Source organism: Ammospiza caudacuta, chromosome 26 (genome assembly GCF_027887145.1).
Source record: "Ammospiza caudacuta isolate bAmmCau1 chromosome 26, bAmmCau1.pri, whole genome shotgun sequence".
NCBI lineage: Eukaryota > Metazoa > Chordata > Aves > Passeriformes > Passerellidae > Ammospiza > Ammospiza caudacuta.
Window position 1 is genome coordinate 3,703,718 of NC_080618.1, and position 52,274 is coordinate 3,755,991.

At 49.2% G+C, this 52,274-nt stretch overlaps 1 protein-coding gene across 1 annotated transcript; it reads right to left on the reverse strand.

The window, feature by feature from the left end:
• Window positions 1-24,437: 24,437 nt before the first annotated feature.
• Window positions 24,438-50,459, reverse strand: SLC25A37 (solute carrier family 25 member 37). Its single transcript, XM_058820238.1, has 4 exons — window positions 50,216-50,459; window positions 35,074-35,302; window positions 30,344-30,400; window positions 24,438-27,686 (listed from the first exon to the last, which is right to left on the reverse strand). Exons 1-4 carry the CDS (start codon window positions 50,414-50,416, stop codon window positions 27,172-27,174), a joined length of 1,002 nt encoding a protein of 333 aa, XP_058676221.1. The 5' UTR covers window positions 50,417-50,459; the 3' UTR covers window positions 24,438-27,171.
• Window positions 50,460-52,274: the final 1,815 nt, after the last annotated feature.

Here is a 52,274-nt window from a genome sequence, read left to right on the forward strand (position 1 = left end):
ATCAAGGAAAGAGGGTGGGAATGAAGGAAAATTGTGGAAATTAAGAAAGAGGGACAGAAATCAAGGAAGAAGGGTGGAAATTAAGGAAAGGGGATGGAAATAAAGGAAAAGGGGATGGAAATAAAGGAAAAGGGGATGGAAATAAAGGAAAAGGGGTGGAAATGAAGGAAAAGGGACAGAAATGAAGGAAAGGGGGTGTAAATAAAGGAAAGGGCATGGAAATTAAGGAAGAGTGGTGGGAACCAAGGATGGGACCCAGGCTCTGCCACAGATCCCCTGAGCGCCAGGGACGTTTCCCAGCCGGATCCCAACCATCCCCTCCGTGCTGGGCATTCCCAACCCAAACACTGCAGCAGAAATTCCCATTTTTCCCCCTCTGGAGCCGCCCCGGGCTCCCTTTGCCAGTCAGAGCCGGATGGTCCCGGGGGAGTTGGGGACACCAAGGGCAGTGGCCAGGACACCAAGGACACCGGGGAGGCTCCGGGAATTTCCTGCTGGAGGCACGGGAGGATCCTCCCGCTCCTGTTCCCACCGAGGGCTTTTCCCCAGAGCTGATTCCAGGGTTTCCAAGAGAAGAAAACCCCAGGAATTTGGCCCCACAACCGGGGCTGGATTTGGGGTTTCCTGCCGAGCATCCCCAGCTCCCCAATCCCGCTGCACCCCAAATTTGCTGCCAAACAGCAAAGGGCGGCTGGGCTGGGTTGTGGCTGTTCCAAAAAACTCATCCAGGGGGTTTGGGACGGATAGATTTTAAAAATAAAGGTGGACAGATAGATTTAAAAATAAAGATTTTAAAACTTCAGAGAGTTTGGGGATTGGCATTCCCTCCAGCCCTGGTTTCCCACATGGAGATTCCAAAGGGATATTCCCAGATTTTCAGCACAGTTTGGTTGGCCATGAAGGGTTTTGAATGTCCCAAAATTCGTGAGGCTGGAGCAGGAGCTCAAAGGAGGAGAAAGGGGAAAGGGATCCTGTCCAGGGAATGGGATCCTGTCCAGGGAATGGGATCCTGTCCAGGAATGGGATCCAACCCTGGGAATGGGATCCTGTCATAGGAATATGGGATCCTGTCTAGGGAAAAGGAACCTGGCCCTGGGGAATGGGTTCTGGTCCCGGGAAAAGGGATCCTGTTCTGGGAATGGGATTCTGTTTTGAGAATGGGATCCTGTCCTGGGAATGAGAGCCCATCCTGGCAAAGGGATCTTGCCCTGGGAATGGGATCCTGTCCTGCAGAGCCCGTGGTGCTGTAGGGGTAAAATCAGGGATCTTCCATTCCCAGATTCCAAGATTTCTCTTTCCACCCCTCAAGCCTGGAGTTCTTACAGCCATTATTTCATTTTCCCCTCTTGTTTCCCTCCAGCCCCACAGGAGAAGCAGCCCTGGGGAATTCTGCCCCTCCCGGACCTTCCCTCAGGGAATTCTGCCCCTCCCGGGGCCCTCCCTCAGGGAATTCTGCCCCTCCCGGGCCCTCCCTCAGGGAATTCTGCCCCTCCCGGACCTTCCCTGGGGAATCCTGTGGCTCCAAGGAGCTGCTGGGAGTGTCTGGGATGAACAAACCCCATGAAAACCCTTCCAAGGATATTTACCCGGTGGGTTTGTTCTGGTTCCCAGTGTCCCGTGAGCTGCCAGGGCCCCAGCCATGCCCGGCCCCGAGGGGACAGCGGTGCCACCAATGCCACAGCCGGGCTGGCACCCCCGGCAGGGGCAGAGCAGGGTGGGAGCAGCGCCCTTCTCCCAGTAAGGGATCCCATTCCCAAAATAGGATCCTATTCCCAGGGCCAGATCCCATTACCAGGGCTGGATCCCTTTCTCCAGAGAGGGTTCAGTTCTCAGGACAGGATCTCATTCCCCTGACAGAATCCCATTCCCCAGGACCAGACCCCATTCCATGGGTTGGATCCCTTTCCCCGACCAGATCCCTTCCCCAGGGCTGGATGCCATCCCCATGGTAGGATCCCATTCTCATGGCAGGATCCCATTCCCTGGGTTGGATCCCATTCCCAGGACAGGATGCTTTTCACATGACAGGATCCCATTCCCAGGACATGATCCCACTCCCAGACAGGATCCCTTTCTCCAGAGAGGGTTCAATTCCCAGGACAGGATCCCATTCCTTGGGTTGGATCCCATTCCTGGGGTTAGATCCCATTCCCAGGGCTGGATCCCATTCCCAAAACAGGATCCCATTCCCAGGACAGGATCGCATTCCCAAAACAGGATCACATTCCCAGAACAGGATCCCATTCCCAGGGCTGGATCCCACTCCCAGATCAGGATCCCATTCCCAGGACAAGATCCCATTCCAAAGACCAAGATCCTTTTCCCTGGGGTTAGATCCCATTCCCAGGACAGGATCCCATTCCTGGGGTTAGATCCCATTCCCAGGGCTGGATCCCATTCCCAGGACAAGATCCCTTTCCCATGTCAGGATCCCTTTCCCATGTCAGGATCCCATTCCCCTGACATGATCCTATTCCCAGTACAGGATTCCATTCCTGGGGTTAGATCCCATTCCCAGGGCTGGATCCCATTCCCAGGACAAGATCCCATTCCAAAGACCAGATCCTTTTCCCTGGGGTTAGACCCCATTCCCAGGACAGGATCCCATTCCCAGGACAGGATCCCATTCCTCTGGTTAGACCCCCATTCCCAGGACAGTATCTCATTCCCCTGACCAGACCCCATTCCCAGGACAGGATCTCATTCCCAGGACAAGATCCCATTCCCCCTGACAGGATCCCATTCCCAGGACAGGACCCCATTCCCCTGACCAGCTCCCATTCCCAGGACAGGATCCCATTCCCCTGACAGGATCCCATTCCCAGGACAGGATTCCATTCCTGGGGTTAGATCCCATTCCCAGGACAGGATCCCATTCCCAGGACAGTATCTCATTCCCAGAACAGGATCCCATTCCCCTGACCAGATCCCATTCCCAGGGACAGGATCCCATTCCCCTGACCAGATCCCATTCCCAGGACAGGATCCCATTCCCAGGGCAGGATCCCATTCCCAGGGCAGGATCCCATTCCCCCTGACAGGATCCCATTCCCAGGACAGGATTCCATTCCTGGGGTTAGATCCCATTCCCAGGACAGGATCCCATTCCCCTGACAGGATCCCATTCCCAGGACAGGATCCCATTCCCCTGACAGGATCCCATTCCCAGGGCAGGATCCCATTCCCAGAACAGGATCCCATTCCCCTGACCAGATCCCATTCCCAGGACAGGATCCCATTCCCCTGACAGGATCCCATTCCCCCTGACCAGATCCCATTCCCCTGACAGGATCCCATTCCCAGGACAGGATCCCATTCCACCTGACAGGATCCCATTCCCAGGACAGGACCCCCATTCCCCTGACCAGCTCCCATTCCCAGCGAGGGCAGGAACTTTCCAGGCCATTTCCAGGCCCCCTTTCCCCCCCTCCCCAGGCTGCTCCACCCCCGAATTCCCCCGGTCTGTCCCTCCCGCGCTCCGCCCTGGGTTTAATCCAGGATCTGGGCTGGGTTTGCTCTGTGTTTGTTCCCCCATCCGAGGTTAATCCCGCTTTGTGCTCAAACAGCGCCGCTCGTTCCGGCGCCTGACCCGCTCCTGGCCCGTTCCAGCCCCGGTTTGCCCTGCAGGGCTCCGGCAGGGAACGCTCGGGAGTTTTGGTTCCGGCCGCTCCTTCCCGGCGGCTCCTGCCCCGCTCGGCCACAAAGGGAACGGAACATTCGTGTTTGGCCTCGGATTTGGCTCCTCTCAGCAGCTCCGGGAGTGCAGAGTGTTTTCAGCGGGTGTAAAACCGCTCTGGAGCGGGGCCAGGAATGCTGAGCTGGAATTGCTGATTTTAGCCCAGTCTGGGACCCCAAATCCTGGGTTTTTAGTTCAGTCTGGGACCCAAAAATCCTGGATTTTAGCCCAGTCTGGGACCCCAAATCCTGGATTTTAGTTCAGTCTGGGACCCAAAAATCCTGGATTTTAGCCCAGTCTGGGACCCCAAATCCTGGATTTTAGTTCAGTCTGGGACCCCAAATCCTGGATTTTAGTTCAGTCTGGGACCCCAAATCCTGGATTTTAGCCCAGTCTGTGGTGCAGAATCCTTGATTTTAGCCTGGTTTCTGACCCCAAATCCTGGATTTTAGCCCAGTCTGGGACCCCAAATCCTGGATTTTAGTTCAGTCTGGGACCCAAAAATCCTCAATTTTAGTTCAGTCTGTGACCCCAAATCCTGGATTTTAGCCCAGTCTGTGACCCAGGTTCTTGATGTTAGCCGGGTCTCTGACCCAAAAATCCTTCGTTTTAACCTGGTCTGTGACCCCAAATCTTTCATTTTAGCCTGGTTAGTGGCCCCAAATCCTTGATTTCATCCCAGTCTGTGACCCCAAATCCTTTTAGCCCAGCCTGTGACCCCAAATCCTTTCTTTAGCCCACTCTCTGAACCAAATTCCTTAATTTTAGTCCAGTCTGTGACTCCAAATCCTTGTTTTTAACCTTGTCTGTGACCCCAAATCTTATTTTAGCTCAGTCTGTGACCCAGGTTCTTGATTTTACCCCAGTCTGTGACCCCAAATCCTTGATTTTAGCCTGGTTTCTGACCCCAAATCCTGGATTTTAGCCCAGTCTGGGACCCAAAAATCCTCAATTTTAGTTCAGTCTGAGACCCCAAATCCTTGGTTTTAACCTGGTCTGTGACCCCAAATCCTTGATTTTAGCTCAGTCTGGGACCCCAGATCCTGGATTTTAGCCCAGTCTCTGAGACAAAAATCCTCAATTTTAGTCCAATCTGTGACCCAAAAATCTTTAATTTTAGTCCAATCTGTGACCCCAAATTTTGGATTTTAACCTGGTCTGTGTCCCCAAATCTTTCATTTTATCCCAGTCTGTGACCCCAAATCCTGGATTTTAGCCCAGTCTCTGAACCAAAAATCTTTAATTTTAGTCCAGTCTGGGACCCCAAATCTCTCATTTTAGCCTGGTTAGTGACCCCAAATCCTTGATTTCATCCCAGTCTGTGACCCCAAATCCTTTTAGCCCGGTCTGTGACCCCAAATCCTGGATTTTAGCTCGGTCTGTGACACCAAATCCTTTCTTTAGCCCAGTCTCTGATCCAAAATTCCTTAATTTTAATCCAGTCTATGACTCCAAATCCTTGTTTTTAACCTGGTCTGTGACCCCAAATCTTATTTTAACTCAGTCTGTGACCCAGATTCTTGATTTTACCCCAGTCTGTGACCCCAAATCCTTGATTTTACCCCAGTCTGGGACCCAAAAATCCTCAATTTTAGTTCAGTCTGAGACCCCAAATCCTTGGTTTTAACCTGGTCTGTGACCGCAAATCCTTGATTTTAGCCCAGCCTGTGACCCCAAATCCTGGATTTTAGCTCGGTCTGTGACACCAAATCCTTTCTTTAGCCCAGTCTCTGATCCAAAATTCCTCAATTTTAGTTCAGTCCGTGACCCCAAATCCTTGGTTTTAACCTGGTCTGTGACCCCCAATCTTATTTTAGCCCAGTCTGTGACCCAGATTCTTGACTTGAACCTGGTCTGGGACCCCAAATCCTTGATTTTAGCCTGGTTTCTGACCCCAAATCCTGGATTTTAGCCCAGTCTGGGACCCAAAAATCCTCAATTTTAGTTCAGTCTGAGACCCCAAATCCTTGTTTTTAACCTGGTCTGTGACCCCAAATCTTATTTTAACTCAGTCTGTGACCCAGATTCTTGATTTTACCCCAGTCTGTGACCCCAAATCCTGGATTTTAGCCCAGTTAGTGACCCCAAATTCTGGATTTTAGCTCAGTCTGTAACCCCAAATCCTGGATTTTAGCTCTATCTCTGACCCCAAATCTTTGATTTTATCCTGATCTGGGGTCCCAAATCATTGATTTTAGCTCAGTTTCTGACACCAAATCCTTGATTTTAGCCCTTTCTCTGACCCAGTTCTGCCACTTCACCTGCCACAAATGGATTTTAGCCCAGTCTGGGACCCAAAAATCCTCAATTTTAGTTCAGTCCGTGACCCCAAATCCTTGGTTTTAACCTGGTCTGTGACCCCCAATCTTATTTTAGCCCAGTCTGTGATCCAGATTCTTGACTTTAACCTGGTCTGGGACCCCAAATCCTTGATTTTAGCCCAGTTAGTGACCCCAAATTCTGGATTTTAGCCCAGTTAGTGACCCCAAATTCTGGATTTTAGCTCAGCCTGTAACCCCAAATCCTGGATTTTAGCTCTATCTCTGACCCCAAATCTTTGATTTTATCCTGATCTGGGGTCCCAAATCATTGATTTTAGCTCAGTTTCTGACACCAAATCCTTGATTTTAGCCCTTTCTCCGACCCAGTTCTGCCACTTCACCTGCCACAAATGCACAGAGTTATTCAAGGCAGGATGAGGAACTTTTGCAGCTCTTAATCTGCTTTTTGTTTGGTTTTTTTTTTTTTTGCCTTGGCCAAATAAAATAAATATTTTTTTTAAAGTGTTTTCTTTACTGCTTACCAACTTGGGATCCAGGTGGGAAATGCTGCTGCAGTTGTCACTGGAACCTGAGGAAATAAAAATACCCTGATGGAATTCCAGCCCTAATTTTGTCAATTTTGGGCTTTTTTCGTGCTGGGATTCAGCAGCTCCAACGCCCTCAGAGCGTCCCCACCTTTGCCTCACTCAGCTCCTGCTTTGTTTCCCACCCCAATAATCCCAATTTTGGCTGGGAAGAGGAAAACCAGGATTTCCTGCTCTTTTCTTTCCACCTGCTCCCAGGTTTGCCAAACAAAAATCAATTTTCTCATCATCACCTGCAGGAAGCTGAGCCCTCCAAAACCTCCCAGCACAGCCCAATCCATCCATCCATCACCTTTATTTAAATTTTTATTATTGTTTTATTTGCTTTTGGCCAGGCCCCGGCGAGGTTTGGAGCAGGTGACAAGAGCAAGGTGCAGATTGATGCTCTGCCCAGGAGAAATGGGGATAAATAGTGGATAAATGTTGGATAAATAGGGAATAATCCCTCCTTTCAGCAGCTCCAAAGGGGCTGAGGAGGGAGAGGTGGCAGGGAAAATTTCCAGAAAAAATCTTGGAGGGAGGGGGGAAATATTGGACATTTCCTGAAGGATTTGTTGGGAGTGGGAGCACGGAAAAACGGGGCAAAGGAAATGAGGAAATGGGCGGAAATTGAGATTTTGGTGGTTCAAAGAAATTCTGCTTCCAGATCCTGGGAGCTGCAGGCTCTGGGCAAGGAGAGGAATCTCCAGAAATTCCCAAATTCCCGCTCCAGGATTCTGGCAGTGAGATTTGCTCAGTGTTCGATGGGAAAACCTCCAATATTTCCATGGAGTTTCCTGGGAATCTGCAGCAGGAGCACGGAAGGATTGGTGCCAATTTATCCCCATTCCTTCTTTTTTTTCGTGGAATTTTGGGGATTTTGAGGACTTTCTGAAGGAACGTGGAAGGATTGATGCCAACTTATCCACGTTCCCTAAAGTTTTTATGGAATTTTGGGGATTTTGAGGACCTTCTGCAAGATCAGGGATGGGTTGGTTCCAATTTATCCCCATTTTCTCTTTTTTTTAATGGAATTTGGGGTTTCCTGGGAATCTGCAGCAGGAGCACGGAAGGATTGGTGCCAAATTATCCCCTTACTGGTGCCAATTTATCCCCATTCCTTCTTTTTTCGTGGAATTTTGGGGATTTTGAGGACCTTCTGCAAGATCAGGGAAGGGTTGGTTCCAATTTATCCCCATTTTCTCTTTTTCTTTTAATGGAATTTGGGGTTTCCTGGGAATCTGCTGTAAGATCATGGAAGGATTGGTTCCAGCTTGAGGGTTATCCCCATTCCTTCTTTTTTTCGTGGAATTTTGGGGATTTTGAGGACTTTCTGCAGGAGCATGGAAGGATTGGTGCCAAATTATCCTCATGCCTTCTTTTCTTAATAGAAGTTTGGGGATTTTGAGGACCTTCTGCAGGAGCAGGGAAGGTTTGGTGCCAACCTGAGGGTCATCCCCATTTCCTCTTTTTTTTCCATGGAATTTTGGACATTTTGAGGACCTTCTGCAAGATCAGGGACGGATTGGTTCCAATTTATCCCCATTTTCTCTTTTTTTTTAATGGAAGTTTGGGATTTCCTGGGAACCTGCAGTAGGAGCAGGGAAGGATTGGAGCCAATTTATCCCCATTCCCTCTTTTTTTTAAATGGAATTTTGGGGTTTTGAGGACCTTCTGCAAGATCAGGGACGGGTTGGTTCCAATTTATCCCCATTTTCTGTTTTTTTTAATGGAATTTGGGGTTTCCTGGGAATCTGCAGCAGGAGCACGGAAGGATTGGTGCCAAATTATCCCCTTACTGGTGCCAAATTATCCCCATTCCTTCTTTTTTAATGGAATTTTGGGGATTTTGAGGACCTTCTGCAAGATCAGGGACGGGTTGCTTCCAATTTATCCCCATTTTCTCTTTTTCTTTTAATGGAATTTGGGGTTTCCTGGGAATCTGCTGTAAGACCATGGAAGGATTGGTTCCAGCTTGAGGGTTATCCCCATTCCTTCTTTTTTTAATGGAATTTTGGGACATTTTGAGGACCTGCAGCAGGAACAGAGAAGGATTGGTGCCAAATTATCCTCATGCCCTCTTTTTTTTTTAAATGGAAGTTTGGGGTTTTCTGGGAACTTTCTGCAGGAGCAGGGAAGGATTTTTGCCAGTTTATCCCCATTCCCTCCATTTTTAATGGAATTTTGGGGATTTTGAGGACTTTCTGCAGGAGCAGGGAAGGATTGGTGCCAATTTCAATGGAATCTCCATTCCTGCCCTTTGCAGATGGAACTCTGGGCTTTCCAGGGGAGGGAAATTCCCAGTTATGTGGGGATTTGGGAACTTTTGGGAATGTGGGGATTTGGGGATTTTTTGGGAATTTGGGGATTTTGGGGAATTTGGGAACTTTTGGGAATGTGGGGATTTGGGAATGTGGGAATTTGGGGATTTTTTTGGGGAATGTGGGGATTTTTGGGAATGTGGGAATTTGGGGATTTTTGGGAATGTGGGAATTTGGGGATTTTTTGGGAATTTGGGAACTTTTGGGAATGTGGGAATTTGGGAATTTTTTTGGAATTTGGGGATGTGGGAATGTGGGGATTTGGGGATTTTTTTGGGAATTTGGGGATCTTTGGGAATTTTGGGGGATTTGGGAATTTTTTTGGAATTTGGGGATGTGGGAATGTGGGAATTTGGGGATTTTTTGGGAATTTGGGAACTTTTGGGAATGTGGGAATTTGGGAATTTTTTTGGAATTTGGGGATGTGGGAATGTGGGGATTTGGGGATTTTTTTGGGAATTTGGGGATCTTTGGGAATTTTGGGGGATTTGGGAATTTTTTTGGAATTTGGGGATGTGGGAATGTGGGAATTTGGGGATTTTTTGGGAATTTGGGAACTTTTGGGAATGTGGGAATTTGGGAATTTTTTTGGAATTTGGGGATGTGGGAATGTGGGGATTTGGGGATTTTTTTGGGAATTTGGGGATCTTTGGGAATTTTGGGGGATTTGGGGGAATTTGAGGATTTTTGGGAATGTGGAGATTTTTGGGAATGTGGGAATTTGGGGATTTTTGGGGAATTTGGGGATTTTGGGGAATTTGGGAACTTTTGGGAATGTGGGAATTTGGGAATGTGGGAATTTGGGGATTTTTTGGGAATTTGGGGATCTTTGGGAATTTTGGGGGATTTGGGGGAATTTGAGGATTTTTGGGAATGTGGGGATTTTTGGGAATGTGGGAATTTGGGGATTTTGGGGGAATTTGGGGATTTTGGGGAATTTGGGAACTTTTGGGAATGTGGGGATTTGGGAACTTTTGGGAATTTGGGGATTTTTTTGGAATTTGGGGATTTTTTGGGAATGTGGGAATTTGGGGATTTTTTTGGGAATTTGGGGATCTTTGGGAATTTTGGGGGATTTGGGGGAATTTGAGGATTTTTGGGAATGTGGAGATTTTTGGGAATGTGGGAATTTGGGGATTTTTGGGGAATTTGGGGATTTTTTTGGAATTTGGGGATTTTGGGGAATTTGGGAACTTTTGGGAATGTGGGAATTTGGGAATGTGGGAATTTGGGAATTTTTTTGGAATTTGGGGATTTTTTGGGAATTTTGGGGGATTTGGGGATTTTTTTTGGAATGTGGGAATTTGGGAATGTGGGAATTTTGGGGGATTTTTTTTGAATTTGGGGATTTTTGGGAATGTGGGAATTTGGGAACTTTTGGGAATGTGGGAATTTGGGAATGTGGGGATTTGGGGATTTTTTTGGAATTTGGGGATTTTTTGGGAATGTGGGAATTTGGGAATGTGGGAATGTGGGATTTTTTTGGAATTTGGGAATTTTGGGGGATTTTGGGGAATTTGGGGATTTTTGGGAATGTGGGAATTTGGGGATTTTTTTGGAATTTGGGGATTTTGGGGAATGTGGGGATTTGGGAATGTGGGAATTTGGGGATTTTTGGGAATTTGGGGATTTGGGGATTTTTTGGGAATTTGGGAATTTTGGGGGATTTTGGGGAATTTGGGGATTTTGGGAATGTGGGACTTTGGGGATTTTTTGGGAATGTGGGGATTTTTGGAAATGTGGGAATTTGGGGATTTTTTGCAAATTTGGGAACATTTGGGAATGTGGGAATTTGGGGATTTTTGGGAATGTGGGAATTTGGGGATCTTTGGGAATTTTGGGGGATTTGGGGGAATTTGAGGAATTTTGGGAATGTGGGAATTTGGGGATTTTTTTGGAATTTGGGGATTTTTGGGAATGTGGGAATTTGGGAATGTGGGAATTTAGGGATTGTTTTTTGGAATTTGGGAATTTTGGGGGATTTTTGGGAATTTGGGGATTTTTGGGAATGTGGGAATTTGGGGATCTTTGTGAATTTTTGTGAATTTTTTGTGAATTTTCGGGAATTTGGGGATTTTTGCTGCCGCAGTTCCCGAGTTTGGGTCGGGAATTCGCGACCAGGAGAAATCAAAAACTCTGCAGCGGCTCCAGGAGGAGCTGCAGGCTGGAAAACTCCTCCCAAAATGGATTTTTCCCCTCCAAAATGGATTTTTCCCCTCCCAAAACGGATTTTTCCCCTCCAAAATGGATTTTCCCCACCCGAAATGGATTTTCCCCTCCCAAAATTGATTTTTCCCCTCCCAAAATGGATTTTCCCCACCCAAAATGAATTTTCCCCTCCCAAAATGGATTTTTCCCCTCCCAAATTAATTTTTCCCCCCCAAAATGGATTTTTCCCCTCCCAAATTAATTTTTCCCCTCCCAAAATGGATTTTCTTCCTCCAAAACGGATTTTTCCCCTCCAAAATGGATTTTTCCCTCCCAAAATGGATTTTTCCCCTCCCAAAATGGATTTTCCCCTCCCAAAATGGATTTTTCCCCTCCAAAATGGATTTTCCCCACCCGAAATGGATTTTCCCCCTCCCAAAATTGATTTTCCCCTCCCAAAATTGATTTTTCCTCTCCAAAAATGGATTTTGCCCCTCCCAAAATGGATTTTTCCCCTCCCAAATTAATTTTTCCCCTCCCAAAATGGATTTTCTTCCTCCAAAATGGATTTTTCCCCTCCCAAAATGGATTTTCCGCTCCAAAACGGATTTTTCCCCTCCAAAAATGGATTTTTCCCCTCCCAAAATGAATTTTCCCCTCCCAAAATTGATTTTTCCTCTCCAAAAATGGATTTTTCCCCTCCCAAAATGGATTTTCCCCTCCAAAATTGATTTTTCCCCTCCCAAAATGGATTTTTCCCACCCAAAATGGATTTTTCCCCTCCCAAAACGGATTTTTCCCCTCCAAAAATGGATTTTTCCCCTCCCAAAATGAATTTTCCCCTCCCAAAATGGATTTTTCCCCTCCCAAAATGGATTTTTCCCCCTCCCAAAACGGATTTTTCCCCTCCCAAAATGGATTTTCCCCTCCCAAAATGGATTTTCCCCTCCCAAAATTGATTTTTCCTCTCCAAAAATGGATTTTTCCCCTCCAAAATGGATTTTCTTCCTCCAAAACGGATTTTTCCCCTCCAAAATGGATTTTTCCCCTCCCAAAATGGATTTTCTTCCTCCAAAACGGATTTTTCCCCTCCAAAATGGATTTTTCCCTCCCAAAATGGATTTTCCCCTCCCAAAATGGATTTTTCCCCTCCCAAATTAATTTTCCCCCTCCCAAAATGGATTTTCTTCCTCCCAAAATGTTTTTTTTTCTTCTCCCAGGAGAATTTTCCTCCTCCCAGGATACATTTTCCTTGACCCAGAAGGGATTTTCCCCCTCCCAGGATGGATTTTCCTTCTCCCAGAACAGATTTCCTTCCTCCCACAATTTTCCTTCCTCCCAGAATGGATTTTTCTTCTCCCAAAAATCAATTTCCCTCCTCTCAAAAGAATTTTCTCCCTCCCAGGAGAATTTTTCCTTTCCTCAAAATGGATTTTCCTTCTCCCAAAGTGGATTTTCGCCCTTCAAGGATGGATTTTCCTCCTCTCAAAAGGATTTTCCTCCTCCCAGGAGAATTTTCCTCCTCCTAAATGGATTTTTTCCCTCCTCCCCAAAGGATTTTTCTCCTCACAGAAAGAATTTTCTCCCTCGGAGGACAATTTCCATTCTCCCAGAATGGATTTTTCCTTCTCCCAGACAGATTTTCCTCATCCCAGTTCAGGTTTTCCCCCACCCAGGATGGATTTTCCTTCTCCCAAAATGGATTTTCTCCCTCCTTGTATAAATTTTCCTCCCCCCAGATGGATTTTATTTTTTTCCCAGAAGGATTTTTCTCCCCACAGAATGGATTTTTCCTCCTCCCAAAACGGGTTTTCCTCCTCCCAGAATGGGTTTTCCTCCCCTCAGGATTTCCCTTCTCCCAGAAAGATTTTCCTTCTCCCAAATTGGATTTTCCTCCTTCCAGTCCAGATTTTCCTCTCTCCAGGAGAATTTTCCTCCTCCCAAAATGAAATTTTCTCATCCAAGGATGGATTTTCCTCCTCCCAGGAGAATTTTTCCTGTTCTCAAAATGGATTTTCGCCCTTCAAGGATGGATTTTCCTCCTCTCAAAAGGATTTTCCTCCTCCCAGGAGGATTTTCCTCCTCTTGGAATGGATTTTCCTCCTCCCAGTTCAGATTTTCCTCTCTGCAGGAGAATTTTCCCCCTCTCAGAAGGATTTTCCTCCTCCCAGAATAGAATTTCCTCATCCCAGTTCAGATTTTCCTCCACCCAGGATGGATTTTCCTCCTCTCAAAAGGATTTTCCTTCTTCCAGGATGGATTTTCCTTTTCCCAAAATGGATTTTCCTCCTCTCCCCAATGGAATTTCTCCCTCCCAGTTCAGATTTTCCCCCTCCCAGTCGAATTTTCCTCCCCTCAGGATTTCCCTTCTCCTAGAACGGATTTTCTTTCTCCAAAATGGATTTTCCTCCTCCCAGTCCAGATTTTCCTCTCTCCAGGAGAATTTTCCTCCTCCCAAAATGGATTTTTCTCCTCCCAGGAAGATTTTCCTCCTCTTGGAATGGATTTTCCTCATCCCAGTTCAGATTTTCTTCCTCCCAGGAGAATTTTCCTCCTCCCAAAAGGATTTTCCTCCTCCCAGGAGAATTTTTCCTTTTCTCAAAATGGATTTTCCTTCTCCCAAAATGGATTTTTCTCCTCCCAGGATGGATTTTCCTCCTCTCAAAAGGATTTTCCTCCTGCCAGGAGAATTTTCCTTTTTCTAGAACGGATTTTCCTCCTCTTGGAATGGATTTTCCTCATCCCAGTTCAGATTTTCTTCCTCCCAGGAGAATTTTCCTCCTCCCAAAATGGATTTTTCTCCTCCCAGGATGGATTTTCCTCCTCTTGGAATGGATTTTCCTCCTCCCAGTTCAGATTTTCCTCCTCCCAGGAGAATTTTCCTTTTCTCAAAATGGATTTTCCTTCTCCCAAAATGGATTTTCGCCCTTCAAGGATGGATTTTCCTCCTCTCAAAAGGATTTTCCTCCTCCCAGAATGGATTTTCCTCATCCCAGTTCAGATTTTCTTCCTCCCAGGAGAATTTTCCTCCTCCCAAAACGGATTTTTCTCCTCCAAGGATGGATTTTCCTCCTCTCAAAAGGATTTTTCTCCTCCCAGGAGGATTTTCCTCCTCTTGGAATGGATTTTCCTCATCCCAGTTCAGATTTTGCTCCTCCCAGGAGAATTTTCCTTTTTCTAGAACAGATTTTCCTCCCCCCAAATTGGATTTTCCTCCTCCCAGCCCAGATTTTCCTCTCTCCAGGAGAATTTTCCTCCTCTCAAAATGAAATTTTCTCATCCAAGGATGGATTTTCCTCCTCTCAAAAGGATTTTCCTCCTCCCAGGAGAATTTTCCTTCTCCCAAAATGGATTTTCGCCCTTCAAGGATGGATTTTTCTCCTCTCAAAAGGATTTCCCTTCTCCCAAATTGGATTTTCCTCATCCCAGTTCAGATTTTCCTCCTGCCAGGAGAATTTTCCTTTTTCTAGAATGAATTTTCCTCCTTCCAGTTCAGATTTTCCTCTCTCCAGGAGAATTTTCCTCCCCTCAAAATGGATTTTCCTCCTCCCAAAAGGATTTTCCTCCCCCCAAATTGGATTTTCCTCCTCCCAGTCCAGATTTTCCTCTCTCCGGGAGAATTTTCCTCCTCCCAAAATGGATTTTCCTCCTCTCCAAAGGATTTTCCTTTTCCCAAAATGGATTTTCCCCCCGAGGATCTCCGGCACCGCTGATCCCTCAGGGATCCCTTCCCTCATCCCCAAGGAACCACAAACCACAAAAATCACCACGAAAATTCCGATTTTTATTCCCTCGAGCTCCAGTGACACAACTGCAGCAGCATTTCACACCCACACCCTGCATCGGTAAACAGTGAAGAAAACATTTTTTATTTTTACTTTTTTTATTTTTATTTTTGGCAAGGCAAAAAATCCAAAGGGGGAAAAAAAAAAAAAAAAAAAAGGGGGGATTAAGATTTGGAAATTTCCTCATCCTGCCTTGAAATCTTTGTGCGTTTGTGGCGGAATTGGGTCAGGCTGGGCTAAAATCCAAGATTTCAGCTCAGAATTGCAGCAAAACCCCAAAAGGCAAACGTGGATGGGATTTGGGATTTGGGATTTGGGGATTTGGGGATTTGGGATTTGGGGATTTGGGATTTGGGATTTGGGGATTTGGGATTTGGGGATTGGGGGATTTGGGATTTGGGGATTTGGGGATTTGGGATTTGGGATTTGGGGATTTTGGATTTGGGGATTTGGGATTTGGGGATTTGGGGATTTGGGATTTGGGATTTGGGGATTGGGGGATTTGGGGATTGGGGATTTGGGGATTTGGGGATTTGGGATTTGGGGATTTGGGATTTGGGATTGGGGATTGGGGATTTGGGATTTGGGGATTTGGGGATTTGGGATTGGGGATTTGGGGATTTGGGATTTGGGGATTTGGGATTTTGGGATTGGGGATTTGGGGATTTGGGGATTTGGGATTTGGGATTTGGGGATTGGGGATTTGGGATTTGGGGATTTGGGGATTTGGGATTTGGGGATTTGGGATTTTGGGATTGGGGATTTGGGGATTTGGGGATTTGGGATTTGAGGATTTGGAATTTGGGATTTGGGATTGGGGATTGGGGATTTGGGATTTGGGGATTTGGGATTGGGGATTTGGGGATTGGGGATTTGGGGATTTGGGATTTGGGATTTGGGGATTGGGGATTTGGGATTTGGGGATTTGGGGATTTAGGGATTTGGGGATTTGGGATTTGGGATTTCCCTGCGGATCCAGCAGCAGCTGCAGAATTGGGAACATTCCTGTTGCGGGTGAGAGCTCTGCACTGGGTTTGGTGGGGACCCAGGGGATCCACGGGGATTTTCCTTTTCCCAGAAGGGATTTTCCTGCTCCCAAAATGGATTTTCCCCCTCCCAGGATTTTCCTCCTCCTAAAATGGATTTTCCTTTTCCCATAATGGATTTTCCCTTTTCCAAAATTGATTTTCCTTTTTTTCCAGAATGGATTTTCCTTTTTTCGTAATGGATTTTCCTTTTTCCAAAATGGCCTTTTCTTTTTCCAGAATGGATTTTCCTCCCCCTAGGATGGATCTTCCTTTCTCTAAAATGCATTTTCCTCCTCCCATAATGGATTTTCCTTTTCCCATAATGGATTTTCTTTTTTTCCAAAAAGGATTTCCCTTTTTCCAGAATGGATTTTCCTCCTCCCGAAACGTATTTTCCTTTTCCAAAACGGATTTTCCATTTTCCCAAAATAGATTTTCCATTTTCCAAAGTGCATCTTCCTTTCTCCAAAATGCATTTCCCTTTTTCCAGAAGGGATCTTCCTCCTCCCAAATTGCCTTTTCCTTTTTCCAGACTGCATTTCCCTTTTTCCAAAATGCCTTTTCCTTTTCCCATAATGCATTTTCCTTTTTCCAGACTGCATTTTCCTTTTCCCAACATGGATTTTCCATTTCCCAGACTGCATTTTCCTTTTCCCAGACTGCATTTTCCATTTCCCAACATTCCTTTTCCATTTCCCAGAATGCATTTTCCATTTCCCAACATGGATTTTCCATTTCCCAAAATGCCTTTTCCTTTTCCCATAATGCATTTCCCTTTTCCCAGCCTGCATTTTCCTTTTCCCAACATGGATTTTCCATTTCCCAGACTGTACATTCCTTTTCCCAGACTGCATTTTCCTTTTCCCAAAATGCCTTTTCCTTTTTCCAGACTGCATTTTCCTTTGTCCAAAATGCCTTTTCCTTTTTCCAGAATGCATTTTCCTTTTCCCAACATGGATTTTCCATTTCCCAACATGGATTTTCCATTGCCCAACATTGATTTTCCATTTCCCAGACTGCATTTTCCATTTCCCAGACTGCATTTTCCTTTTCCCAACATGGATTTTCCTTTTTCCAGACTGCATTTTCCATTTCCCAACATGGATTGTCCATTTCCCAGACTGTACATTCCTTTTCCCAAAATGCATTTTCCATTTCCCAGACTGCATTTTCCATTTCCCAAAATGCATTTTCCATTTCCCAAAATGGATTTTCCATTTCCCAACATGGATTTTCCTTTTCCCAAAATGGATTTTCCATTTCCCAACATGGATTTTCCATTTCCCAACATGGATTTTCCATTTCCCAACATGGATTTTCCTTTTTCCAGCCTGCATTTTCCGTTTCCCAGCCTGCATTTTCCATTTCCCAGCCTGCATTTCCCTTTTTCCAAAATGCCTTTTCTTTTTTCCAGACTGCATTTTCCATTTCCCAACATGGATTTTCCATTTCCCAGCCTGCATTTTCCGTTTCCCAGCCGGATTTCCCCCTCCCAGCCCGATCAGCAGCGCATTCCCAGCAGATCCCGGCTGATTTTTGCTCCCACCCCTCGGGATCTCCCCCTGTGCCAGGATCCCAACCCCTTCCCCACACCCCACCCTCAGCACTTCTGTCCCTACTCCCAGGTTACTCCGAGGAGCAGCTGAGCCCCCCCGAGGCACAAACACCCCCGGAGCACCCACAAGAGGAGGAGGAGGGAGCAGCACAAAAAGCTGGGATTATCCCGCATTTCCCCACATTAAATCCCCCCAATCCCATCTCCAGGAGTTTTCCGGGCTCTCCTGGCTCTCTCCGGCTTCTCAAGGAAAAACTTCAGCTCTGAGAGCTCCAACCCCGCCGAGGGCAGGAGCATCCAGAGCGATTTTCCCACTTTTAAGGCACAGGGAACTTTTGGTGCAGGGATTTATTGGGTTAAGACACAACAAAAAGGCAGCAAAAAGCAAATTTCACACTGGGATTGCTCCCACAAGGCACACGTGGCACCCCCGAGGGGGATCCTGCATTTTCCTGCTCCTAAAATTGTGGGGAAAGGGTGAAAACTGCTCAGGGTCACCCCAAAAACCACGGGAAAGGGTGAGATGTGTTCGGGGTCACCCCAAAAACCAGACCTGGGTGATGGGACAGCCCCAGAGATGCCAGGGGACATCCCAAGGAGGGGGGACGTGGATCTGGAACTGCATCCCAACAATCCCTCCCTGGCTGCTGAAATTCCATGGGAGGAGCTAAACGATGGAATTTGGCTTGGGAAGGATGGAATTGATCCCTGGAACTGGAATTTGCACATCCAGGATCCCAAAAATCCCCCCTTGGCTGCTGATGTCCCAAGGCAGCGGCTGAGGGATGGAATTTGGTTTGGGAAAAATGGAATTGATCCCTGGAACTGGAATTTGCACATCCAGGGTCCCAAAAATCCCTCCTGATCTCCAAAGGGAGCAGCCAAAAGATGGAATTTGGTTTGGGAAGAGAAATTTCCATGGGGACATGGAGCCTGGAATTTGAATTTGCACATCCAGGATCCCACAACTCCCTCCTTGGCTGCTGAAATTCCAAGGGAGTGGAAGGTGGAATTTAGAATTTCACCTTAAGGATGGAATTTGGTTTGGGAGGATGGAATTGATCCCAAATTCAAATGGGAAATGGAGCCTGAATTTGAATTTGCACATCCAGGATCCCAAAAATCCCTCCTTGGCTCCTGATGTCCCAAGGCAGCGGCTGAGGGATGGAATTTGGTTTGGGAAAAATGGAATTGATCCCGGATTCAAATGGGAAATGGAGCCTGGAACTGGAATTTGCACATCCAGAATCCCAAAATTCCCTCCTGGTCTCCAAAGGGAGCAGTTAAAGCATGGAATTTGGTTTGGGAAGATCCATTCACAAATGGGACATGGACCCTGGAATTTGAATTTGCACATCCAGGATCCCACAACTCCCTCCTTGGCTCCTGAAATTCCAAGGGAGTGGAAGGTGGAATTTAGAATTTCACTGGGTTTGGTGGGGACCCAGGGGATCCACGGGGATTTTCCTTTTCCCAGAAGGGATTTTCCTGCTCCCAAAATGGATTTTCCCCCTCCCAGGATTTTCCTCCTCCTAAAATGGATTTTCCTTTTCCCATAATGGATTTTCCCTTTTCCAAAATTGATTTTCCTTTTTTTCCAGAATGGATTTTCCTTTTAAGGATTTTCCTTTTAAGGATTCCTTTTCCTAATTAAGGATGGAATTTGGTTTGGGAGGATGGAATTGATCCCGGATTCAAAGGGGAAATGGAGCCTGGAACTGGAATTTGAACATCCAGGGTCCCAAAAATCCCTCCTGATCTCCAAAGGGAGCAGCTGGAGGATGGAATTTAGTTTGGGAAGATCCATTCCCAAATGGGAAATGGACTCTGGAACTTGAATTTGAACATCCAGGCTGACAAAAATCCCTCCTTGGCTGCTGATCTCCCAAGGGAGCAGCTGAGGGATGGAATTGATCCCGGATTCAAAGGGGAAATGGAGCCTGGAACTGGAATTTCCACATCCAGGGTCCCAAAAATCCCTCCTGATCTCCAAAGGGAGCAGCCAAAAGATGGAATTTGGTTCAGGAAGAGAAATTTCCATGGGGACATGGACCCTGGAATTTGAATTTGCACATCCAGGATCCCACAACTCCCTCCTTGGCTCCTGAAATTCCAAGGGAGAGGCTGAAGGATGGAATTGATCCCGGATTCAAATGGGAAATGGAGCCTGAATTTGAATTTGCACGTCCAGGGTCCCAAAATTCCCTCCTGGTCTCCAAAGGGAGCAGCTGGAGGATGGAATTTGGTTTGGGAAGAGCCATTCACAAATGGGAAATGGACTCTGGAACTGGAATTTCCACATCCAGGGTCCCAAAATTCCCTCCTGATCTCCAAAGGGAGCAGCCAAAAGATGGAATTTGGTTTCCAAGAGCCATCCCCAAATGGGAAATGGAGCCTGAATTTGAATTTGAACATCCAGAATCCCAAAAATCCCTCCTTGGCTGCTGATCTCGCAAGGGAGCAGCTGAGGGATGGAATTTGGTTTGGGAAGGATGGAATTGATCCCTGGATTCAAAGGGGAAATGGAGCCTGAATTTGAATTTCCACATCCAGGATCCCAAAAATCCCTCCTTGGCCGCTGATGTCCCAAGGCAGCGGCTGAGGGATGGAATTTGGTTTGGGAAAAATGGAATTGATCCCGGATTCAAAGGGGAAATGGAGCCTGGAACTGGAATTTTCACATCCAGGGTCCCAAAAATCCCTCCTGATCTCCAAAGGGAGCAGCCAAAAGATGGAATTTGGTTTCCAAGAGCCATCCCCAAATGGCAAATGGAGCCTGGAACTGGAATTTGCACATCCAGAATCCCAAAAATCCCTCCTGGTCTCCAAAGGGAGCAGTTAAAGCATGGAATTTGGTTTGGGAAGATCCATTCCCAAATGGGACATGGACCCTGGAATTTGAATTTGCACATCCAGGATCCCACAACTCCCTCCTTGGCTCCTGAAATTCCAAGGGAGTGGAAGGTGGAATTTAGAATTTCACCTTAAGGATGGAATTTGGTTTGGGAGGATGGAATTGATCCCGAATTCAAAGGGGAAATGGAGCCTGGAACTGGAATTTCCACATCCAGGGTCCCAAAAATCCCTCCTGATCTCCAAAGGGAGCAGCTGGAGGATGGAATTTAGTTTGGGAAGAGCCATTCCCAAATGGGAAATGGACTCTGGAACTTGAATTTGAACATCCAGGCTGACAAAAATCCCTCCTTGGCTGCTGATCTCCCAAGGGAGCAGCTGAGGGATGGAATTGATCCCGGATTCAAAGGGGAAATGGAGCCTGGAACTGGAATTTCCACATCCAGGGTCCCAAAAATCCCTCCTGATCTCCAAAGGGAGCAGCCAAAAGATGGAATTTGGTTTGGGAAGAGAAATTTCCATGGGGACATGGACCCTGGAATTTGAATTTGCACATCCAGGATCCCACAACTCCCTCCTTGGCTCCTGAAATTCCAAGGGAGAGGCTGAAGGATGGAATTGATCCTGGATTCAAATGGGAAATGGAGCCTGAATTTGAATTTGCACGTCCAGGGTCCCAAAATTCCCTCCTGGTCTCCAAAGGGAGCAGCTGGAGGATGGAATTTGGTTTGGGAAGAGCCATTCACAAATGGGAAATGGACTCTGGAACTGGAATTTCCACATCCAGGGTCCCAAAATTCCCTCCTGATCTCCAAAGGGAGCAGCCAAAAGATGGAATTTGGTTTCCAAGAGCCATCCCCAAATGGGAAATGGAGCCTGAATTTGAATTTCCACATCCAGAGTCCCAAAAATCCCTCCTGATCTCCAAAGGGAGCAGCTGGAGGATGGAATTTAGTTTGGGAAGAGCCATTCCCAAATGGGAAATGGACTCTGGAACTTGAATTTGAACATCCAGGATCCCAAAAATCCCTCCTTGGCTGCTGATCTCGCAAGGGAGCAGCTGAGGGATGGAATTTGGTTTGGGAAGGATGGAATTGATCCCTGGATTCAAAGGGGAAATGGAGCCTGAATTTGAATTTGCACATCCAGGATCCCAAAAATCCCCCCTTGGCTGCTGATGTCCCAAGGGAGCAGCTGAGGAATGGAATTTGGTTTGGGAAGGATGGAATTGATCCCGGATTCAAATGGGAAATGGAGCCTGGAACTGGAATTTTCACATCCAGGGTCCCAAAAATCCCTCCTGATCTCCAAAGGGAGCAGCCAAAAGATGGAATTTGGTTTCCAAGAGCCATCCCCAAATGGCAAATGGAGCCTGGAACTGGAATTTGCACATCCAGGGTCCCAAAAATCCCTCCTGGTCTCCAAAGGGAGCAGTTAAAGCATGGAATTTGGTTTGGGAAGATCCATTCCCAAATGGGACATGGACCCTGGAATTTGAATTTGCACATCCAGGATCCCACAACTCCCTCCTTGGCTGCTGAAATTCCAAGGGAGTGGAAGGCGGAATTTAGAATTTCACCTAAAGGATGGAATTTGGTTTGGGAGGATGGAATTGATCCCGGATTCAAATGGGAAATGGAGCCTGAATTTGAATTTGCACATCCAGGGTCCCAAAATTCCCTCCTGGTCTCCAAAGGGAGCAGCTGGAGGATGGAATTTGGTTTGGGAAGAGCCATTCACAAATGGGAAATGGACTCTGGAACTGGAATTTCCACATCCAGGGTCCCAAAATTCCCTCCTGATCTCCAAAGGGAGCAGCCAAAAGATGGAATTTGGCTTGCAAGAGCCATCCCCAAATGGGAAATGGACCCTGAATTTGAATTTGAACATCCAGAATCCCAAAAATCCCTCCTTGGCTGCTGATCTCGCAAGGGAGCAGCTGAGGGATGGAATTTGGTTTGGGAAGGATGGAATTGATCCCTGGATTCAAAGGGGAAATGGAGCCTGAATTTGAATTTGCACATCCAGGATCCCAAAAATCCCTCCTTGGCCGCTGATGTCCCAAGGGAGCAGCTGAGGAATGGAATTTGGTTTGGGAAGGATGGAATTGATCCCGGATTCAAATGGGAAATGGAGCCTGGAACTGGAATTTTCACATCCAGGGTTCCAAAAATCCCTCCTGATCTCCAAAGGGAGCAGCCAAAAGATGGAATTTGGTTTCCAAGAGCCATCCCCAAATGGGAAATGGAGCCTGAATTTGAATTTGCACATCCAGGATCCCAAAAATCCCTCCCTGGCTGCTGAAGTTCCAAGGGAGCAGCTAAAGGATGGAATTTGGTTTGGGAACAGCAAATCCCAAACGGGAAATGGAGCCTGGAATTTGAATTTGCACACTCAGGACCCCAAAAATCCCCCCTGATCTCCCAAGGGAGCAGTTAAAGAATGGAATTTGGTTTGCAAGATCCATTCCCAAATGGGACATGGACCCTGAAACTTGAATTTGCACATCCAGGATCCCAAAAATCCCTCCTGATCATCCAAGAGGTTCAAGCATGGAGTTTGGTTTGCAAGAGCCATTCCCAAATGGGAAATGGAGCCTGAATTTGAATTTGCCCATCCAGGATCCCCAAAATCCCTCCTGATCTCCCACAGGAGCATCCAAAGGATGGAATTTATTTTGCAAAGCCGCTCCCAGCTGGAGCAGGGAGGTTTCCACCCTTCCCTCTCAGCACTGCAAGCAGGAAAACCAAACCCAGGGAATGAGGAGCTTCTGCTGGCGGGGTTTTCCCATTCCAGGTGGGATTTTCCCATTCCAGGTGGGGTTTTTGTCCCTCCAGGTTGGGTTTTCCCCCTCCAGATTGGGATTTTCCCATTCCAAGTTGGGATTTTCCCATTCCAGGTTGGATTTTCCCATTCCAGATTGGATTTTCCCATTCCAGGTTTGGTTTTCCCATTCCAGATGGGATTTTCCCATTCCAGGTTGGGTTTTCCCCATTCCAGATGGGATTTTCCCATTCCAGATGGGATTTTCCCATTCCAGGTTGGATTTTCCCATTCCAGGTCGGGTTTTCCCATTCCAGATTGGATTTTCCCATTCCAGGTTGGATTTTCCCATTCCAGGTCGGGTTTTCCCATTCCAGATTGGATTTTCCCATTCCAGATTGGATTTTCCCATTCCAGGTTGGATTTTCCCATTCCAGATGGGATTTTCCCATTCCAGATTGGATTTTCCCATTCCAGATTGGATTTTCCCATTCCAGGTTGGGTTTTCCCATTCCAGGTTGGATTTTCCCATTCCAGATGGGATTTTTCCCATTCCAGATGGGATTTTCCCATTCCAGATTGGATTTTCCCATTCCAGATGGGATTTTCCCATTCCAGGTTGGATTTTCCCATTCCAGATGGGATTTTTCCCATTCCAGATGGGATTTTTCCCATTCCAGATGGGATTTTCCCATTCCAGGTTGGATTTTTCCCATTCCAGATTGGATTTTTCCCATTCCAGGTTGGATTTTCCCATTCCAGGTTGGATTTTTCCCATTCCAGATGGGATTTTCCCATTCCAGATGGGATTTTTCCCCTCCAGGTCGGGTTTTTCCCCGTCCAGGCCAGGGATGAGCAGCGGGCAGGGCCGGGAGGTGCCTCTGAGCTGCCCTTTGGGATTTTCCCAGGATTTGGGGCTGGTTTGGAGCTGCCAGGGGCTCTGTAAACAGCAGCTCCAGGGTGTGGGAGCAGCTCCAGGCACCCCTGGGATCCCAGGAGAGCTCCTGGAACGGGATCAGGGCTCAGAGAGGAAAAATTGGGAATAAACTCAGCGAGGATGAAGCTGGCCAGCTGTCCCCCCCATAAAAATGTACCTTCAGCGAGTTTCCATTGTAAAATAACAACACTGGTTAAAAATCTGCATTTCAAGAGCTGTAAAAAACGGAATTGAGATTTCCCCCTCTCCCCACAAAGGCATTTTGGGGTGCCCCAGGTGTTCCCAAAGTGATGTCCCCATTCCTTGTCCCCTCAAGCGGTTTCCAAGTACCTTGACACCCAGAGGAGAGGCCAGGCCACCACCTGGGGAATTAAAGCCAATAAAATAAAATTTTTGGCCATAAAATCAGTGATTTTTGGGGTTTCCTTACAGGAGGGAAGAGCTGAGCCCTTTTAAAGCAGCTTTGCACCCAGCTGTAAAAGCATTTTAAAACCACCCAACTGCCTACATAGAAAAATAAAGGATAAACATTATCCAGCTATTTTATATTTATATAAAATTAACTTCTGTGCCAGGACATTTTTGTTTCTCTGCTGTAAAAATAAAAAAATAAAATAAAATAAAAACCAGCTTAGGTTGGGTAACCTAAACCTTGAGCAAGGAGTAAACTCCATCTTCCATCTTATTTCCAGCAAAAGAGAAGCTTGGGATTTCACTGCTTCAAAATAAAGTTATTAAATAGATATATATTAATATCAAAGTCTGTATAAACTCTTTTTTTGTTGTTGTTGTTTAAGGGAGGGAAAGGGGCACTCAGTGAGCAGGAATCACAGGGGACACTGAGTGACCGGGAATCCACAGGGACACTCGGTGACAGAGGGACAATGAGTGACCAGGAATCCCTGAGGAGCACCATGGCAATCCCTGGGGACACCCAGTGACCAGGAATCACAGGGGACACTGAGTGACCGGGAATCCACAGGGACACTTGGTGACAGGGGGACACTGAGTGACCAGGAATCGAATCCCTGGGGACACCCAGTGACCAGGAATCCACACAGACACTTGGTGACAGGGGGACACTGAGTGACCAGGAGCCTCTGAGGAGCACCACAAGAACCCCTGGGGACACTGAGTGACCGAGAGTCCCTGGGGCCACGCAGTCACAGGGGGACATTGAGTGACCAGGAATCCACAGGGACATCCAGTGACCAGGAATCCCTGGGGACACTTGGTGACAGGGGGACACTGAGTGACCAGGAGTCCCTGAGCACCACAGGAACCCCTGGGGACACTGAGTGACTGAGAGTCCCAGGGGCCACGCAGTCACAGGAGGACATTGAGTGACCAGGAGTCCCTGGGGACACTGAGTGACCGGGAATCCACAGGGACATCCAGTGACCAGGAATCCACACAGACACTTGGTGACAGGGGGACACTGAGTGACCAGGAGCCTCTGAGGAGCACCACAGGAACCCCTGGGGACACTGAGTGACCGAGAGTCCCAGGGGCCACGCAGTCACAGGGGGACATTGAGTGACCAGGAGTCCCTGGGGACACTGAGTGACTGGGAATCCACAGGGACATCCAGTGACCAGGAATCCCTGGGGACACTTGGTGACAGGGGGACATTGAGTGACCAGGAGTCCCTGAGCACCACACGAACCCCTGGGGACACTGAGTGACCGAGAATCCCTGGGGTCACTCAGTGACAGGGGGACATTGAGTGACCGGGAATCCACAGGGACATCCAGTGACCAGGAATCCCTGGGGACACTTGGTGACAGAGTGACCAGGAGTCCCTGAGCACCACAGGAACAAACCCCTGGGGACACTGAGTGACTGAGAATCCCTGGGGTCACTCAGTGACAGGAGGACATTGAGTGACCAGGAGTCCCCAGGGATACTCAGTGATTGGGAATCCTGGAGGACACTGAGTGACCAGGAATCCCTGGGGACACCTGGTGACAGAGGGACACTGAGTGACCAGGAATCCCTGAGGAGCACCATGGCAATCCCTGGGGACACCCAGTGACCAGGAATCACAGGGGACACTGAGTGACCAGGAATCACAGGGGACACTGAGTGACTGGGAATCCACAGGGACACTTGGTGACAGAGGGACACTGAGTGACCAGGAATCCCTGAGGAGCACCCGAGGAACCCCTGGGGACACTCAGTGATTGGGAATCCCCAGGGACAGTGGCCAAGTACCCACAGGAATCCCTGGGGACACTTGGTGACAGGGGGACACTCAGTGACTGGGAATCCTGGGGGAGCACCATGGGAACCCCCAGGGACACTCAGTGACCAGGAATCCCTGGGGACATTGAGTGACCAGGAATCCTGGGGGAGCGCCACAGGAATTCCTGGGAAACACCATGGGAATCCCCAGGGACACCCAGTGACAGGGGGGCACTGAGTGACCAGGAATCCCTGGGACATTCAGTGACAGGGACACACTCAGTGACCAGGAATCCCTGGGGACACTTGGTGACAGAGTGTCGGACACTCAGTGACTGGGAATTCTGGGGGAGCACCATGGGAATCCCTGGGAAACACCATGGGAACCCCCAGGGACACTCAGTGACCAGGAAACCTGGGGACACTCAGTGACAGGGACACACTTGGTGACCAGGGATCCTGGGGACACTCAGTGACAGGGACACACTCGGTGACCAGGAATTCCCAGAACTCCTGGGGGCACTCAGTGACCAGGAATCCCTGGGGACACCCAGTGACAGGGGACACACTCAATGACCAGGAATCCCCAGAACCCCAGGGGCACTCAATGACCAGGGATCCCCAGGGACAATCAGTGACCAGGAATCCCTGGGGACATCCAGTGACAGGGGGACACACACTCAATGACCAGGAATCCCTGGGACATTCAGTGACAGGGACACACTCAGTGACCAGGAACTCCAGGGACACCCAGTGTCAGGGGGACACACTCAGTGACCAGGAATCCCTGGGGACACCCAGTGTCACGGGGACACACACTCGGTGACCAGGAATCCCCAGAACCCCTGGGGCACTCAATGACCAGGGATCCCCAGGGACAATCAGTGACCAGGAATCCCTGGGGACACCCAGTGACAGGGGGACACACACTCAATGACCAGGAATCCCCAGAACCCCAGGGGCACTCAGTGACCGAGCACCACAGGGAGATGTGTTGATGTGAATCCAGCACAATTCCAGCAGGGCTGCCCGTGAGGAGCCCACAGAAGCTCGCACTCCCTTTCCCAGGAGGATTTTTATGTTTTTTTCTCCAGCGCGCGCTTGGTCAGGAAGTACTTGAAGAACTCGTACACGGACCAGGCGATGGCCGTGGAGGGCATCTGGTAAATGACCCTGGCCTGGACGCCCTTGAAGAAGCCGGGCAGCCCCCCAAGCTGGTACACGGTGCTGAAGGCGTTGGCCATGCCCGACAGGTGCCCCCTGATCTTGAGGGAGCTCAGGGCCGTGTTCTCCTGCGTGTTCAGCAGCGTCTTGCACACGTCCAGCGGCGTGGTGGCGGCGGCGGCCACGGCCCCGGCCACGGCGCCGGCCACGATGTGGGACTGGGGGTGGTACTGGCGGTGCGGGTTCAGGTGCTCCTGCATCAGCTCGTAGGTGATGAAGTGGATGGCCTGGAAGGGCACGTTCATGGTCAGCTGCGTGGTGTAGCTGCGGTAGAAGGCGCCCAAGCCCTCGGTCCTGTGCACCGTCCGCACGCAGCCCAGCACCGACGTGTACGGCGAGTTGAACATCTGCAGCCGCTGCTTCACCACTGCCGGGGGACACGGGGGGACAGGGACACTGCTCAGATGGGGGCTGGCACAGCCCTGAGCTCCCCTTCCCCACCCAAACTGACAGCCCTGAGCTGCCCAATGCCCCCACAACTGGGACAGGGACAGAGTGCCCTGCCTGGCACAGCCCCCAGAGTGACCCTTCCCCACCCAAACCAAACCAAACCCCCCGAGCTGCCCAGTGCCCCCAGAGCTCAGGACAGGGACACTGCTCAGCTGCGGCCAGGCCTGCCTGGCACAGCTCCAAGCTCCCATTCCCCACCCAAATTGATGCCCCCAAGCTGCCCAGTGCCCCCCAGAGCTCGGGACAGATGTGAGGACAGGACACTGCTCAGCTGGGGGGCTGGCTGCATGGCACAGCCCTGAGCTCCCTTTCCCCACCCAAACTGATCTTCCTGATCAACCTGACCTCCTCGAGCTCCCCTTCCTCACCCAAACCGATCCTCCCGAGCTGCCCAGTGTCCCCAGAGCTCAGGACAGGGACACTGCTCAGCTGAGGCCAGGCCTGCCTGGCACAGCCCCCAGAGTGACCCCAGACCCATCCCCAATCTCCCTTTCCCCACTGAAACCACACCCCTGAGCTGCCCAGTGCCCCCAGAGCTCAGGACAGGGACACTGCTCAGCTGGGGCCAGGCCTGCCTGGCACAGCCCTGAGCTCCCCTTCCCCACCCAAACTGATCCCCCAAGCTGCCCAGTGCCCCCAGAGCTGGGGACAGACGTGGTGACAGGGACACTGCCCAGCTGTGGGGGTCAGGCCTGCCTGGCACAGCCCTGAGCTCCCCTTCCCTGCACAAACTGATCCCCCCCGCCCCGAGCTGCCCAGTGCCCCCTGGGCTCAGCACAGTGAGGGGACAGCGCAGAGCTCACTTCCTAATGATCCTCTAACCTCAGGTTTAATTAATGACCCTTTAGTACTATTGAACCCCTCCCCTCAGGTTTAATTAATGACCCTTTACTTCTAATGGACCCTTCTCCTCAAGGTAAATTAATGACCCTTTAGTTCTAATGAACCCCTCTCCTCAGGTTTAATTAATGACCCTTTAGTTCTAATGAACCCCTCAGGGTTAATTACTCACCCCTCAGCCAGGCTGCACAGAAACCCAGCAGTGACAAGGGCAGTGAGGTCCCACCTGACATCCCCAGAGTGTCACCCACCCCTCCAGCCCCACTGGCTGCAGTGCCTCCCACTGACTAATGAGGCTAATTAATGTAATGATTTAATCAGGGTGTGATTAACAGGATTTGATACACTGGAGAATTCTCCTTCAGAGATTCCCAACTCTGGGCCCACTCAGGAGCACAGCCAGTGACACTGAGGGGCTGGCAGGTGGCAGCATTGTCATTTCAGCTGCATTTTCCTGCCAATCCTCATTTTCCTGAAGCCTTCTCCTGCCACTCCACTCCCCAGGAACCTGTGTGCTCACCCAACCCCCTGAGCTCAGCCTGGTTGGTCCAAAGCTTCAGGAACACCAGAGCCCCTGCCCCAAGGAGCAGCAGAGTGGTGACAGTAAAGGTGGCACCAATAAAGGGGACACCTCCCCTCAAAGTCCCCATGCACCTCACGGATCCAGGGATAATAAATCCCTCCTGGCTGCTCTCCTCTCCTCCCCAGGGCAGAGGAATGAGGTCCCTGGCTTGGTGGGTTTGTGAGTTTGGAGATCTCCCAGCAGCCCTGGATTTCCTCCTGCTCGTGCCAAGGGGCAGAGGGAGAAGGGCCAGGGGGAATTTGGGCCTGGATTCAGGGCACTGAGGGCTGGGTGTCTGAGGGAGCAGCACTGCCAGGCCAGAGGAACTGGGGGGTTTGGAGCTCTCCCAGCTTGGGCAGCCCTGGATTTCCTCCTGCTGGTGCTAAGGGGCAGAGGGAGAAGATCAGGGGGAATTTGGGCCTGGATTCAGGGCACTGAGGGCTGGGTGTCTGAGGGAGCAGCCAGGGTGGAATTGGTGGGGTTGGAGCTCTCCCAGCTGGGGCAGCCCTGCATTCCTTCCTGCTCTTGCCAAGGACAGAGGGAGAAGATCCAGAAGGGATTTGTGCCTGGATTCAGGGCACTGGGGGCCTGGGTTGGTGGGTTTGTGAGTTTGGAGATCTCCCAGCAGCCCTGGATTTCCTCCTGCTCGTGCCAAGGGGCAGAGGGAGAAGGGCCAGGAGGGATTTGTGCCTGGATTCAGGGCACTGAGGGCCTGGGTGTCTGAGGGAGCAGCCAGGGTGGAATCGGTGGGGTTGGAGCTCTCCCAGCTGGGGCAGCCCTGGATTCCTTCCTGCTCTTGCCAAGGACAGAGGGAGAAGATCCAGGAGGGATTTGTGCCTGGATTCAGGGCACTGAGGGCTGGGTGTCTGAGGGAGCAGCACTCCCAGGACAGAGGAACTGGGGGTTTTGGAGCTCTCCCAGCTTGGGCAGCCCTGGATTTCCTCCTGCTCTTGCCAAGGACAGAGGGAGAAGATCCAGGAGGGATTTGAGCCTGGATTCAGGGCACTGGGGCCTGGGTTGGTGGGTTTGGTGAGTTTGGAAATCTCCCAGCAGCCCTGGATTTCCTCCTGCTCGTGCCAAGGGACAGAGGGAGAAGGGCCAGGAGGGATTTGTGCCTGGATTCAGGGCACTGAGGGCTGGGTGTCCTGAGGGAGCAGCACTGCCAGGGTTACCTTCAGCTGGGTTCATCACGGCGTCGTGGAGCAGCGTGGCCGCACTCCCAGCGATGCCTGCAAGGAAGAGCAGCCCTGAGAAGACAAATCCTGCCTCAAAAGGGATCCCTGCCACCCAGGGGGGTCAATCCAGGGGATCCCATCCAGGGGAATCCACCCAGAGGATCCCATCCAGGGGGGATCCCATCCATGGGAATCTATGCAGGAATCCATCCAGGGGATCCCAAATATGGGAATCCACCCATGGAGATCCCATCCAAGGGGGATCCATCTAGGGGGGAATCCAGCCATGGGGGAGCTCCATCCATAGGGATCCCATCCATGGGACAATCCATCCAGGGGGGCTTCATCCATGGGGACGCCCTCCAAGGTGGATCCCATCCATGGGGGATTCCTATCTATGGGGAATCCATCCAGGGGCGTACTCCATCCATGGTGGATCCCATCCACTGAGAGGTTCCTATCCATGGGGATCTCATCCATGGGAGAATCCATCCATGGAGATCCCACCCAGGGGGGGCTCCATCCATGGGGGGAATACCATCCATGGGGGGCTCCATACATGGTGGAATCCCATCCATGGGGGATCCATCCATGCAGGGCTCCTATCCATGGGGAATCCATGCAGGGGGATCCATCCATGGGAATCCCATCCAGGGGAGCTTCATCTGTGGAAGGGGCTAGCAGTGGGCCTGTTAGCTAAAGGAGCGAGAAGTAAGAAGAAGAAGCTGATAAGGAGCTTTCTCCAAGGCCGTAACCAAGGAGATCGAGAGAAGGAAGATAAGAGCATTCTGCAGCTGGATGAAGCATTTTTAGAAAGTTAGGTGGAGTCAGAGTAACTTTTCACCAATGGCATGGTATTGAATTATTGTGGCCAATAGCTAAGGTAGAAGAAGGGTAAACAACTGGAAAGTGTATAAAAGATCAGGCATTTTCATTAATAAACTGTTGCCAAGTGTTACCAACTGAGACTGCTTGTAGTCTCTGCTTTATGTCGTGACCGCCTTGACTGCAACAATCCCTGGTGGATCCGATCCATGGAGGATCCCATCCATGGGGAATCCATTTGGCGGGCCTTCATCCATGGAGATCCCATCTATGGGAACCCATCCATGGGGGAATTTCATCCATGGGGGGGGCGGTTCCTATCGACGGGGAATCCATCCATGGTGGATCCCATCCATGGTGGATCCCATCCATGGAGATCCCATCTATGGGAACCCATCCATGGGGGAATTCCATCCATGGGGGGGGCGGTTCCTATCGACGGGGAATCCATCCATGGTGGATCCCATCCATGGAGATCCCATCCATGGAGATCCCATCTATGGGAACCCATCCATGGGGGAATTTCATCCATGGGGGGGGCGGTTCCTATCGATGGGGAATCCATCCATGGTGGATCCCATCCATGGAGATCCCATCCACGGGAATCCATCCATTGGGGAGCTCCATCCCTGGTGGATCCCATGCTGAAGGAGCCCCCAGGGCCCCAGCACAGATTCCCAGGGCAGGAACCCCAGATCCACTCCCAGCCCCACCTCTGCTCTTCCCACAACAATCCCCAGGTTCCATCCCCCCCAGACACCCGCGGCGCCGGAGCCAGCCGTGAGCAATGCTCACCCTGCCCTCAGCCCGGCCCTAATGAGGGATTTTCATCCCTTTACTCAGCCTGGTTCCAGTGCCCGGGCTGTGCCAAGCCCAGCCAGCCCTGACCCATCCCTGCCCCGCTCTGATGAGGCTCTGCAGCCACTCCTTCCCTTTGATGCTGGCTCCAGCTCCAATTCCCTCTGGCCCAAATCATTTTGGTCATTTCGTGAATCCACAGCTCTGATTTTCCTGCTGGCACCTCAGGCCTGTAGCTACTTGAAAGGCAAACACAGGAATGTGTTTGAGGAGAAGGGATTTTATCCCTTCCCTGAGCTCAGCCACCCCATGGCAGATTAAACCAGGGGGATCTCCAGAGATTTTACAAACCCTCTGGTAAAGCCCTGACTCCTCAATTCCAGGCTCTCTGCTGGCTTTAAAAGTGAAACATTCCTGCTAAAAACAAAAGCACACAGAGGATGGAGGGCACTCAGTGCTCCCAGGGAATTCCAACCTCCAGAGGTTGAGGTGATGCCTTCAACACAAGAGCAACCCTTGGGTGATACCTTCAAAGGTGGGACCTGATCCAAGATCTTTCCCAACTTTAAGATTCCATGGCAATACAGGAACAGCACAGCTGCACCCAAACAGCTTTTGCCCATTAAATTGATGATTTGTGCTGGAAAAATTTGGGATTAAATAAGAATTGATGATTTGTGCTGAAAAAAAATTTGAGATTCAATAAGAATTTAGATTTGGAGGTGCACTAGGCTGAGTGAGAAGCAAGGAATAGGTTGATAACCACAAATGGGGTTTTTTTTAGGGCAAACCCCAAAAATACCATTGGTCAAGTGGCCAATGGTATGCTCATGATTTGTGCTGGAAAAATTTGAGATTAAATAAGAATTTAGACTGGGAGGGGCACAAGGCTGAGTGAGAAGCAAGCAAGGAATAGGTTGATAAGCAAGGAATAGGTCGATATCCACAAACAGGGTTTTTTTAAGGCAAACCCCAGAAATAACCATTGGCCAAGTGGCTGTTTCCTCTTCTAAATCGATTATTTGTGCTTGAAAATGTTTAAATAAGAATTTAGATTTGGAGGTGCACTAGGCTGAGGGAAAAGCAAGCAAGGAATAGGTTGATAAGCAAGGAATAAGTTGATAAGCAAGGAACAGGTTGATATCCACAAATAGAATTTTTTTAGGGCAAACCCCAGCAATACCATTGGCCAAGTGGCTGTTCCCTCCTCTAAATCGATTATTTGCACTTGAAAATTTGATATTTAACAGGAATTTAGATGGGAAGGGGCACCAGGCTGAGTGATAAGCAAGGAATATTGATAACCACAAATAGGGACTTTTTCGGGCAAACCCCAGCAATACCATTGGCCAAGTGGCTGTTTCCTCCTCTAAATCGATTATTTGCACTTGAAAATTTGAGATTTAACAGGAATTTAGATGGGAAGGGGCACCAGGCTGAGTGAAAAGCAAGGAACAGGTTGATAAGCAAGGAACGGGTTGATATCCACAAATAGGGATTTTTTTAGGGCAAACCCCAGCAATACCATTGGCCAAGGGGCTGTTTCCACCTCTAAAACAATTATTTATGCTGGAAAATTTTGAGATTAAATAAGAATTTTGATGGGAAGGGGCACCAGGCTGAGTGAAAAGCAAGGAACAGGTTGATAAGCAAGGAATATTGATAACCACAAATAGGGATTTTTTAGGGCAAACCCCAGCAATACCATTGGCCAAGTGGCTGTTTCCTCCTCTAAATCGATTATTTGTGCTGGAAAATTTGAGATTTAATAGGAATTTAGACGGGAAGGGGCACCAGGCTGAGTGAAAAGCAAGGAATAAGTTGATAAGCAAGGAACAGGTTGATATCCACAAATAGAATATTTTTAGGGCAAACCCCAGCAATACCATTGGCCAAGGGGCTGTAACGATTATTTGTGCAGGAAAATTTTGAGATTAAATAAGAATTTAGATGGGAAGGGGCACCAGGCTGAGTGAAAAGCAAGGAATAGGTTGATAAGCAAGGAACGGGTTGATATCCACAAATAGGGATTTTTTAGGGCAAACCCCAGCAATACCATTGGCCAAGGGGCTGTTTCCTCATCTAAAACAATTATTTATGCTGGAAAATTTTGAGATTAAATAAGAATTTAGACGGGAAGGGGCACCAGGCTGAGTGATAAGCAAGGAATATTGATAACCACAAATAGGGATTTTTTAGGGCAAACCCCAGCAATACCATTGGCCAAGGGGCTGTTTCCTCCTCTAAATCGATTATTTGCACTTGAAAATTTGAGATTTAACAGGAATTTAGATGGGAAGGGGCACCAGGCTGAGTGAAAAGCAAGGAATAAGTTGATAAGCAAGGAATATTGATAACCACAAACAGGGATTTTTTAGGGCAAACCCCAGCAATACCATTGGCCAAGGGGCTGTAACGATTATTTGTGCAGGAAAATTTTGAGATTAAATAAGAATTTAGATGGGAAGGGGCACCAGGCTGAGTGAAAAGCAAGGAACAGGTTGATAAGCAAGGAATATTGATAACCACAAATAGGGATTTTTTAGGGCAAACCCCAGCAACACCATTGGCCAAGGGACTGTTTCCTCCTCTAAATCCATTATTTGTGCTGGAAAATTTTAGATTTAATAAGAATTTAGACAGGAAGGGGCACCAGGCTGAGTGAAAAGCAAGGAATAGGTTGATAAGCAAGGAACAGGTTGATATCCACAAATAGAATATTTTTAGGGCAAAGCCCAGCAATACCATTGGCCAAGGGGCTGTTTCCTCCTCTAAATCGATTATTTGCACTTGAAAATTTGATATTTAACAGGAATTTAGACGGGAAGGGGCACCAGGCTGAGTGATAAGCAAGGAATATTGATAACCACAAACAGAATTTTTTTAGGGCAAACCCCAGCAGTACCATTGGCCAAGTGGCTGTTCCCTCCTCTAAATCCATTATTTATGCTGGAAAATTTTGAGATTAAATAAGAATTTTGATGGGAAGGGGCACCAGGCTGAGTGAAAAGCAAGGAACAGGTTGATAAGCAAGGAACAGGTTGATAAGCAAGGAATATTGATAACCACAAATAGAATTTTTTTAGGGCAAACCCCAGCAGTACCATTGGCCAAGTGGCTGTTCCCTCCTGGCTGCAGAACGTCACTCAGAGACTTCTTGGTGCTCTCGTAGCAGGCGAAGTAGAGGGCGTGGGCAGGGCCAGCCCCCAGCATGGTGACGTCGATGCCGCGCAGGGGCCGCCACAGCCCCTCGGTCCTCACCATCCTGCGCAGCGCCTCGTACACGCCCCGGTACCGCGCCCTGGGGTCGGGCTGCAGGCTCTGCATGCGGGTCTGCAACAGAGCACAGCAGGGACGGCCCCGGTTACCTCGGCAAACACAGCAATGTTCATTTAAAACGCTTTTGTCACCATTTCCCATCTATCCAAACCTGCCGACCCCGTCAGATGTCGGCGTTGCCAAGCAGGAGCCATCTTTTAAACCCATTATTTTTGTCACTATTTACCATTTTTAAACCCATTCTTTTTGTCACCATTTCCCATTTTTAAACCCATTCTTTTTGTCACTATTTACCATTTTTAAACCCATTCTTTTTGTCACCATTTCCCATTTTTAAACCCATTCTTTTTGTCACTATTTACCATTCTTCCAACCACCAACCCCGTCAGATATCGGCGTTGCCAAGCAGGAGCCATCTTTTAAACCCATTATTTTTGTCACTATTTCCCATTTTTAAACCCATTATTTTGGTCACCATTTTCCATTTTTCCAGTCACCGACCCCGTCAGATAACAGCATTGCCAAGCAGAAGCCAATGTCTTTTAAACCCATTCTTTTTGTCACCATTTCCCATTTTTCCAACCACCAACCCCGTCAGATGTCGGCGTTGCCAGGCAGGAGCCATCTTTTAAACCCATTATTTTTGTCACTATTTCCCATTTTTAAACCCATTCTTTTGGTCACCATTTCCCATTTTTAAACCCATTCTTTTTGTCACCATTTACCATTTTTAAACCCATTCTTTTTGTCACCATTTCCCATTTTTCCAACCGCTGACCCCGTCAGATGTCAGCACTGCCAAGCAGGAGCCATCTTTTAAACCCATTATTTTGGTCACTATTTCCCATTTTTAAACCCATTATTTTTGTCACTATTTACCATTTTTAAACCCATTATTTTTGTCACTATTTCCCACTTTTAAACCCATTCTTTTTGTCACCACTTCCCATTTTTCCAACCACCAACCCCGTCAGACGTCGGCGTTGCCAAGCAGGAGCCATCTTTTAAACCCATTCTTTTTGTCACCATTTCCCATTTTTAAACCCATTCTTTTTGTCACTATTTCCCATTTTTAAACCCATTCTTTTTGTCACCATTTACCATTTTTAAACCCATTCTTTTTGTCACCATTTCCCATTTTTCCAACCACCAACCCCGCCAGATATCAGCATTGCCAAGCAGAAGCCAATGTCTTTTAAACCCATTCTTTTTGTCACCATTTCCCATTTTTCCAACCACCAACCCCTTCAGATATCGGCGTTGCCAAGCAGGAGCCATCTTTTAAACCCATTATTTTTGTCACTATTTCCCATTTTTAAACCCATTCTTTTTGTCACCATTTCCCATTTTTCCAACCACCAAACCCCTCTGATCCCTTCTCCCCACCCAAGATCTCTTTCAGGTTTCATTTCCATTCCAAACTTCCAGGTTTGGCATTCCAAGCAGGAGTGGGGTGCCCTGACCCCCAGGGATGCCCTGAGCTCCCAGGGGAGCTCTGACTTTGCCCCTCATCCATGGAGAAAGTTTTCCTGGAATTGAACAAAGACCAGGATGCACAAAATTGTGAAATAAAATTACAGAGAGTGGTGTGGGTGTGTCACTGGGTGAGAAATTGAGGTTTTGGGGTTTTTAGTGTGTTGTGGGTGGAAGCAAGATGGGGAGCACGGGGGTGCTGTCCTGGGTTTCTCCTTGGTGTTCACAGGGGTCCCAGGACAAGGAAGAGATGAGAATGTTGACTTCATGCTTCAGAAGGCTGATTAATTATTTTATTATATATATTATATTAAAAAGAAAATTAGATATTGAAACTATACTAAAAGAATAGAAGAGGAAAGGAAAAAAGGGGAGAGGGGAGGGGAGGGAAGGAGAGGAGAGGGAAAGGAGAGGAGAGGGAAAGGAGAGGAAAGGAGAGGAAAGGAAAGGAGAGGAAAGGAGAGGAAAGGAAAGGAAAGGAAAGGAAAGGAAAGGAAAGGAAAGGGAAAAGGAAAAGGAAAGGGGGAAAGAAAGTGGAAAGGGAAAGAGAGAAGAGAAGAGAAGGGAAGGGAAGGGAAGGGAAGGGAAGGGAAGGGAAGGGAAGGGAAGGGAAGGGAAGAGAAGGGAAGAGAAGAGAAGAGAAGAGAAGAGAAGAGAAGAGAAGAGAAGAGAAGAGAAGAGAAGAGAAGAGAAGAGAAGAGAAGAGAAGAGAAGAGAAGAGAAGAGAAGAGAAGAGAAGAGAAGAGAAGAGAAGAGAAGAGAAGAGAAGAGAAGAGAAGAGAAGAGAAGAGAAGAGAAGAGAAGAGAAGAGAAGAGAAGAGAAGAGAAGAGAAGAGAAGAGAAGAGAAGAGAAGAGAAGAGAAGAAGAAGAGAAGAGAAGAGAAGAGAAGAGAAATCTTGTCATGACCAGAGAGTCCGAGCCAGCTGACTGTGATTGGCCATTAATTAAAAACAACCCCATGAGACCAATCACAGATGAACCTGTTGCATCCCACAGCAGCAGATAATTATTGTTTATATTTCATTTCTGAGGCCTCTCAGCTTCTCAAGAGAAAAGATCTGAGCAAAAAGATTTTTCATAAAATATGTCTGTGACATTCATGCTGCTTCTTCCTCCTTCTCCATGGGTTTGGGGGCATTTTGTAACTGGGCAGAAATTCCCCACTGCAGCTCTTTGGGATCAGTTATTGGGTTAAAAGGGAAAATAATCCAGAGCCTTGGAGCACCCAAACCCCTCCCACAGCCCCTCTGTGAGCCCAAGGCAGAACCAGAGCTCAGTTCAGCACTTTCACCAAAATAACAAAACCAAGCTGGGTTCACTCAAGCCCAGGCCAACCAAATGATGGAATTTGGAGTAAATCCACTTGAAAAAACCTAAAAATTTGGCTGGAATTTCAGATTCCAGCAGGGAATTCAGCAGGTTGTGCAAAGCTCCCTGTTCCACATTCCCTCCAAACAAACCCCAAAACTCAGGAAAATCCCCAGGGAGGGCAGCAATGCCCTGAATTAGCTCAGAATTTAAAAGCTCAGAATTTAAAAGCAGGTTTTATATCCAGCTGTCCATGCAGCCCCTCATGGTCTCTGCACCATCCATAAAATTAATTCCAATAATTCCATAAAAACCTTTAAGGTTTGAACCTTGGAGCCCCCAAAACCCTCCCAGGTCCCTCTGTGAGCCCAAGGCAGAACCAGAGCTCAGTTCAGGACTTTCACCCAAAATAACAAAACCAAGCTGGGTTCACTCAAGCCCAGGCCAACCAAATGATGGGATTTGGAGTAAATCCACTTGAAAAAACCTAAAAATTTGGCTGGAATTTCAGATTCCAGCAGGGAATTCAGCAGGTTGTGCAAGGCTTCCTGTTCCACATTCCCTCCAAACAAACCCCAAAATTCAGGAAAATCCTCCAGGGAGGGCAGCAATTGCCCTGAATTAGCTCAGAATTTAAAAGCTCAGAATTTAAAAGCAGGTTTTATATCCAGCTGTCCATGCAGCCCCTCATGGTCTCTGCATCATCCATAAAATTAATTCCAATAATTCCATAAAAACCTTTAAGGTTTGAGCCTTGGAGCCCCAAAACTCTTCCACAGCCCCTGTGAGCCCAAGGCAGAACCAGAGCTCAGTTCAGGACTTTCACCCAAAATAACAGAACCAAGCTGGGTTCACTCAAGCCCAGGCCAACCAAATGATGGAATTTGGAGTAAATCCACTTTAAAAAACCTAAAAAATTTGGCTGGACTCCAGCAGGGAGTTCGGCAGGTTGAATCAGAATTTAAAAGCTCAGAATTTAAAAGAATTTAAAAGGTTTTATATCAGCTTTCCATGCAGCCCCTCATGGTCTCTGCACCTTTCCCATGCTGTGGAGGCTGCTCAGGATTTCAGGATGCCCTGGAGAAAATCCCAGTGTGGTTTTGGGAAGAAAAGCCAAAGAATCCATTATTGATGATCCAGTTTGTTCCACTTTCACCCCAGCAGCTCCCATGAAGGACCAGAACCTCCTGAAGCTGTCAGGGCCACACAAACTGCAGAAAAATCAATTTACAGCCACCCAGGAACAGAGCAGCTTCTCGTGGCAAAGGGATGCAAGGTGGGCACAGCTCTCAAATGAGAATTAATAAATAGGATTTGTTTTTATATTATTATTTTATTTTATTATTTGTTTTTATTTTATTATTATTTGGGTGGATCTGAGCTGCTCTGAAGGGGTTCAGGACCCAGCCCACACAGGCTGCAGTTTGCATCAGGCACCCATCACTCATGGGTAGAACAGGACAAGCAGCCCAAGGAGGAGATAAAACCAGGACAAGCTGCCCAAGGAATAACCAAAATCTGCATAAAACAGGACAAACTGCCCAAGGAATAACCAAAGTCTGGGGAAAACAGGACTAACTGCCCAAGGAATTACCAAAATCTGCATAAAACAGGACAAACTGCCCAAGGAATAACCAAAGTCTGGGAAAAACAGGACAAAGTGCCCAAGGAATAACCAAAATCTGCAGAAAACAGGACAAACTGCCCAAGGAATAACCAAAATCTGCATAAAACAGGACAAACTGCCCAAGGAATAACCAAAGTCTGCATAAAACAGGACAAAGTGCCCAAGGAGCAGATAAAACCCAGCACTAAATGCCTTAAAACCAGGACTAAATGCCCAAGCAATAACCAAAAACAGGATTTAACAGGACTAATGCCCAAGGAGCAGATAAAACCAGGATTAGCTGACCAAGGAATAACCAAAACCAGGATTTAACAGGACAAACAGCCCAAGGAATAACCAAAATCTGCAGAAAACAGGAAAAACTGCCCAAGGAATAACCAAAACCAGGATTTAACAGGAAAAACTGCCCAAGGAATAACCAAAATCTGGGAAAACAGGACAAACTGCCCAAGGAATAACCAAAATCAGCAGAAAACAGGACAAACTGGCCAAGGAGCAGATAAAACCAGGACTAACAGCCTTAAAACCAGGACTAAATGCCCAAGCAATAACCAAAAACAGGATAAACAGCCCAAGCAATAACCAAAAGCAGGATTTAACAGGACAAACAGCCCAAGGAGCAGATAAATCCAGCACTAAATGCCCATAAAACCAGGACTAAATGCCCAAGCAATAACCAAAACCCAGGTTCAACAGGACAAACAGCCCAAGGAATAACCAAAAGCAGGATTTAACAGGACTAACAGGTCAAGGAGCAGATAAATCCAGCACTAAATGCCCAAGCAATAACCAAAAACAGGATTCAACAGGACTAACGCCCAAGGAGCAGATAAAACCAGGATTAGCTGACCAAGGAATAACCAAAACCAGGATTTAACAGGACCAACAGCCAAAGGAGCAGTAAAATCAGGATTCAGCAAGGCAAGGAGTAGCCAAAAGCAGGAATCAAAAGGACAAATACCCAAAGAATAACCAAAATCAAGAAAAATATTCCAAGGAATTACCAAAACCTGGATTTAGGAGGCCAAACAGCCCAAGGAATAATCAAATCCTGGATTTAAGATAACAAGCAGCCCAAGGAATAACCAAAATCCAGATTTAGGAGAACATACAGCCAGAGAAATAACCAAAATCGGGATTGAACAGAACTAGAAGCACAAGGAATAACCAAAACCAGGATTTAACAGGACAAACTGCCCAAGGAATAACCAAAACATGGATTTAACAGGACAAACAGCCCAAGGAGGAGATAAAATCAGGACTCAGCAAGGCAAGGAGTAGCCAAAAGCAGGAATCAAGAGGAAAAATACCCAAAGAATAACCAAAATCAAGAGAAATATTCCAAGGAATTACCAAAATCTGGATTTAGGATGGCAAAGTGCCCAAGGAATAACCAAAATCCAGATTTAACAGGACAAACCGCTCAAGGAATTACCAAAATCCAGATTTAGGAGAACATACAGCCAGAGAAATAACCAAAACCTGGATTTAGGAGGCCAAAGAGCCCAAGGAATAACTAAAATCAGGATTGAATAGAACGAAAAGCACAAGGAATAATCAAAATCTGGATTTAACAGGACAAACTGCCCAAGGAATAATCAAATCCTGGATTTAAGATAACAAGCAGCCCAAGGAATAACCAAAATCCGGATTTAAGAGAACATACAGCCAGAGAAATAACCAAAATCAGGATTGAACAGAACTAGAAGCACATGGAATAACCAAAACTTGGATTCAACAGGACAAACTGCCCAAGGAATAACTAAAATCAGGATTGAACAGAACTAGAAGCACAAGGAATAACCAAAACATGGATTTAACAGGACAAACTGCCCAAGGAGCAGTAAAATCAGGATTCAGCAAGGCAAGGAGTAGCAAAAAGCAGGAATCAAGAGGACAAATATCCAAAGAATAACCAAAATCAAGAAAAACATTCCAAGGAATTACCAAAATCTGGATTTAACAGGACAAACTGCCCAAGGAATTACCAAAATCCAGATTTAGGAGGACAAACAGCCCAAGGAATAACTAAAATCAGGATTGAATAGAACTAAAAGCACAAGGAATAACCAAAAGCAGGATTTAACAGGACAAACAGCCCAAGGAAAGATCAAATCCAGATTTACGAGGACAAACAGCCCAAGGAATGACCAAAATCCAGATTTAGGAGGCCAAACAGCCAGAGAAATAACCAAAATCAGGATTGAACAGAACTAGAAGCACATGGAATAACCAAAACCAGGATTTAACAGGACAAACTGCCCAAGGAGGAGATAAAATCAGGATTCAGCAAGGCAAGGAGTAGCCAAAAGCAGGAATCAAAAGGACAAATATCCAAAGAATAACCAAAATCAAGAAAAACATTCCAAGGAATTACCAAAATCTGGATTTAACAGGACAAACTGCCCAAGGAATTACCAAAATCCAGATTTAGGAGAACATACAGCCAAATAAATAACCAAAACCTGGATTTTGGATGCCAAACTGCCCAAGGAATGATCAAATCCAGATTTACGAGGACAAACTGCCCAAGGAAAAACCAAAATCCAGATTCAACAGGACAAACTGCCCAAGGAATAACTAAAATCAGGATTGAACAGAACTAAAAGCACAAGGAATAACCAAAACATGGATTTAACAGGACAAACTGCCCAAGGAGGAGATAAAATCAGGATTCAGCAAGGCAAGGAGTAGCCAAAAGCAGGAATCAAAAGGACAAATACCCAAAGAATAACCAAAATCAAGAAAAATATTCCAAGGAATTACCAAAATCTGGATTTAGGAGGCCAAACAGCCCAAGGAATAATCAAATCCTGGATTTAAAATAACAAGCAGCCCGAGGAATAACCAAAATCCAGATTTAGGAGAACATACAGCCAGAGAAATAACCAAATCCAGGATTTTGGGGACAAACAGCCCAGGCAATAACCAAACCCAGGATTTTGGAAACAAACAGCCCATGCAATAACCAAAATCAGGATTTTAGAGAACAAACAGCCCAGGCAATAACCAAAATCAGGATTTTGGGGACAAACAGCCCAGGCAATAACCAAAATCAGGATTTGGGGAACAAACAGCCCAGGCAATAACCAAAATCAGGATTTTGGAAACAAACAGCCCAAGGAATAACCAAATCCAGATTTAGGAAAACAAACTGCCCAAGGAATAACCAAAATCAGGATTTTGGGGAACAAAGAGCCCAGGCAATAACCAAAACCAGATTTTGGGGAACAAAGAGCCCAGGCAATAACCAAACCCAGGATTTTAGAGAACAAATATCCCAGGCAATAACCAAAACCAGATTTTGGGGAACAAACATCCCAGGCAATAACCAAAACCAGATTTTGGGGAACAAACAGCCCAGGCAATAACCAAAACCAGATTTTGGGGAACAAACAGCCCAGACAATAACCAAAATCAGGATTTTGGGGAACAAACAGCCCAGACAATAACCACATCCAGGATTTGGGGAACAAACAGCCCAGGCAATAACCAAAATCAGGATTTTGGAAACACAGCCCAGGCAATAACCAAAATCAGGATTTTGGAAACACAGCCCAGGCAATAACCAAAATCAGGATTTTGGGGAACAAAGAGCCCAGACAATAACCACACCCAGGATTTTGGGAACAAACATCCCAAGCAAGAACCACATCAGGATCTCTGCTGCCCAGCCCAAGGCCCGGCGCCGGGAGCAGCTCTGAGGGGGGAGCTGAGCTTCTGGGGCTGCAGGAGATGATTTCAGCGCCGGGCAGTGCCCCCAGCCCCTCTCACCCATCTGCAGCCACCCAGCAGCTCCCGCAGCCTCGCCCCTGATAAGCAGCCAAGAAATTCCTCTCCACCTACTGCAATTAAGCCCCGTGGCACAAGGCAGCAGCGCAGGGCCTGCCAAGCACCCTGCTCGTGCCGGGCAGGAGAAAACAAAAATGCACCCCCAGGAGTGCCAGGGTCAGGCTGGGGCAGCTCCTGCTCCCGGGGCACAGCTGGGCCCTGCTGGGTGGAATTTGGGAAGAGCCCCAGTGCTGGTTTCTGGTTGGGTTTTAGCCAGGATTGTTTTCCCAGGTCTCTGTTTTGCACATTCTGGCAGAGGTTTGCCACCCTACAAACACCCCCAGACCCCATTTGCCACCCTACAAACACCCTCAGACCCCATTTGACACCCTACAAACACCCCCAGACCCCATTTGCCACCCCACAAACACCCTCAGACCCCATTTGCCACCCCACAAACACCCTCAGACCCCATTTGCCACCCCACAAACACCCTCAGACCCCATTTGATACCCTACAAACAACCCCAGACCTTGTCTGCCACCCCACAAACACCCTCAGACCTCGTTTGCCACCCTAAAAAAACACCCTCAGACCCCATTTGCCTTTTGTTTGGGGTTTATTCATTGATTTTCTCTGAGCACACCCTGCTTTTCCCAAGTTCATGTGACAGAGGGGCACAAAGGGAGCACAAAAAGCTTTTCCAGCTGAACCCCAGTTTTGGTGCAGTTCAGCTGGAGCAGAACAAGTCAAGACAAAGCTCTGAACCCCAATTTGGGGGAGTTCAGCTGCAACAGGACAAGGCTCAAGCCCTGAACCCCACATTGGGAAGAGCCCCAGCACCCTCCAGTGCTGTTTGCACATTGGTTTTTAGCCAGAATTGTTTTTCCCAGGTCTCTGTTTTGCACACGCTGGCAGAGGTTTGACACCCTACAATCACCCCCAGACCCCATTTGACACCCTACAAAGACCCCCAGACCCCATTTGATACCCCACAAACACCCCCAGACCTTGTCTGCCACCCCACAAACACCCTCAGACCCCATTTGATACCCTACAAACACCCTCAGACCCCATTTGATACCCTACAAACACCCTCAGACCCCATTTGACACCCTACAAACACCCCCAGACCCCATTTGCCACCCTACAAACACCCCCAGACCCCATTTGCCACCCTACAAAGACCCTCAGACCCCATTTGATACCCTACAAACACCCCCAGACCTTGTCTGCCACCCCACAAACACCCTCAGACCTCGTTTGCCACCTAAAAAAACACCCTCAGACCCCATTTGCCTTTTGTTTGGGTTTTTTTTATTTCTTTTCTCTGAGCACACCCTGCTTTTCACAGGTTCATGTGACAGAGGGGCACAAAGGGAGCACAAAAAGCTTTTCCAGCTGAACCCCAGTTTTGGGGCAGTTCAGCTGGAGCAGAACAAGTCAAGACAAAGCTCTGAACCCCAATTTGGGGGAGTTCAGCTGCAACAGGACAAGGCTCAAGCCCTGAACCCCACATTGGGAAGAGCCCCAGCACCCTCCAGTGCTGTTTGCACATTGGTTTTTAGCCAGAATTGTTTTTCCCAGGTCTCTGTTTTGCACACGCTGGCAGAGGTTTGACACCCTACAATCACCCCCAGACCCCATTTGATACCCCACAAACACCCCCAGACCTTGTCTGCCACCCCACAAACACCCTCAGATGTCCTTTACCTTTTGTTTGGGGTTTATTCATTGATTTTCTCTGAGCACAACCTGCTTAACCCAGGTTCATGTGAGAGAGGGGCACAAAGGGAGCACAAAAAGCTTTTCCAGCTGAACCCCAATTTGGGGGAGTTCAGCTGCAACAGGACAAAGCTCAAGCTCTGAACCCCACTTTGGGAAGAGCCCCAGCACCCTCCTGTGCTGTTTTCTCGTTGGTTTTTAGCCAGGATTGTTTTTCCCAGGTCTCTGTTTTGCACACGCTGGCAGAGGTTTGACACCCTACAAACACCCTCAGACCCCATTTGATACCCGACAAACACCCCCAGACCCCATTTGACACCCTACAAACACCCTCAGACCCCATTTGCCACCCTACAAACACCCTCAGACCCCATTTGCCTTTTGTTTGGGGTTTATTCATTGATTTTCTCTGAGCACAACCTGCTTTTCCCAGGTTCATGTGACAGAGGGGCACAAAGGGAGCACAAAATGCTTTCCCAGCTGAACCCCAATTTGGGGCAGTTCAGGTGGAATAGGACAAAGCTCAAGCCAGGCTCAAGTTCTACACCCCAGTTTTGGGGGAATTCAGCTGGAACAGCCCCAAATGAGCAGCACACCCGTGGGAGGGGAGCAGAGGGTCAGCCCAGCAGCTCATCCAGGAATTCCCAACATCCCAAAACTGCCCCTCAGCTGGAACATGAGGAACAGCTGGAACATGAGGAACAGGTGGAACATGAGGAACAGCTGGAACATGAGGAACAGGTGGAACATGAGGAACTGCTCCTCCTGGAGCAGCTGGAAACAGGGGGATACACAATCTCCCACACCAAACCCCACAGAATCCACAGCCCTGCCTCCCTCAGATGTTCTGCTGGCCTTCAGGAGCTTTGTGACCACAGGGAAGCTCCCAGGGCAGGCCAGGTTTTCATAGAAAAGGATTTTTTTGGTGCCCAGAGCCAGAAGGGAGGTGCCAGCCCTGCACACCTCCAGTTTCTCCCCCCAGCAATTAATGAATCCCCAGGGGAGAAAAACTGTTCCTACATCCCCAAGGGAGAAAAACTGTTCCTACATCCCCAAGGGGAATAAAACTGTTCCTACATCCCCAAGGGAGAAAAACTGTTCCTACATCCCCAAGGGGAATAAAACTGTTCCTACATCCCCAAGGGGAATAAAACTGTTCCTACATCCCCAAGGGAGAAAAACTGTTCCTCACATCCCCAAGGGAAACAGAACTGTTCCTACATCCCCAAGGGAGAAAAAGTGTTCCTACATCCCCCAAGGGGAATAAAACTGTTCCTACAACCCCAAGGGAGAAAAACTGTTCCTCACATCCCCAAGGGGAACAAAACTGTTCCTACATCCCCATCCTTTGTTTTCACAGCCTTTGGGAAACCAGCTCCAGCAGAAAAGTCACCAAATGGGTCAGGGCAGGAGGAGGAGGTTCCAGGGGAGCCCTCCAGGAGCTCCTTTTGTGCTGCCTTCAGGAGTCCTTGACACGCTGATCCCTGCAGATCACTTGGGGATGGATCAGGGCTCCCAGCTCAGCTGGTTTTGCAGCAGCCACAAACAAAAACAAGCCTGAGAAGTGTGAGAAACACCCTCAGCACCAGCAAAAACCCAGCCCAGGGTGTCCAAACAAGCAGAGCTGAGGGGGAGAGGCAGAGGAACAGTGCAGGTGAGGCTGCAGCTCAAGGCGTAAAAAAATAAATAAATTATTATTTATTATGTGGAAAATAATGGGGAGGAAAAGAGTGCAGATTGGAGCTGGATATTGGGAAGGAATTCTTCCCTGTGAGGGAGGAAGGAGGGATGGAATTCCCAGAGGGGCTGTGGCAGGTTGGAGCACCCTGGGACAGCGGGAGGCGTCCCTGGCCTGGGGGGGCCCCGGGGGATTTTGAGGTCCCTTCCCACCCAAAACATGCTGGGATTCCGTGACCCCATCAAGCTCAGGGGTTGTGCAAGTGTGTGCAGCAAACAATTCCCCAAATTACGACATTTTCAGTTTCTCTTTGGGAGGAAATGACTGGCTGGAGGCAGCCAGGAGGAACCTCAGGGCAGGAGCTGCTCCTCCTGCACCTGCAGAAAACCCGACCTGGCCTAGGCTGGAACTGCGCCCACGAAGTGCCACGGAGGGAAAGCTTTGCTCCTTGTGAAAGAGCTGAGTTGTTACTGGATTACAGCTCCACAAGAAAACAAAACCTCTTTAGGGATCAAACCTCCCATTTCGGGTCAGCTGTCCCCTTGCCCACAGCAGCCAGGTGGAGCAGGGTGAGTGCCCGGGCAGGAGCAGATCCCGGCGGGGTTTTGCTGTGCCCCAGCACACAGAGGGGCCCTGCAGCGTTTCCCGTAGCAGCCGGAGGGATTTCTCCGCTCCCGAGTTGGGGATTTGGGATTGGGGACTGGGAATTGGGGATTGGGATTGCCCCGGCCCGGCCCCGCCGCCGCTCCCGGAGCTTTTCCCTCAGAGCGCCTCCCCCTCCAGGAAACCGGCGCCGCTTTCATTTCTGCTCCGCTCGGCTCTCCCGCCGAGGAAAGCGCTGCACGGTTCTGAGGGACAAACACCCACAGCTGGGCCAGGAGCGGGCACAACCCCCGCAGCTGCCTGTGCCACCCTCAGGGTGGGCACCAGCCCCGCAGCCACGGGGACATCCCCGATCTGAGGGCGAGCCGGGTGCTGCGGGGACAGACCCTGAGGGAAAACGGCGAGAAAATCGGGAATGTTCCCTTTGAACGCTCGTAACGCTGGCAGGACCTGCACAAGCCAAAGCATTTCCTCTCCTCTGCCCTTTCTACTCTTTCAGGGAGCCCTGGACGAAAGGAGAAGGGATTGCAACATCTCATGATTCATCGAGGCACTTCGGCTTTTCCCGGCTTTCCCTCTTCTTTTGAAGGCCCCACAGCAACAAAGCGGCAGGGCAGAGCCAGGAATTATCCTTCAGGATGATTCCCACACTCTGCAGACACTGGGAAGCCTTTTCTGAGTGAGCTGGAGCATCAGCAGCTCCAAAATCCACCGGGCAGCTCCTCCTCAAACACCCTGACCCCACCAAAGGCATTTACCCATCCCAGTGTGGCCTCATCCCAGCGACTCTTCCCTCCTGAGCTGGGATCCAAAAGCTCCGGGAGGGAAAAGCTCACAGGGAGCCCCTGATCCCAAAGCTCTGTAAGGGAAAAGCTCACAGGGAGCCCCTGATCCCAGATACTGAGCTGGGATCCCAAAGCTCCGGGAGGGAAAAGCTCCAAGGGAGCCCCTGATTGCAGTTCCTGAGCTGGGATCCCAAAGATCCAGGAGGGAAAAGCTCACAGGGAGCCCCTGATCCCAGATACTGAGCTGGGATCCCAAAGCTCTGTAAGGGAAAAGCTCACAGGGAGCGCCTGATCCCAAAGCTCTGTAAGGGAAAAGCTCACAGGGAGCCCCTGATCCCAGATACTGAGCTGGGATCCCAAAGCTCCGGGAGGGAAAAGCTCCAAGGGAGCCCCTGATTGCAGTTCCTGAGCTGGGATCCCAAAGATCCAGGAGGGACAAGCTGCCCAGGGAGCTCCTGATCGCAGTCCCAGGGATGCCAGCAGGGCTCTGGTGGCACCGGGCTGGCATCGCCCAGTCCAGGGAGCAGCACCGGGGCTGTGCAAATCTCCCAGAGCTGCAGGACAGCCCCAGAGCCAGCGGGGATTTGGGGGTGACACCTCAGGGACTGCCCAGTGCCTTCCTTGCCCTGGGAACCTTGGGCACCCCAACGTTCCACAGACACTTCCCTCACATGTGAGCCCAAACATTCCATGGACACTTCCCCCCACATGCGAACCCAAACATTCCATGGACACTTTGCTCATTTGCACCCCAACATTCCATAGACACTTCCCCCCACATTCCATGGACACTTTCCTTCACGTGTACCCCAACATTCCATGGACACTTTGCCCATCTGCACCCCAACATTCCATGGACACTTCACCCGTCTGCACCCCAAGATCCCTTACACATCTCCACCTTTCCTGCACCCCAACATCCCCTCCACACTCTCCCCCCTTGCACCCCAATTTCTTTCAGATTTTCCTCCCTTGCACCCAAAAACTCTTACACGTCCCGTAGACCCCAACAACCCCTTGAACTCCCAGCACTCCTTTCACCCCAACAACTCCTTACACACTTCCCTTGCACCCCAACAGCTCCTTGCACAGCCTTTACACCTCCCCTCTTCTTGCACCCCAAAACATCTTGCACAGCTTCCTTGCACCCCCAGCATTTCTTGCACACCTCCTACACTCCCCCTCTTGCACCCCAATAAACGCTTGCACACTCCACTCTTGCACCCCAAAGAAACCTCGCACCCCCAGCACTTCTGGCACCCCAAAACCCCTCACACTTCCTCTCCCTGCACCCCAGCACTTCTTGCCCCCCAATAACGACTGCACACCTCTCACATTCCCCCTTGCACCCCAATAACCGCTCACACACTCCCCTCTTGCACCCCAAAGACACAGCCCCAGCACTTCTTGCACCCCAAAATCCATCACATACCTCTCCCTGCACCCCACAAGTTCCTGCACCCCAATAACCGCTTGCACACCACCTCTTACATTCCCCTCTCCTTGCACCCCAATGACACTTACACACTCCCCTCTTGCACCCCAGGACGTTCCTGCACCCCAAAACCCCTCGCACGCCTCTCTCACTCCCCTTTCCCTGCACCCCAATAACGCTTGCACACCTCTCTCACTCCCTCTCCCTGCACCCCACAAGTTCTTGGATCCCCGAAATCCCTCGCACTCCTTCTTCCTGCACCCCAATAACGCTCGCAACACCTCTAACACTCCCCTCTCTCTACACCCCACAAGTCCCTGCACCCCAATAACGCTCGCACACCTCTCATACTCCCTTTCCCTGCACCCCAATAACGCTCGCAGCCTCCCCTCTCCCCGTCCCCCCAACACTCCGCTCCCCTCGCCGCTGTCCCGTTCCTATCGCCGCTGTCCCGCTCCCCTCAGCATCCCCGGCCGCCCCTCCCGTGTCCCCCCGGCCCATCCCGGACCTGCCGCCCCCCCGTGCCCGCCTCCCCCGGCGCTCGCCGCGCTCCCCGCGCACCTTGACCGAGTCCACGGGGTACATGATCGTGTGCTCCATGATCCCCGCCACGGCTCCGGCCACCATGTGCGTGCCGAGCGCGACGCTGCTGGGCAGGCTCTCGTAGTCCTCGCTGTCCGCCAGCCCGGCCCCGGCGGCGGCGGGGGGCCCGGGGCCCGGCGGGGCGGCGGCGCTGCCCGCCATGGCACAGCCCAGCTCCATCCGCCGGCACCGGGGCCGCGGGCCGGGCTGGGACACCGGTACCGGGGTGCGGGGGGGGGGCTGAGGGGGGCACTGGGACCGCGCGCCGCCCAACCGCCTTTAAAGCCGTGCTCGCCACGCCCATCCCCGCCTCGCCAATCAGCGCGGCGCGCATTCGTGACATCGCTGGGCGGGAAAGTGATTGGCAGAAATATTAACCAATAGAAGGTGAGAAGCGAGAAGCAAAGAGCTGTGATTGGCTGTAGTAGCGGAGAATGGGCGGGGCGTAGCCCTGAGGGCGGGTGCGTTGTGGCGGCGCCGTGAGGGGGACGCGGCCGTGGAGGTGTAACTGTCACCTGCAGCGGCCGGCGCGGTGTCACAGCGAGCCACGGGCGGCGGTTTGGGTCTGCCTGAGGGGGAAAGTGTACTAACCCCGCGGTGCTGCCATGGGGAAAGCTGAGGGCGAGTGAAGGGAAAGGTGTGCTAACCCCGCGGTGCTGCCATGGGGAAAGCTGGGGGCGAGCAAAAGGAGATGGAGCCCTCCTGTTGTCGGAGGGGTTTTAGTCGCTGCCGGACGGTGCCTGGATGGTGGCACGGCTGGGACTGCCGGCGTGTCACCTCTGCACGTCCCCCGGCAGAGCCCCTCAAAGCTGGCACCGAGCCCTTGTGCCGGGACGGGCACGCTCGTGCCAGGGTCCCCCTGCAGTCACCCCCGGTGGAGCCGGGCAAGGTGCAGTCAGACCTGGAGATGGAGATTCCATGGGCAAAGGGGCTGTGCTCCGTGCAGGGACACCAAAGCAGCCCCAAATTGCCCCCAAATCAGCCCAAATTTGTGCCCAAAGCAGCCCCAAAGAAGCACTAGATTGTGTCCAAAGCAGCCCCAAATTGTGCCCAAAGCAGCCCCAAAATAGCCCCAAATTGTGCCCAAAGCAGCCCTAAATTGTGCCTAAAGCAGCCCCAAATTGTGCCCATAGCAGCCCTAAATTGTGCCCAAAGTGTCCCCAAAGCAGCCCCAAATTGTGCCCAAAGCAGCTCTAAATTGTCCCTAAAACAGCCCCAGATTTTCCTCAAAGCAGCCCCAAAGTGTCCCCAAAGCAGTCGCAAATTGTCTCAAAACAGCCCCAAACTGTCCCCAAAGCAGCCCCAAAGTGTCCCCAAAGCAGTCACAAATTGTCTCAAAACAGCCCCAAAGTGTCCCCAAAATAGCTCCAAATTGTGCCCATCGCAGCCCTAAATTGTGCTCAAAGCAGCCCCAAATTGTCCCAAAGCAGCCCCAAATCAGCCCCAAAGTGTCCCCAAATCAGCCCCAAAGTGTCCCCAAATCAGCCCCAAAGTGTCCCCAAATCAGCCCCAGAGTGTCCCCAAAGTAGCCCCAGTGTCCACAAAGCAGCCATAAATTGTCCCCAAAGCAGCCCCAAATTGTGCTCAAAGCAGCCCTAGTGTCCCCCAAAGCTGCCCCAAAGTGTCCCCAAAACAGCCCCAAAGTGTCCCCAAAGCTCCCACTCCGAGCTCCCCAAAACCGCTTCTCTTCCTTCCCATTTTCCATGATTTCCTCGTTCCACCACCAAACCACCCAAAGCCAGGTGAATTTGGTGCTCCCCAGGAGCAGGAGGCAAAGTTTCTGTGGCCCAGGGAGCAGCCCTGACTTTTATTTCATCCCTCCCCAAAGGATAATTTGGAATTCGACCTTGCAGGGAAGGAGGTGTTGCATGAACTCAAATCAAGGTTAACCATTCCTGTGACACTGCCAGGGCAATTTATTGCTGTGTGGGCCTTGGGAAGGAGGAAAACCCTCTCAGAGGCTGGAAGAAGCAGGAAAATGAAGTGTTGGGTTTGGAAATGAGGTGAGAAAATCCAGGTGTGGTCACATCCTGGGTAC

Coding starts and splice junctions, on each gene's coding strand:
- SLC25A37 (XM_058820238.1), bottom strand. CDS start 50,416: ATGGAGCTGGGCTGTGCCATGGCGGGCAGCGCCGCCGCCCCGCCGGGC. Junction 30,401..35,073: donor GAACAGCCACTTGGCCAATG/GTACTGCTGGGG, acceptor TCTTCCTTGCAG/GCATCGCTGGGAGTGCGGCC. Junction 27,687..30,343: donor CGTGATGAACCCAGCTGAAG/GTAACCCTGGCA, acceptor GTCCCCCGGCAG/TGGTGAAGCAGCGGCTGCAG.